The sequence below is a fragment of the Ailuropoda melanoleuca genome, chromosome 16, assembly GCF_002007445.2.
Source record: "Ailuropoda melanoleuca isolate Jingjing chromosome 16, ASM200744v2, whole genome shotgun sequence".
NCBI classification, from domain to species: Eukaryota; Metazoa; Chordata; class Mammalia; order Carnivora; family Ursidae; genus Ailuropoda; species Ailuropoda melanoleuca.
In genome coordinates, this window is record NC_048233.1 from 41,063,504 (window position 1) to 41,116,792 (window position 53,289).

The 53,289-nt window shown below is 47.0% G+C and overlaps 2 protein-coding genes across 10 annotated transcripts in view; both read right to left on the reverse strand.

The window, feature by feature from the left end:
- Positions 1-17,586, reverse strand: part of TFCP2 (transcription factor CP2) — a 52,615-nt gene extending 35,029 nt beyond the window's left edge. Inside the window, exons 1-2 of one of the 6 annotated variants that reach the window (XM_034645173.1) lie at positions 16,425-17,582; positions 16,188-16,273 (exon numbers count right to left, since the gene is read on the reverse strand). Coding sequence is in view for 5 of the 6 variants with exons in the window: in XM_011227880.3 (XP_011226182.1) it covers positions 16,425-16,546 (122 nt within the window). In the remaining variant the exon portion in view is untranslated. Of the gene's footprint in view, positions 1-16,103; positions 16,127-16,187; positions 16,274-16,424 lie in introns of those variants that run through there. The other 5 variants (XM_011227880.3, XM_011227881.3, XM_011227879.3 and 2 more) reach the window with 5 other exon arrangements.
- A 7,473-nt stretch (positions 17,587-25,059) lies between these two features.
- On the reverse strand, positions 25,060-52,274 carry POU6F1 (POU class 6 homeobox 1). Of its 4 annotated transcripts, XM_011227877.3 has the most exons (11): positions 52,100-52,274; positions 41,321-41,414; positions 39,120-39,315; positions 35,253-35,374; positions 34,126-34,351; positions 33,348-33,601; positions 32,555-32,683; positions 31,753-31,956; positions 28,802-28,943; positions 28,120-28,288; positions 25,060-27,132 (listed from the first exon to the last, which is right to left on the reverse strand). In XM_011227877.3, exons 2-11 carry the CDS (start codon positions 41,366-41,368, stop codon positions 26,787-26,789), a joined length of 1,836 nt encoding a protein of 611 aa, XP_011226179.2. In that variant the 5' UTR covers positions 41,369-41,414; positions 52,100-52,274; the 3' UTR covers positions 25,060-26,786. The 4 variants fall into 4 exon arrangements, with proteins under 4 accessions (XP_011226179.2, XP_034501298.1, XP_034501297.1 ...); XM_034645407.1 differs by lacking the exon at positions 52,100-52,274 and having other exon boundaries at positions 35,253-35,369; positions 41,321-42,526; XM_034645406.1 differs by lacking the exon at positions 52,100-52,274 and having other exon boundaries at positions 33,348-33,598; positions 41,321-42,523.
- Between the last annotated feature and the right edge of the window lie 1,015 nt (positions 52,275-53,289).

Sequence of the window (53,289 nt, forward strand, 5' to 3'; positions counted from 1 at the left end):
AAAAAAAAAAAAAAGGTGCTCAGACTCATAAAAAATCAGGAAAATGAAAATAAAACCACGATGAAATTCACATCCACTGACAAAAATTAAAACACTGACTAAATAAGTACTGGTTAGTATATATAACAACATAAACACTTAAAACTCCCAAGTATACCAGGGAAAACAATTTAGTATTATTTTGTATAAAGATACACTAACTTCATCATCTAGCAATTACATTAATCTTACAATCCCCCTGCCCTGAAAATCTTCTTTCTCCATCTTTCCATGGCCAAACCTTACTCTTCTTTCAGATACCCTCTCAGGAGTTAAAAGTAGTATTTCTATGCTCTGAACTCCTACAGCACTTTATAAGTGTTTTGGCATATCAGTTTCTAGCCTGTATCATACCTATTTATATACATGTCTCATCTTCTCTAGGAAATTGTAAGCAAATAGAGACAAAAACCTGCTTGATTTGTCTTTTAATCCTATAGCACCAGACACAGCACTGCATATAGGAGCATACGGTAAAGACTCAAAGCTACACAGTCAAGCTGTACAAAACCTAGCATTCAAAAGGCACTCAAATATTTGTGGAATGAAGAAAAATCTGCTGAGTGACTGAATCAACCAAGACTTGATGTGCACACAAAGCATGAACTAGCTACGAAAGGAAAATCAGAACAACAATTTGTGTATCCAAAGTCCCCAATCTATTTTTCTCCCAGATTCTAGCTCCATGATGCATCAGGAGAACCAGCTCACAGCTACAAATGGCAATTACTGCCAAGAAGGCGGACAAAGAAGGAGGGCAGGGCAGGAGGAGGAGGAAAAAAGAAAGAAGGTAACAAAGTAGGAGAAGGAAGGAATGGCAACACTGACTGGAGGGCATCTTCCGTAAGAATTATCAGAGCAAGAAACTGTAAGGAAGCAAAGAAAAATTTACAGACCTTTGGTAAAAAAGGCAATGAATGACAGGACAACTTAAAAAGATGAGGAAAGCTAGCCAGCAATCGTTATGTGCTGGACACTTCTTTCCTTAAATTTATGATGCAGTATTTCAGACATGTAAAAAGGAAAAAAAGTATAATCAATACCTGTGTACATTCCACTCAGTTTAAGAAACAGAGCACTAACAGGTGAAGCCCTCTGTATCCTTCTCCCATTATGCCCCCCTCCAACTTCCAGAGGCAACAGCAACCTGAATTTTGAGTTAAACATTCTTACTCATTTCTTTTCTTCTTTTTCTTTTTTAAGATTTTATTTATTTATTTGACAGAGAGAGCAAGAGAGGGAACACAAGCAAGGGGAGTGTGAGAGGGAGAAGCAGGCCTCCCACTGAGCAGGGAGCCAGATGCGGGGCTCCATCCCAGGACCCTGGGATCATGACCTGAGCCGAAGGGAGATGCTTAACGGCTGAGCCACCCATGCGCCCCCACTAGTTGCCTTTAAAACAAAATAAGGAGTGAGTGAGTTCAGTTCACATACCCAACAAATCCACACAAACTACCTGGCAGGTACACCCTTCTAAAACACAGGATACTGCCTTCGTGGAACATTTATTCTAGTTGGGGAAGGAGGCAAACAAATGAATAAGACATCAGATGTTCAGAAAAAGATAAAGCAGAGTAGAGAAGGCAGAGTACCGGCGAGAAGGGGGCGCTTGCTCTTTTATGTGAAAGTGGCTACAGAACCTCTCTCTGATGAAGTGACATTTGAGCAGAAACCTAAAGGAAGTGGGGAATGCAGAAGGCTGTTTCAGGAAGAGTAACAGCAAATGCAAAGGTCCTGAGGTGGGAGTGTGCATAGCATTTTAGGAATTGTAAGACGGCCAGATGCGGCTGGGACAAAGCCAGCCATGAGGAGAGTCCATACAGACGCGACGATCAGAAGGGCATCCTGTGTACACCAGAACCAGAACTGGGGCTTGAATTCAAAGCGAGATGCAAAATCACTGGACAGTTTTTGGAAGAAAAAATAACTTATTTTTTTGCTCTAAGGTGATCCTATCACCTTGATGATTTAATGATCATAAATATATCATTTAAACAGGGACACTTGGGTGAGCAAACGAAGGTGTTATTAGTAGTTACCACAGGACAACAGACATTAACAAGATCTTAATTTTTTTTTAAGACCTTAATTTTAAAAGGCTTCTTTGCACAGCCAGTTTGAAGGGGTTTTTCTGGCCAAATCTGGAACAATATGATCAAAATATAGAGTGGTAGTAAAAGATTACAACATATTGAATAAAGTAAAAATCTCCGAGGCAACATTGTTAAACATAAATAAAGAGGGAAAAGTTCCTTCTTATAGCAGAAAGCCAACCAATAAATAATGTAGAAGGAAAGACATAATTAGAAAATCATCATTTAGCAATCATCATAAAATTGATTGGGGCAAGAATCATCCACAAATGGATGAAAGGTAGGTGAAAGTTTAAAAGTAATAAGATATTTTCACAGTCTCAGAATATATCCCCACAAGATACTTACTAATTACAAAAAGCAAAATAATAAATTTATAATGGAGAAAATTGGCACACACCACCTTAACTAGTAGTCAGAATTAACATTGCCAGTAATGGGACCAATCAATAGCACGTGCATCCTAATATGACAGAGAACAACTCAGCATCCCTTCTTAAGTAGTACACCCAAAGTGCATGACCTGCATCTATCATGAGCAAACAGTTCAAACAAACCCAAACGGAGGGATATTCTACAAAATAACTAGCCTATACTCATCAAGTTGTTAATATCATAAAAATACAGAGTCAGGGGCACCTGGGTAGCTCAGTCCGTTAAGCGTCTGCCTTCGGCTCAGGTCATGATCCCAGTGTCCTGGGATCGAGACCCACATGGGCTCTCTGCTCAGTGGGGACCCTGTTTCTCCCTCTCCCGATGCCTGCTGCTCCCCCTGCTTATGCTGGCTCTCTGTGTGTGTCAAATAAATAAATAAAATCTAAAAAAAAAAAAAAAAAAAAACAGGGATGCCTGGGTGGCTCGGTCAGTTAAGCGGGTGCCTTCCACTCAGGTCATGATCTCAGGGTTCTGGGATTGAATCCCACATCTGAATCCCACATCGGGCTCCTTGCTCAGCAGGGAGCCTGTTTCTCCCTTTGCCTGCCGCTCCCCCTGCTTGTACTCTCTCTCTGACAAATAAATAAAATCTTAAAAAAAAAAACAAATACAAAGAGTCAGGAACCGTTCTAGATTAAAAGAGACAAAGGACATGACAACTGAATCGATACGATCTTGGATATTTTTCTGCTATAAAGGACATTATTGGGACAGTTGGCAAAATCTGAGTAAGGTCCACAGATTAGATCACAATATCGTGTGCTAAGTTCCTAATTTTGATCACTATACTACAGTTATGTAAGAGAATACACACTGAAGGGGCACCTACGTGGCTCAGTCAGTTAAGTGCGTGCCTTCAGCTTGGGTCATGATCTCAGGGTCCTGGAACTGAGCCTGCATCGGGCTCCCTGCTCAGCGGGGGAGTCTGCTTCTCTCTCTGCCCCTCCCCTCAGTCATGCACACACTCTCCCTCTCTCTCTCTCTTGCTCTCTCTCTAATAAATAAAATCTTTGAAAAAAAATACACACTGAAGTATTTAGGTGTTAAGAGGCACTGCATCTGCAACTTAAAGAGTTTATTATTTTTTTAAATCAAGTAGGCTCCATGCCCAGCATGGAGTCCAACGTGGGCTCAAACTCACGACCCTGAGATCGAGACCTGAGTTGAGATCAAGAGTGAGACACTTAACCGACTCAGCCACCAAAGGAACCCCTTAACCAGTTCAGAAAAAAAAATTCTAGGTGTTAGAGAGAAGAGGGAAGGAAAAAGATAAAACAAATACAGCAAAACGTTATCATGTGAGTAATCTTGGTGAAGAGTATTTACAAATTCATTGTAGTGTTTTTGCAAGTCTGAAATGACTATTTTTGATAAACAAAATACACATGCACTTATAAACGTTTCGGTGTAGAGAACAGGCTGTGGGGGTAACGAGTGCAGAGCTGGAAGCAGGGCTGGACCAATTAAAAGGCTGCTACAGATTAAGGCCAGCGGTCAAAAAAGACGGCAAAGTAGGAAGCTCCAGGAATTGGTCCCTCCACCAAAAATAACTACTGAGCTGGCCAGAAATACTTGAACCAACTACTTTGGAAACCTGGAATCTAATCAAACATCAGCAGCATCCAAGGGAATGCTTGATGAAGAAAGACGCTGGTAAATGTTAGTGAATTTCAGCATTCCGCCTACCACCTATCTTCCCTCAGCACCCAGTCCCATGGCAGGCAACTGTGGGGACCGCAGCCTGAGATCCTGTTGCAGGCTGCTGGTGTCCGGGTGGGCAACAGGGACCCTGTCCTCCAAAAATCAAGGTTGTATGTTCTGATCACTGCTTTGGATTGCTGAGGAGCTGGCACACAGGCTGGCCACTGTACCAACCCCCCGTGCCTGAGGTGGCTTCCTCAGCAGAGTCAGACAAGGGCATTTAAAGAAACAGAACATTCTTTTTTCCTCTCTTCTTATTAGATTCAGGCATTTAAGGAAATTTCTGTCAAATCACTGGCTGACCACGGAGGTAACAGAAGAGACATCAGTGACCACATAAAACAAGGAACATACTCTTTGCAAAAATACTTTGGGAAAGTCACTAAACAAATGGATGGCTTCAGCTTTAATTAAGTAACAACAGTAATCTCCAAGGAGGGAGTAGAATCTGATTTCCAGAGTTACCATATTACAATACTCAAAATGTCTAGCTCTAAACAAAAAAAGTTACAAAACATATAAAGACAAAGGAAAGCATGGCCAATTCACAAGAAAAGAGAAACTGACAGAAACTATCCTTGATCAAGCCCAGATACTAAACTTAATATACAAAGACTTAAATATGCTCAAAGAGCTGAAGGAAACGTGGACAAATAACTAAAGGAAATCAGGAGAACAATGTATGTACAAGTAAAGAACAGCAATAAAAAAGTTATAAAAAGGAAACAAATAGAAAATCTGGACCCAAAAGTACAATAGCTGGAATTAAAAATTCACTACAGGGACTCACATCAGATCAGCAGAATAAAGAATCAGCAAACTTGAAGATAGCAAATTGAGATTACTCAGACTGAGGGGCAGAAAGAAAAATGAATGAAGAAAAACAAACAGAAACTAAGAGGCCTATAACACACCATCAAGTGTAACAATGTACATATTATGAGATTCCCAGAGAAGAGGGAGAGGAAGACACAGAAAAAATTTTGAAGAAATAATGGTTAAAAACTTTCCACGTTGAGGGGTACCTGGGTGGCACAGCGGTTAAGCGTCTGCCTTCGGCTCAGGGCGTGATCCCGGCGTTGTGGGATCGAGCCCCACGTCAGGCTCCTCCGCTATGAGCCTGCTTCTTCCTCTCCCACTTCCCCTGCTTGTGTTCCCTCTCTCGCTGGCTGTCTCTATCTCCGTCAAATATATAAATAAAATCTTTTAAAAAAAAAAGAATAAAATAAAAAATAAAAAACATTAAAAAAATAGCACAATGGCAGAAGTTAGTCCTTCACTATCAGTAATCACTTTAAGTACAAATGGATTAACTCAGCAATTAAAGACACAGATTGACAGAAAAGTTTTTTTTTTTAAATGACCAACCATATGTTGCTTACAGAAGACTCACTTTGGATACAACACACAAATAGGCTAAAAGTGAAAGAATGGACGAAGATATTCCATGCAAATAGTAACCGTAAGAGACCTGCAGTGACTAATCAAATGTCAAACAAAATAGAACTTAAGTCAAAAGTTGTTATAAGAGGGGCGCCTGGGTGGCACAGAGGTTAAGTGTCTGCCTTCGGCTCAGGGCATGATCCCGGCGTTCTGGGATTGAGCCCCACACCAGGCTCCTCCGCTATGAGCCTGCTTCTTCCTCTCTCACTCCCCCTACTTGTGTTCCCTCTCTCGTTGGCTGTCCCTATCTCTGTCAAATAAATAAATAAAATTTTAAAAAAAAAGTTGTTATAAGAGACAAAGAAGGACTTTTATATTGATTTAAAAGACAATTTATCGGGGCGCCTGGGTGGCAGAGCGGTTAGGCGTCTGCCTTCGGCTCAGGGCGTGATCCCGGCGTTGCGGGATCGAGCCCCACGTCGGGCTCCTCTGCTGGGAGCCTGCTTCTTCCTCTCCCACTCCCCCTGCTTGTGTTCCCTCTTTCGCTAGCTGTCTCTATCTCTGTCAAATAAATAAATAAAATCTTTAAAAAATAAATAAATAAATAAATAAAAGACAATTTATCAAGAAAATATAATTAAAGGGGCGCCTGGGTGTCACAGTCGGTTAAGTGTTAAGTGTCTGCCTTTGGCTCAGGTCACGATTCCAGGGTCCTGGGATCAAGCCCCACATAGGGCTCTCTGCTCAGCTAGAAACCTGCTTCTGCCTGCTTGGGCATGTGCTCTCTCCCTCTCTCTCTCTCTCTCTCTCTCTAATAAATAAATAAATCTTGAAAAAGGAAAATATAAATACATACACACCAAATAACACAGCCCCCAAATATAAGCAGCAACACTGAAAGAATTGAAGGTAAAAATAGACATTTCTACCACAGTGGTTAGAGACTTCGATACCCCCACTTTAAATAATGAGTAGGACATCTAGACAGAAGATCAATAAGGAAACAGAGGACTTGAACAACTTGAACAATTATAAATCAACTAGACCTAACAGACATATACAGAACACTTCAACCAACAACAGGAAAATATATATTTTTTGCAAGTACACATAAAACATTCTCCAGGGTAGACCGCGTGTTTGGCCATAAACCAATTATCAGTAACTTTTAAAAAATCAAAATCATACCGATTTTCTCTGAACACAATGGAATGAAGCTAGGAATCAATAAAAGGAAAAGGAAAACTGTAAAATCTGCAAATATGTGGAAATTAAGCAACATACTCTGAAACGACCAATAAGTGAAAGAAAAAAAAAATCACTAGGGAAATTAGAAAATACTGAAACAAGGGGCGCCTGGGTGGCACAGTGGTTGAGCGTCTGCCTTCGGCTCAGGGTGTGATCCCAGCGTTGTGGGATCGAGCCCCACATCAGGCTCCTCCGTTGGCAGCCTGCTTCTTCCTCTCCCACTCCCCCTGCTTGTGTTCCCTCTCTCGCTGACTGTCTCTATCTCTGTCGAATAAATAAATAAAATCTTTAAAAAAAAAAAAAAAAAAAGAAAATACTGAAACAAATGAAAACATAAGATATCAAAACTTATAGGACACAGTGAAAGCAGTACTTGGGGAAATTCATAGCTGTAAATGCCTACATAAAAAGGAAAAAAGACTTGAAATCAAATAATCTAACTTTACATCTTAAGGAAATAAAAATAAATAAATAAATAAGCAAACTAAATCCAAAACCAACGGAAGGAAAGAAATAATAAAGATGATAAGGGAAAAATGAAGTAGAAAATTTAAAAAAAAATAGTAATAAATCCACAAAACCAAAAGCCAGTTCTTTAAAAAGATCAACAAAACTGACAAACTTTTAGCTAGACTGTCCAGGAAAAAAAGGGAGAAGACACAAATAAATAAATCAGAAATGAAAGTGGGCTATTACCACCAATTTTATAGAAATGAAAGGATTATTAAGAGAACATGATTAACAATTTTACACCAAAAAATAAGATAATTCAGATACAAAATTTTTTTCTAGAAACAAAATACTGAAACTGCCTCAAGAAGAAGTAACAAATCTCAGTAAACCAATAACTAGAGATTGAATCGGTAATCAAAATCCTTTCAACAAAGAAAAGTCTAGAACCAGATCCCTTCATTGGTGAATTCTACCAAACACTTAAAGAATTAACACCCATCTTGCTCAAACTCTTCCAAAAAAAGAGAACACTTTCCAACATTCTACAAGGCCAGCATTATCCAACACCAAAGCCAGACAGAAATAGCATGGGAAAAGAACACTACAGACCGATATCCCTGAATAAAGACAGAAGAATCCTCAACAAAATACTGGCAAACTGAATCCAATAGCACATTAAAATGATTATACACTATAACCAAGTAGGATTTTCCCAGTAATACAAGGTGGTTCAACATAAGGAAATCAATGTAAGATACCACATGATCATCTCAATAGACACAGAAAAGGTAGTGGATAAAATTTAACACATTTGCATGATAAACACACTCAGCAAAACCTTGAAGACATTATGTTAAGTGAAATAAGGCAGTGACATAAGGACAAATGTGTATGATTCCACTAGCATGAGATTCCTAGAGTGTTAAACTCATAGAGACAGAAACTAGAATGGTGGTGCCAGAGACTAGGCGAATTAGTGGTTAATGAGTAGAGAGTTTCAGTTTGGGATGATGTAAAAATTCTCGAGATGGATGGTGGTAGTAGCTGCACAACAATGTGAATGTATTTAACGCCACTGAACTAACTGTACACTTAAAAATAGCTAAAATGGTAAATCTTATGTGTATTTTACCATGATAAAACATACACACACACACACACACGCACACACACAAAGCCAACCAGGAATAAAAAGAAACTTCCTTAACATTAAAAGGGCATTTATGGGGTGGCTGGGTGGCGCAGTGGTTAAGCGTCTGCCTTCGGCTCAGGGCGTGATCCCGGCATTATGGGATCGAGCCCCACATCAGGCTCCTCTGCTATGAGCCTGCTTCTTCCTCTCCCACTCCCCCTGCTTGTGTTCCCTCTCTCGCTGGCTGTCTCTATCTCTTCAAAAAAAATAAAAAAATAAAATCTTTTAAAAAAAATAAATAAAAGGGCATTTATGAAAAATTCACAGCTCAATGGTGCAAGACTGATAGCTTTCCCTCTAAAATTAGGACTAAGATAAGGATGCCCACTTTCACCACTGCTATTCAACACTGTACTGGAAGTCCTTGCAAGAATAATTATGCAAGAAAAAGAAATAAAAGGCATATAAATAGGAAAAGAAAAATGAAGCTATACATGATTCTACATATAGAAAATCCTGTAGGATCCAGAAAAATACTACTAGAGCTAATAAATGAATTCAGAAAAGTTACAGGGTATGAGAGCAACATACACAAATAAATCAGTTGTTTCTACACACCAGCAATAAACAATCCCAAAAGAAAATTAAGAAAACAATTACATGTATAATAGCAGCCAAAAGAATAAAATACAGGGGAATGAATTTAACCAATGATATGAAAGACATGTACAGATCTTCCTGGACTTACAATGGGGTTATGTCCCAATAAACCGATCCTCAGTTGAAAATATTGTCAATCAAATATGTATTTAATACATCTAACCAGGGTGCCTGGGTGGCTCAGTCGTTAAGTGTCTGCCTTCGGCTCAGGGCGTGATCCCAGAGTCCTGGGATCGAGCCTCGCATCGAGCCTCGCATGGGGCTCCTCCACTGGGAGCCTGCTTCTTCCTCTCCCCCTCCCCCTGCTTGTGTTCCCTCTCTCTCTGTCAAATAAATAAATAAAATCTGAAATAAAAAAAATAAAAAAATAAAAGATTCTCTCTCTCCCGGGGCGCCTGGATGGCTCAGTCGGTTAAGCATCTGCCTTCGGCTGGGGTCACGATCCCGGGGTCCTGGCATTGAGCCCCACATCAGGCTCCTCCGCTATGAGCCTGCTTCTTCCTCTCCCACTCTCCCTGCCTGTGTTCCCTCTCTCACTGGCTGTCTCTCTCTCTGTCAAATCAATCAATCAATCTTTAAAAAAAAAAAAATACATCTAACCTACAAAACATCATAGCTTAGTCTAGCTTACTACCTTAAGTATACTCAGAACACAACATTAGCCTACAGCTGGGTAAAATCATCTTACAGTAAGCCTATTTTATAATAAAGTACTGAATATCATATAACTTACCGAATACTGTACTGAAAGTAAAAAGTGGAATGGTTGTATGGATACAGAGCAGTTACAAGCGTATCATTTGTTTTCGCTTGTGATCGCCTGGCAGACTGGGAGCTGTGGCTCACTGCCACCATTCAGCTTCATGAGAAAGTATTGTATTGCATCTCCCCAGCCCAGGAAAAGTTCAAAATTCAAGATTAGAAGTATGGTTTCTACTTGAATGCATACCACTTTCCCACCATTGTAAAGTGAAAAAATCATAAGCTAAACCATCGTAACTTGGAGACCACATGTTGATGGGGCACCTGGCTGGCTCAGTCGGTAGAACATGTGACTCTTGATCTCAGGGTTGTGAGTTTGAGCCCCACGTTGGGTGGAGAGATCATTTAAAAATAAAATCTTAAAGAAAAAGTGGGGGCACCTGGGTGGCTTAGTCGGTTGAGTGGCCAACTCTTGGTTTTGGTTCAGGTCATGACCTCATGGGTGGTGGGATCAAGCCCCACAACATGCTCCACACTCAGCTGGGAGTCTGCCTGAAGATCCTCCCCTCTGCTCCTCTCCCATGCGCTCACGCACGCTCTCTCTAAAACATGCTAAGTGAAAGAAGTCAAATACAGGGGCGCCTGGGTGGCACCGTGGTTGAGCGTCTGCCTTTGGCTCAGGGCATGATCTCGGCGATCTGGGATCAAGCCCCACATCAGGCTCCTCCGCTGTGAGCCTGCTTCTTCCTCTCCCACTCCCCCTGCTTGTGTTCCCTCTCTCGCTGGCTGTCTCTATCTCTGTCGAATAAATAAAATAAAATCTTTAAAAAAAAAAAAGTCAAATACAAAAGGTCACACATTATATTGTTGCTGGTGGAACATAAACTGGTTCAGCTGCTGTGTAAAACAGCTTGACAGTTCTTGAGAAAGGTTCGTATATACTACACACCTATTAGAATGGCCAAAATCTGGAACCCTGACACCACCAAATACTGACAAGGGTGTGGAGCAAAGGGAGCTCTCACTAATTTCCAGTGAGAATGCAAAATGGTACAGCCACTTTGGAGGACAGTTTGGCAGTTTCTTACAAAGCTAAACATACTCTTACCATATGATCTGGAATTGCATTCCTTGCTATGATTTACCCAAAGGAGTTGGAAACTCTCCCTACACAAAACCTTGCACATGGACGTTTTGTAACGGTTTTATTCATAATTGCCAGCACTTTGAAGGAAACAAGATATCCTTCAGTAGATGAATGAATAAACTGTGATACATCCAGACTAGACTATTATTGAACACTAAAAAGAAATTAGCTATCAAGCCATGAAAAGACATGGAGGCATGTTAAATGCATATTTCTAAGTGAAAGAAGCAAACCCGAAAAGGCTACATATTGCATGATTCCAATTATATGACATTCTATAAAGGCAAAATTGGAAACACTAAAAAAAAAAAAAATCAGTGGCTGTCAGGGTTGAGTGGGGGAACAAATAGGCAGAACACAGGATTTTTAAGGCAGTGAAAACACTCTGTATGATACTCTAATGATGGATAACACATCATTATATATTTGTCCAAAATCACTGAATGTATACCACCAAGAGTGAACTCTAAGGTGAACTACGGACTTTGGGTGATTATGATATGTCAATGCAGGCTCATCAATGTAGGCACAGAGTGTGGACCACTGTGGTAAAGGCTGTTGATAAAAGAGAAGGATATACAAGTGTGGAGGCAGGGGGTATATGGCAAATCTCCGTACCTTCCTCTCACTATTTCTGTGGGCCTAAAATTGCTCTAAAAAGACTTTAAATTAAAAAAAAAAAAAGTTAAGCATTGAATTAGCATATGACTCAGCAATTCTAGGCCTAGAAATATATCCAAAAGAAATGAAAACATATGTCTAATAAGCATTGTGATTATAGTCAATGATACTGTACTGCATATTTGAAAGTTGCTAAGAGAGTAGATCTTAAAAGTTCCCATCACAAGAAAACGATTTTTTTGTAACTATGTATGGTGAAAGATGTTAACTAGACTTATCGTTCTGATCATTTTGCAATTTACACAAATATCTAATCATTATGCTCTGCACCTTAAACTCATACAACGTTATATACCAATTATACCTCAATTAAAAGAAATCTACACAGAAATTTGTACACGAATGCTTATAAATATCTCATGGTCATCTCCTTTATAAACATAATGATACATTAGCATTATTCATAAGAGTCAAAAGGTGGAAACAACCCCTACATCTACCAATGGATGAACAGATAAACGAGCTGTGATATATATATATATATATATATATATATATATATATATATGATGGATTATTCAGACATAAAAAGGAATGAAATACTGAAGTACTAATACATGCTACATCATGAATGGACCCTGAAAACATGATGCTAAGTGAAAGAAGTCAAATACAAAAGGTCACACATTATATGACTCCATTTATATGAAATATCCAGAATAGGTAAATCCTTACAGACGGACTGCCAGGGAGAAAGGGGAGGGGGAAATGGGGAGCCACTGCATAAAAGGTACAGGTTTTTCTTTTGGACTGAAGAGGTGGTGGTCGTACAACATTGTGAATATACTAGTAACACTGAATTGTTCACTTTTAAATGGCTAATTTTTATGATGTGAATTTCACATCAACTTCAAAAAAATGAAAGATGGAAAATTCTTTTTAAACTACAGAATTTAGGCAACCTCCTGGGTTCCCTCCCTCTTTGGGAGCTTTGTACTCTAAATAAACCTTGCTTTGCTGCCCACCATAAATAAGTAAATAGGGGTGCCTGGGTGGCTCAGTGGGTTAAGTGTCTGCCTTCAGCTCAGGTCCTGATCTCAGGGACCTGGGATAGAGCCTAGCAACAGGCTCCCTGCTCAGCAGGGAGTCTGCTTCTCCCTCTGACCATCCCCCCCATGCTTGCTCGCACGCTCTCTCTCTCTCAAATAAATAAAAATCTTTGAAAAATAAACTACAAAATTTAATCTTCATTTTTTTAAAGATTTATTTGTGAGAGAGCAAGAGAGAGCCCTACTTTACTTTTTAAATGACAGCTCTATTCTGATATAATTCATATACCATACAATTCACCCATCTGAAGCGTATAGTTCAGGGGCAGTTGTGTGGCTCAGTCCGTTAACTGTCTGCTTTCGGCTCAGGTCACAATCCCAGGGTCCTGGGATCAAGCCCCATGTCAGGTTTCCGGCTCAAGCCAGGAATCTGGGTCTTCTCTCCCCCTGCCCCCCCACCTCCCACTCCTGCACGCTCTCACTCTGCTCTCTCTCACAAATAAAATCTTTAAAAAATAAATAAATAAAGGGTATAGTTCAGGGACACGTGGGTGCCTCAGTCGGTTAAGTGTCTGCCTTCAGCTCAGGTCATGATCCCAGGGTCCTGGGATCAAGTCCCATATCGGGCTCCTTGCTCAGCAGGGAGCCTGCTTCTCAACTCTGCCTGCTGTTCCGCCTGCTTGTGCGCCCTCTCTCCCTCTGATAAATAAATAAATGAATAAATCTTAAAAAAAATAAAGTGTAGGGGCGCCTGGGTGGCGCAGTCGTTAAGCATCTGCCTTCGGCTCAGGGCGTGATCCCGGCATTCTGGGATCGAGCCCCACATCAGGCTCCTCCACTAGGAGCCTGCTTCTTCCTCTCCCACTCCCCCTGCTTGTGTTCCCTCTCTCTGGCTGTCTCTGTCAAATAAATAAAATTAAATTAAAAAAATAAATAAATAAAGTGTATAGTTAGTTGTCTTTAGTATAGTCACAGAATTGTGCAACCATCCCACATTTATTTTTATATATGTTAAGTATGTATTTTAAGTAATCTCTACACCCAACATGAGGCTCAAACTCATGACCCCAAGATCAAGAGTCACATGCTCTACCAACTGAGCCAGCCAAGTCCCTCTTACCACTATTTTAGAACATTCTTATCAACTCCCGTCCCCCAAATAACCCAATACCATTGGCAGTCACTCCCCTCTTCCCCCAGGCTCTAGTCAATCACTATTCTACTTTCTGTCTCTATAGGTTTGCCTATTCTGGACATTTCATAAAAGTGGAATCATATGTTGTGTGGTCTTTTGTGACTGGCTCCTTTCACTTAGCATGTTTTCAGGGAATTTCCTTTAACTATAAAATTTGTTCCATGCATTAAAATGTAAGGGGAAAAAGTGAGAATATTAAAGAACCACTTAAAAAAAGAACATTACTGAATACAACGGCAGACCAAGAGTCCAAAACAGAAATCCAGTTAAGATGAATCTTTATAAAATGTAAATCAATAGATTTGAAGTGAAACCATTATAAGATGCAGCAAAAAAATGCAAATTAGGGTAAAACGACTACACTAGGGAATATATTTTACAAAACAAATAGCTTGTCAAAGAGAACATTTTCCCTAAAAGGGTGTAGGAAAATTGATTACAAGGTTTAATTAAAGGGAGAAACACAAAGAGCAAAGAATCCTCGTCTTTGTGTTTGAAAACTCCTCCAGCCGGTGTTTCTTAAAATGTGGTCATTGGACTACCTGCATCAAAATCTCAGAACTTGTTTTAAAAATCAGATTTCTGGCCTGTGCCCCAGAAAAACCACTGAAGATGAGGCCCTGGGAATCTTTTTTTTTTTTTTTTTTTAAGATTTTATTTATTGATGAGAGAGCTAGAGAGAGAGAGAGAGGGGCAGAGGGAGAGGGCAGCTCCCAGGAGGGCAGGGAGCCCAATGTGGAATTCGATTCCAGGATCCCGGGATCACAAACGGAGCCGAAGGCAAATGCTTAACCGACTAAGCCCCCCAGGTGCCCCCGGAAACTATTTTTAATAAGTCCTCTGGATAACTCTCACGAACACGAAAGCTTGAGAACTGGTATCTAATCAACACAAGTTAACACAAATGATTAAATATGTATCAGAGTCAAGGGAAGAGTGACAAAAGCAAAATGCAGAAAAAAGAGGAAGGTGAAAAACCAAAGAAAAATACTTCAAATTTTGGCACACTGTGCTCTAGGGAAAACAGAAAGTGATGTTTGAAAACTGTTGTAGAACTGATGTTGGCAAAAAATTCTAAATGTGTAAATACACAAACCATTGTGCTAACACCAATGAAGACCACTCAGGGTATGACATAGGAAAGCATTTTTAAATGTAAGGTTGCCTGGTACAGAAAGCACATAACAGATTAACAGAATGTTTGGTGACGATGTCAATTATTTTTATAACAAGTACAGTTATATTTAATTATCTTCATCCTCTGATAATCTAGAGAAAACGCAACTTTTTGCTGTGTTAGTCTTTACGTGAACAACAGCATGAATTGTCAAATATTATGTCAGCTACTGCTGTGCAAGCTCAGGGTTGGGACGTTTACTTTCAGACCAAGATAATCTCTATTTTTAAGGGCAGACTTATGTAAACACGGACAGGCAAAACCAGAGTTAAATTTCTCAACACTGCATGATAGTGCTTAAATTTCCCTGAAAATCACTAAAATTATGTATACAAGGATAGCCTTTATTATTCTAACTGTAAGCAAAGATTCCTGAAGATGAAGTATTAAGTTCTAACTCATTACTTTACTTCAGTGAGGAAAATCCATTTTGGTTTAGCAGGGATAGAGACAAGAATTTTACATTACATAACTCTCAAAGGATCTCACTATCAGAATACAGAATTTGTCTACCTTCCCCATAAAAAAAAAAATCTTTCCCCTATAAGCTCATAAATTCAAACTGACGCTCTAAAGTCTCTTTTGCCTCACTTATTTAGATTGAGCCTTATAATGCATTTGGAAACCCAATTATATTCCATGTAACCCTAAGGTGCAGATGTTTCAACATTTCCAGACATGCTTCTTGTACATCTCATAAATGAAACAAACTATACTGGGGGAATGAAGTAGTTAATGCATGCAAATAAACTACATGGGAAGTTCTGCTACTTTCATGGGAGATTTTTATTTATTATCAACATTTGACTTGATACACTAAAGTCTAGAAGTATCTAAAAGTTCTCTGACACTTTTTCTTTTCATAGTTTATGTTTCAAAAGGGAGACATCCTACAATTATTCCTTAAAGCTGGCTAAGGTACAGATGTGTGGACTTCTTCACCAAGGTCTCACATTTCCTTGCAACAAGCAGTCAACCAATATTCATCATTAAGCCCCAGCTCCCAACTCCCAAGACATCCCTAACATGCTCAGTGAGGCCCCTTTACAGACTTCCAGTCCAACCTACCCACACATACACACACCATCGGGTCTCCAAGTCTCCCACACTGGCACAACAAACAGCCTCTCAACATTCATCTGTTTTGCTAACCAAGGGCCATTCTTGCTTCTTCCACTGGTCCTGCACAGACTTCACACTGCCTACAATCTCTTGTTCCATTTCTTCCACAATAGTCACTATTCAAAGCAACAAAGAAACAAGTCAATGTTCCCTAACCGCAGACAGCTTATTTAACTAAATACCTCCCTCCACCCCACCCCTCCCCCTTATTCTCTTTCCTGCTTTTGTTATTTAGAAGGTGCAGGGTCTGGGAAAAATCTCACTCACCTCATGCTATAGGCACCAGCACCCAGTTCCTGGCCGATCCCGGACAGACTAGCATCAAAGTCCTGCACCAGCCCAGATTCAATCACTTCATCGGCCAGAGGCAGCTTCAGAGCCCAGGCCATGCTGGCTCCTTCCTTGCCCCAGAAGACACCGTTTCTTGTACAAAGGCAAGTAGTGTGATTCTACCCAATGGGGCCAAGACTGTCGAAAACTCCAAACCAAGATCTCCCACGCAGTTCCCACTGGCCAACCCCAAGCCTGAACCGCACTGCCCGCACAACTAATCTGCTGTACCCTCGGCTCCTAGCTCCTGCCTCGACTTCCAAAATCCGTCCCTCCCAGCTCTCTGGAGCCACGCGCGGGCCCCTCTGCTTAACTATTCCAGATTCCCCCGAGGCAGCCCTGGACTCCCGTCCTCTCAATCCCTGGGCTCTCCCCTTGAGCTCGTGGTAGTCACTTGCTGCCTTCCAAACAGACCAGCAGCAGCGACCCGCTGCCTGCCCGGCGCTCCCACGCCGCTTTCGCACCTTTTCCCCCAGTCCCCTTCTGCGGTAAGCCCCCCTCCCTCCAGGGACCCGCTCTCTCTTTCCCCTCCAGGCCTCGCTTCCGGTCAGTCCCACGATCACTTCCGGTCACCCCTTCTCAACCCCAAGGCTCTTAGAACCAAATCCAGGTCTCCGCCGAGCCAACTCCCCGCCCTCTGCAGTTCCCCACGGCCTCGGAACATGGAAGGGGAAAGTCCAGCACCGGCTGGAAACCCAGACTCGCGAGGGTCCTCCACCGCCCGCCGCCCCAGCGCCAACCAATCATGGCGCCCTCCTCCTTTGCAGGTCCGGAGAACGTGACGTCACCCTGTGGCTCGCCAATGAGGAAGAGAGTTCGCGGGCTTGGGCAGTGATGATAGGCTAGCGGCGCGACGGCCCTCCGCCCCCGGAGCTGGGCTGGGCGGTCTGGGAGAGGACCCGGCGTGCGTCAGGTGTCTCCTGTTTAAATGGCCCTCTCTGTGGCTACCTGGCGACTGCCTTCCGCCTTGTGCTGAGTTGGCACTCTAAGGCGTGGGTGGAGCCTTCGCTCCAGTCTTACGAACCCACCCCTACCGTTGGAGGATTCTGCACCGTTTCCCCCCCGCGTTCCCTGTAGGGCTCCTTTGCTCCCTGAATCCTCTCACTCCTTAAACTCACCTCTCCGAAGGTCAAGACTCTGCTTATGCTGATCTTCCGCATTCTCCCTAATGCATTTGAACAGGAAAGCAGGAGATAGGTGAAAGTTGGAGTTTTTAAAAGGTCGTGGTCTGAAGATAGGATTTGGATTTGGGCTGGCGTCTTCATTTACTAGTTTGGTGGTTCTCAAATAATGGTTTAATCTCGTTAAGATTTCGATTCCTCATTTGAAAAGTAGGGATAACCATCCCTGCTCCACCTTCCTTGTTTGTTTATCGAGCATCAACTATACACCAGGAACTTTATGACATCATTAGTAATCCTCAAGGCAATTTTGTAATTAGAATTATAGTTCTAAAGCTAAGTATGATGACCCTCATTTTACCAGTAGGGAAAGAAGCCTACAGGCTGAAATTTGCCACAGCTAAATTGCTATGCCAACTTCAGAGCTGATTCCAAAACCTGAATTTTTTTCTATAAAATATTGTCTATATGTTAAAGTATTGGTTCATTGTTGTTTTCCATTATTGGACTTTTTACAATTTGTCTTGAGTCATATATATCCGCCTTTTTCACTGAACTGTGATTTCCTAAATAAGAGAAAATAAATCGTTTTCAGGCTTGTGTTCTACGTATCTCCTAGTATAGTTTCTGCATTCAATAGGACTTTAAAAAAAATTCTTATTAAATTAAGAAAGGAAAGAGGTTGACATGAAGTTAACAGCATGCCCCCAGTTTCAGCCACAAGATTCTCTCTTTGAGGGCTCTAGGGTTACCTTAATAAGCCCTGGCATCCAAGTCTTGGTTCGTTCCTGGGATGTTCAATATCTCTTCAAGCCATTTCTTCTTCTCTTGAGCCAGTTTTATCTCAAAACACGTGCCTATGAGTAAAGCAACTGGTCCTGGGCTCAGAAACCAAAAGAGAGATGCCATAATCAAAGTCCTTTGTAAAGAAATATTATATCTAGAGTATTTTTACACACCTGTTAGGTGGAACCATGCCTCCTTGAGTAACAGCACCATCACTACCTACATAATCTCGGCAACTAACTTTAAATCCCTGATGTAATAACGAGAGGCTCATATTTACTGAGCCCCTCCTCGGTGCCAAGCCCTGACTAGGTGCTTTATGTATAGAATCTCATTTAATTCTCAGACCACTCCCGTAAGAAAGGTACCAGGATTAGATTCATTTCATAGATAAGGAAACGGCTTAGAAAAATTAATTGCCTTGTTCAGGATCACCCAGCTTGTGAGTGGTGAAGCCTGACTGATCTCATAGTCTGGACATCTAAAAAAGATCTGCTTCCTACCTCTTCTTCTTTTCAGAGGTGAATTTTGAAGCTTGTGGAGGTGAGAATATTGAATTATCAAAAAATGCACACATGAAGATATCTTGGATGAAGCATTTTTTAATATGCAAAAAAAAAAACAGCTCAAAGTGAATGGATTTAAAATAAAACAAGAGATATTCATATTAGATGTTTGGAGGAGATAATTACCATATCCAGGAATCTTATGGAGCCCTGTCCTCCAGAAAATATTTAGAAAAAAACAGACTCGTCTTTCTCAGAAATGTTTGAGCTTAAGTTTAAATTCTGAACCAAAATAAAGGCCACAAAAGTCCTTGTCATTTATTAATTATAAAATAAACTGAGATAAGATGAGAAGTAATTCCTAAGCCTTGGCCCCTCCCAACAGGAATGCAGATCAGTCTTGAGATATATGTCTGTGAGCCCAGATGCCCCTGTGGGGAAATGATTTTACAGACTGTTTACCCCTAGAATGCTATGACTGGGGGGAGTGAACTTTTCCCTTCCTCTCTCTTTCCCAATGTAACTAAAAGTGATACTGGAGTGCCAGGTCTGGAAATAGGGATTTCAGGGACAGCCCTGGGAGCTCTGCTTCCAAAAAATGATCACCAGGTATTCCCCCTGGAAATCCAGCACCACCTATCAATAAACCAAATTTTATATGGGTAAAATTTATCCCACAACAAAAATCATGGTTCTTATTAGCTAGAATAAATATGACTAATTAATTAGAGCACCCATGGCACAGAGCTCCAAATTCAGTATTCTGAACCATTGGGTGGAATTCAGGCTTATCTGTAAATGGTTCATTTCCCTAGATTTACATCCTGAAACAAGACACTGTTTAGATGGAACCGAAGGGGTTCAGAATGAGCCTCCCCAAAATATGCATTTTTGGCTTGTGGATTACTTTGAGCTGAAGTCAATCAAGGCCTGAAAGGCTAAGGAAGAGCTTTTATCTTCCCTTTCACTGCCTAAAATGATTTAGATAGAGGGCCTAGTCCAGGAAGAGAGCTGTGATCAGAGATAACTATGAAGAAGATGAGCTAAGTATGGTAGCTGTGGAAAGCTCAATAGGGCCTGTTTGTTCAGATTCCTTTCTGGCTCCATTGTCTCTGCATGCCATGGCAAACATTTGCTTACCAAATGTTTGCTCTTCCCATCTTCCTGTAAATTATCTTCTTCCCCTTTGAAGTCTCAGACCCCTACCCCCTTTGCCATAGCTCAGGATGGCATATAAGCCTCAATTGCCTGACCACCTGTGGGGCTCATATTCTTATGGGGCTGTTGTACACATGTAATTAGATTTGTTTTTCTCCTGTTTGTGTGTTCTTTGCCAATGTAATTAATAGACCCACCAAAAGAACCTAAAAGGGTAAAGAAAAATTCTTCCTCCTCTACGGAACACAGCAGAGTTGACCCTGGGTGGTAAAAACATGTGGAAATCCTCCCAATAAGATCAGGACAGAAGGGCAATTCCCAAGTGCCATCCTGCATGGGGTAAGGTTAAGCACACAGGCTTTAGAGACAACCTACCTGGGTTCAAGACCTGGTTCTGCAGCTCACAAACAAAGCAACCCTAAGTAGATTCCTCATCTTCTCCATGCCTCAAGTCTTTATCTATAAAATGGGTATAATAGTACTCCTTTACAGAATTATGGTGAGAATTAACTGACATAATGCATGTTAAGTGCTTTGAAGAGTGCCTAGCACATAGTCAGTGATCAGTAAGGGTTAGCTATTATGATTGACAAAAAGGGGACTTTAGCACTTGTCCTGCCTACTTTTCAAAACAAACCAATTCTCTCAGAGGCTTGAGGGCTCAAGCTTCTGGGTCAGCACCCATCTATTCCCTAGGCTTCCCACTGATTTACTGAAATCAGTCACTGTTGTTGGGTTCCCCAATTAGTGGACATTTTCTTCTAGATAAAGGAACAAACCATTATCCAGGCAGGCCTTGTTGAGGGACTGACCACCTAATTTTAACTCTTCACATCTTCCCACATCCCACCCAGACAAGACTGTGAGCCACAGTCTGGCTTCTTTGAAGGACTCTGTAGTTGAGAGAAAAGAAAATCAAAACCTTTCACAGCCATGCAGCTCCAAGCAACTTTGGGTTCCCTTCGTCTCTTATCTGTAATCCAGAAACAAGCCCACACCTTCTCCAGTCCAAAGAAGATCAGTTCCCCCCTCACAGCAGTCCTCAGCACAGTAGACATCTGCAATATTGTGATTTATAAGAAATATATATAAATATCCAGATGACCAAAATATGTTCTCACATATATTTGGTCTTCACCCACAGTTACGGGCTCACAGCTTCCAAAACTGTTGGAATTTCCTGAACAATAGAGCTATGGAAACATCTTTTGTGATATTTGATCTCTGTCCTCAGTTCCTGAAAATGCTTCAGAGCCATGAAGGTGAAATGTATCTTGTTATTCATAACAAGCTCCTTTCCACCACGGATGGGTTTGTTAATGAAGATGACTTTTGGAAAGCACTTAAGGATGGGGGCTGGTTGCCAGGGAAACCAACCATGAATAGTGGGTTTGAACTTTCAGTCCCACTCCCTGATTTCTGGGAAGGGAGAGGGGCTAGAGTTTGAATCAATCACAAATGGCCAATGAGTTAATCACCTATGCCTATGTAATGAAGCCTCCATAAAAATCCCAAAGGAGGGTGTTTAGAGATTCCAGATTGGGAAACTGAACCATTCCATGTGCCACTGCGCCAGGGCCCCAAGCTCCATGAACACAGAAGCTCCTTTGTTCTGGACCTTGCCGTATGAATCTCTCCATAGGTCTGTTGATTTGTATCCTTTAATAACCTTTGTAATAAAGCAGTAATCTAGCAAGTAAATGGGTTTTCCTGAGTTCTGTGAGCCATTCTAGTAAATTAATTGAACCCAAAGAAACATTCATGGGAACCTCTCATTTAGAGCCAGTTGGTCAGAAGTGTAGGTAACAACCTATACTCAGGGGCGCCTGGGTGGCTCAGTCGTTAAGCGTTTGCCTTCGGCTCAGGTCATGATCCCAGGGTCCTGGGATCGAGCCCCACATCGGGCTCTCTGCTCAGCGGGAAGCCTGCTTCTCCCTCTCCCACTCCCCCTGCTTGTGTTCCCTCTCTCACTGTCTCTCTCTGTCAAATAAATAAATAAAATCTTAAAAAAAAAAAAAAAAAACGAGAAACGAACCTATACTCAGAATTGGCATCCTGTTGGAAGGGGACCATTGGAACCTCCACTTTGTAGCCGGTCAGTCAGAAGCACAGTTAACAACCTGGGTGTGTGATGGTGTCCCAAGTGGAGGGTGGTCTCGTGGGACTGAGCCTTTTACCTGTGGAATTCGATGCTATCTTCAGGCAGATAGTGTCAGAATTGAGTTGAATTAGTGAATACCTTGTTGGTGTCCAAGAATTGCTTATTGGTGTGGGAACGTTTCCACACACACATCGGTATTGGGTTTGGGAACCCAAAAGAACTTCTCAGGCCTGGGAATAGAAACTGCAGTCCTCCACACCACCCCCCTTCCTTTCAGGCTGTGGGGGGGCCCAATGCCAGGAAGCACAGTCAACTGGTTTAAGCCAGAGATATCAGCTTCCACAAACTCTTCTGGTGGGAGCAGCTGGGAGCTGCCTTTCTTGGGTCAGGGCCAGTCGCTGCCCAGATTCCATTCACTCCCACATATCACAGACTAAACCCTGCATAGCTAAGCAGAATCCCTGTACCTGCTTTCTCCCAGTAGTGTGAAGTCAGGGATTCAGCTCTCATTATTTCCTTTAAGGAGAGGACAGCAAATGCATTCAGTCATCAAGCACCTACTGTGTGCCCCTGACCTGGGTACTGAGGAGTCCCAGCCTAGTGTGGATAGCTAATATTAGGGTCGTGAGATCTATGCAGAGGTAAGCGCTGGCTTCTATCTGCCCCATTAGTTCAGAGTGCTGTAAAGCTCCTCTGATCTCTAGGCCTTGCATCAGAATGTTGGACACCTATTGTCCCTTGAGCAGAGGTGGGGTGATAGGGCATGATCTAGAATCCAGCACAGGGCCTGGCTCAGGGATGTTGATTGGGTGAAATCAAAGGTGATACCCCGCTCTCACCAGTTTAGATGATGGAGCCCAGACCTCTCCAATACCAGGTAGGTGGAAGGGGGAGGAGGGAGGGCTGCAGACGTGCATGGCATGAACCCAACTCCTAGGAGATAGACAAGTAAAGAGCGAGGCCCGTATTGCAGTCGTGCTGTCCCTGCTCGAAGCCCAAGGGCCAGGCCTGCCCCTAACATTTGCAGGCCTATGGAAGAGCACGAATTAAGATCCACTTACCACACAGCTATGTGTCAAGTCTAAGGAATGATCTCGTCTTGTATTCAGAATAACCTGGAAGGCCAGGTTTGAATTTAGACTTCTAGCACTCTTTGAAGTTCTGTGTTAGAATGTTCTGCAGCCTTGGTCCCCAGCCTACAGTCTGCCTTCTCTTTCCCCTGGCAGACCCACCTCACACGGCAAAGGGCTTTGTGGCTATTTATAAACACTCCAGCTTGCATATCCAAGCTCCATCCATTCAGCTCTCTGACAGAGTCGCCCCTCGGTCACCTCTTGGGCGTAAGAGAGTGCACACCCACAGCACAGTCTGTCAAGACCCAGAGAAGAGAGGTGGGAAGGTGGGCTTTGCAGGGAATTCTGAGGTCCTAGAAGGAGAAAGGGCACATCCTCTTGACTCTGCATTCCATGGGGAGGGTCACGGCTGGAGGGTCGTGGCAGGGCTTTCTGAAGTGAGAGGCCACGGCACTGACCCTCGCCCTCTTGCAATGGGGTTTTCCAGGCTACGAGCTCTGATAGAGGCAGCTCCCCGGTACATCACTGGCTCCTCCCTATCAGCCCCACCCTGAGAGGCGAAGGATAAACAAGCAGATCCGTACAAAAGAAAAATACTGTTTATTCCACACAACTACATCAAGTGCTTCTTCCCCATTCTTCCCTCCCCACCCCTCACTCCAGCCCTCAGCAGGCTTTGCCCCTTGTCGGGGGGACAGTCAGAACCTCAGTGTCAGGGCCTGGCCTATGAGACAGGAAGGGAATCTAGGCATAGGAAGGTGAGTGGGTCCAAGGACACAAAAAACGTCAGCGTCTCTCTCATTCCAAATTCAAGTGTGTTCCTCAATCTGCGTGACCAAATTCTTTCCTGGGCCCCCACTGGATAAAATGCCGTGGATAGCGCAGGGCCAAAGACCCCAGCTGATTCACTGGGCCACAGAAAGTTTTGGTCTTTCTTTCATTTAAAACAAAAACAAACAATACCACACGCAGACAGTTAAATCATTTCTGCCCCTTCTCCTGCTTAAGCTCTGGCTTCCGTCCAGAGTCCAGAAATGCTTTCAAAACAAAAGTTATGTAGACTCCCTTCAGAGCCTGGTGCTACCAGAAACAAAGCAGAAAACCCACCTCGGGTACAGAGAGCTGCTCCCCAAGGGCCCTACGGTGGGGGAGCAGAAGCAGAGACAGCAAGCCTGTGAGCTCTGCCTTGGGCCCTATCAGGGATACTCCGCACGCCCCTGCCTGCGGAATTCAGCCTGCAAGAATTCTGCCCCTCGGAAAGACCTACCCATCCTTCCTGGAGAGGACAAAATGGTTTCATTCTCGTCCAGCCTCGGGAAGACAGATTTAGAAAAGGGAGGAGCTGAGAAAGCATGGCCAGGCCTAATTTAGACCAGAACTTCATTATCTCCTTTCCTTTCCCAGACCAGGACAGATGGTATCCCCCTGCACCTCCCCTGCTATGGACACACCCTGGATTATAGGCTACTCCCAGGGCTCCAGCTGTGACCCACTTGTCTCTCCCAAAAAAGAACGCATATCTGAACGCAAGTGTTCAAGGGTGAAAAGCTGCCTCTCTCTAATTTACTGAAGGGTAAGTCACTGAATCCTTTACCAACCCCAGTACTGTCTTCTTACTGAAAACTCGTTTACCATGCCTCTCCCCAGTGAGCTCCTCGCCCCATGCAGACAGGGTGGTAACCTTAACCTTGAGTGTGAAGCCTCCCCCTCGCCCCCCCCAAGACATTCTCTCTCCTGGGAGCCTGGGGCAGGCAAGGTGCCCGCCTGCTTCCTCATTCTCACCACACTCGTGAAGGTCTGGTTGGTCTGAAGGCAGTGGGGCAGGTAGGGGTGTGTGTGTGTGTGTGTGTGTGTGTGTGTGTGGCAATTTGACACACACTTGTCCTCTCACTGGCAGGGCTACCAAGAGGGCGGCCACTGCGGCAAGGGAGGGCCTGCCAGGGACCAGGTGTAGGCAGGAAACGACAGCAAGCCAGAGAACGCCAGACTAGGTGATGGCTCTGCCACCAGTGACAGTGGGTGGGGATGTGCCCTCGCCTCACAGCCACTTCACAGGCTGTATCGTGTGAGGTGTGGTGGAGGGCAGCTGCTACGGACCCAGCTCTGTGACTTGTGCCCCTTTAGGGGATGGTCTACACAGCAAGTCTGGGTTCATCTAAGCCCTCCTCTTAGTGCTCTCCTGACCTCCCAGAGAAACAATACTGAGTTCCAGAGGCTGTCCAGCCACCGTGAGGCTGCAAACTCACTTCGCAGCTCAGACGAGATGCCAGCCCTCAACGTGCCATAGCTAGCCTCTCTACAGGTGACACCCATCCTGCCTTGGGGGTCTTCTTGATTCAGAGGAGCACAGGGGCTGGGGGGACAGGGCCTGTTTGCACAAACATGTGGTCTCCGACTTTAGACAAAGTAAGATTTCTCCTCCAGTATCCAAGGCTCTAAGTCTCAAAGAAAATTAGAGTTAAGTCACCTTCTGCAAGAGACCTTCCTGGGCTGCCATCAGTTCTTTCTGGATGTTGGCCTTTTCCCTAGGGCCTTGCTCTGGTTTCGTGTTTCATTTGCCCCCTCTGAGAAGGCCCGGTACTGGGTGGGGGGTGAGTAGGAGGCCCAGAGAAAGACAGAGTCAGCGTTCCTTCCCTCATTTTTCTCCAGGCTGCTGCGAGCTTGGGCAATGGGATTTTCCAGGCTGCCCATTCTTTAGCCCTCCCTGTTAGTGGGGGAGATGGCGAAGGGCAGAGGTCGGATGAAAGTCTGGGAGGGTGGGTTTATTTATTAAGTTTCCACCCTGCTGTAGACCCAGGTCAACTCCAGGACAGCTAGAGTTCAAAGCTGCTTCCTTCCAACATGGATTAAAGTGAAAAAGATTCTGCTTTAGTGCAATTCCCCCCAAAAGGAATCAGGAAGAAGTGGGAAAGGAGATCACGTGTTCTGGCCCCAGGGCTGTGGGAACCTTCTGACCTTGAAGGCAAGGCAGACACTGAGCCTGACCTTCTGAGCAGTTCGCCACACTTTTCACACCTGTGCCTCTTGGGTCCTTTGGGGGGGATAGTGTGCCTGCAGGCAAAGGGTGGGAGGTGAGGCTGCGGGTTCACGGGGCAAGCTGCTATATCTGTCGCACTTACACACAGGAGCAAAGGGGAAGAGAGGGTGGAGAGAGAATGCCATCAAAAACAAGAGCTAATGGCCAGGGGTCCTTTGGGGGCTGCTGCAGCCCTTCCCCAAGGACGGGGCGTGTCTGGTTCCCAACCAGAATTCACCCTTCGAAAACCACATTAGCAAAGTGCTTCTTTAAGTGACACCACTTAAGGGAGGGGTCCCTTGGCGTGACCGGCCTGAGCCTGGAGCTCTCCGGTGGGTCCCTCTGCCCTCCCCATGCTGTGAGAGACGCGCGGAGGAGAGGAGGGAGGCAGTGGACACACATGCACACAGTGGAGTCTCACGACCCAGGACGAGCACAGCTGCACGCGGCAGAACAACAGGTGCTGTCACGGCAGTGGCTGCAGCCAGTGCCGAGGGAAAAGTACAAAGTGCTGGAACGCAGGGCTGGGGGCAGAGCCCTAGGGGATCTGAAAGACATTCAGCTTGCTGGTGTTCTTGAGGGTCTGGCGCCGATTGCAGAACCAGACCCGCACGACCTCCCGGTCATAGTTGAGCTCCTTAGCAATCTCGGTGATCTCCTGGCCTGTGGGCAGTGGGTTCTTCTCGAAGTAGGCATTCAGAGCCTCTATGGCCTGGGGGGTGAAGGAGGTGCGGCGTTTGCGTTTCTTGGAGGGCTCACCTCCCACAAACTCCATCAGGTTCTGCTGCCCTTCCTGGTTCCGGAGTTCGGCTTCATTCAGCCACTTTTCCAGCACTGGCTTCAGCTTCTGGGCACTCTTGGGCGTGATGTCCAGCTTCTCGAACCTGTGGGTGACCCGAGGCCGGCCGGGGAAGGGACAGGGAGAATGTCTTATTCCCTGCACTGGGCTGTGAGTACTCTCCTCAAGGGGCCGCTCCTCTCAGGAGTGGTGACACTAGACTAAATGTACCCCTCACCGCCCCCACCAAGACCACCCTGGCCCAGCCAAGCCCAGACTCCTCAGACTGTCCTGTATCCCAGGTCATACCAGGGAGACCACTCCCATGGCCTCAGTTCAGTAGTGCAAGGTTAACGGCGCAACTGCTGTATGAATAACTCTTCCAGAACGTTCACACCCCAATGAGTGAGGTCCTCTGAGGAGCTGTCTAGAGAGGCCTTCAGAGATGGCACATGGACATCACGAGTGCCACCTCTCCAATTCAGCCTCACGGCAGTGTCACTAAGTCAGCAACTCTTTCTGGCCAAGCCCAGATGCGACCGGGCGCCTGCTGTAGCAGTCACGCTGGTCTAACCCGGGGAGCGCGCAGACATCTTTCGGCCATCCCTGAGCCACGCGCTCCTTCTTGTTTGACACCCTCTGCCCTCCTTTGATGCCGGCACCAGCACCAGTTTGAACACTGCACACAGAAAACTCAGCGTCATCCCTTTGTAGTCATGCTTGGAGGAGTGGGAGATGGAGCATTACGGGGGCCGGGGGAGCGGTTGAGAGCCCAGTCAGTACGGAAGGTTCCGCTTTTGTGACCAACCTCATAGGCTGTACTTCTTTCCCTGTAGGGTTCCTGAATGGATTAGGGTCTTGGGTTCTCCCCACCAAAAGACCACAGAAATGCTCAGGATTGGAGGATAAACTTCAGAGGGCCCTCAGACGGATGGGATCAGTCTTTGGCTACTCTAGGTGTTCATGTCGACCCTTAAAACAGCCTTCCTGATCTGGAAGGAGGCAGGAGCAAAGGAGAATATGGAAAGGAGCCATGCACCTAGGTCCCGATGAGTGCCTAGCAACATGAGGTGCCCGAGCAGGCCTTACTCACCGGCAGATAGCTGACTGGCTATAGGCTGGGCCTTCCGTGGCAGTCAGAGCCTGACCCACCTGAGTCTGCGTGAGGCCCAGCGACAGCCGTCGGATCTTAAAGTTCTTGGCGAACTCCCGGATCTCCTCCAAGTTGATTCCGTCCTCATCCAGACTTGGGGTATGTGGCTCTAGGCCAGAGGAAGGGACCAGAGGTAAGTGTGTAAGACAGAGGATATCATTGCTTATCTAGCTTATTGGCCTGGCCTGGTAAAGTAGTGAGGGATGAGGACATTTGACAAAAGGCCCATGTACCCACCTTATTACCCTCCTCACCCCTATTCCCAAAACACAAAGACTTGTGGGAAAGGAGCCTGGACTCTAATGGCCGACCCTCCCCCATTCTCCCTGCTCCTAGCCCCAAGCACACCATAGCCATCCACATTCCTCAAATACTGGGTGAGAGACCAAAGGAGAGACAGCCAATGGGTTGGTTTCTCAAGGACGCAGCACCCACTATCATCATGCCTAGAATCCAGCTTAGCAGGAATGAGAATAAGAAAACCAATCCCAGGTGTCAGGCCTTTGCCCTTCCCCTTTGGACTCTAGAAAGTTTATTAAGGACAGCAGCATCTAAAGTCGCGAGGTATTTGAATTAATGACTCCTGTCCTCTTCTCTACAACCTTCTCCAGGAGCCACTTACTGGATACCAACTGGCTGACAGTAGGGGTCTCAGAGCAGGTGATTGGAATGGGAGCAGAGGCAGACGGCTTGGCCGCTGGGGCTGGGCTGGCGATGACCACCGCAGGCTGGGGCACGGCTGGCGTGGGCTGGATGGGCTGCACCTATGAGAAGAGAGCCAATGAGTCCCTACCGCCCACCTGCCTGGCTCAGGGGGCTGCCGTCCCTGCAAGGACCAGAGGCAAGGCAAGATGGGCATGAAATCCTCACTTACCTGGCACACTCCTACCTATGCGCCAACACAAAGCAAGACTAGAAGCTACTTATTAGTGCTCACCCAACAATCATGACCAAGTTGGAGCCTCACAGGCACCTGTGACGCAGGCAGGTCAGAGGCTCAGAAGGGCTCAGTACACTTGGTCAAAGCCCCAACAAGTGTCCACCCTGGAGATAACTGCTCTCAAATCCTTTCCCTCATAGCAGAAACCAAAACCTGATTCTAGGGCCTCCCAGGTCCAAAATATCCATTGATAGGGAACTGGCAAGTGATTCCTGGGACTTCCCTACAGTGAGATTCTGTGCAGCTATTAAAAAGAGTAGAGTAAATCTTCCAATTACTGACAAGCAAAGAGCTCTGGGTCACAGTGCTAAGTGGAAAAAAAGGTAAAGTGAAAACAGTTTTTGGAGAATAATTCCTATTAAAAATACATATGAGTTTCCAGGAAAAAAATCTGGAGGCATATAAAGCGAGTTGTCAACAGAAGTCATCTCTGGAGGTGGAACTGGAAAGGATTTTTACTTTTTTCCATTACACATAATATTGGGATTGTTATAAAAGTCATGTGGCACATTTATCATCAAGAGAAACTATAAATATGTGAAATTAGTATTTTTTGTATGATTTTTTTGAGTAAACTCTACCCCCAACATGGGGCTAGAACTCATGACCCCAAGATCAAGAGTCACATGCTCTACTCGGAGGAGAGGGGGGTGGGGGATTGGGATAGGCCGGTGATGGGTAGTAAGGAGGGCACGTATTGCATGGTGCACTGGGTGTTTATACGCAACTAATGAATCATCGAACTTTACATCAGAAACCAGGGATGTACTGTATGGTGACTAACATAATAATAAAAAAATATTAAAAAAAAAAAAAAAAGAGTCCCATGCCCTACTGACCGAGCCAGCCAGGTGCCCCAGTATGATTTTTTTTTTTTTAAAGCTTCCTGAAAAGTGCAGATTTCTCTAGGATGGGTCCTATTCCCTGGATTCTACCTCTTGATAGCTTTTAAGTCTATTCCCTCTTCAACTCCAGAACCTTATTAGCCTTTGGTCAGGTCTCCTTGTTTCTTGCTAGAACTGTTTCAGCTGCTTCCTCACAGGGGACAAGGACTCAAGTCTTGCCGCAGTTCAATTCTTAGCCCCACCTGGGTAAGACCTAATGTTTGCTTGTGTTTTTTAAGTAGGTTCCATCCCTAGAGTAGACCCCAGTGTGGGGCTTGAACTCACAACCCTGAGATCAAGACCTGAGCTGGAACCAAGAGTCAGATGCTTAACTGACTGAGCCACCCAGGCACCCCTCGGGGCAATTTCTTTTTAATACACATCTAGCCACTTCCCTGCTAAAAACCCTTCCATGACTCCCCGCTACATAATAACAGTGATAAAATAAAAGCACCATTTTCCCAGTGTTTCCTGTGTACCAGAATGTTAACTGTCTTATGTGTAACATATCCGTTAACATTCATAACCTTCTGAAGTTGGTACTCTGATCATCTCCATGTTACAGATAGGCTAAAGCATTATTCACAAAGCTTGGAAGCAGCACACTGCATTTGAGAGCCATGGCCTCAACATCACCTGAGAACTTGCTAGAAATGCAAACTCTTGGGCTCCACTCCAGCCCTACGGAATAAGAAACTCTGGGGGTGTGGGGCGCCTGGGTGGCACGGCGGTTAAGCATCTGCCTTTGGCTCAGGGCGTGATCCCGGCGTTCTGGGATCCAGCCCCATGTCGGGCTCCTCTACTGTGAGCCTGCTTCTTCCTCTCCCACTCCCCCTGCTTGTGTTCCCTCTCTCGCTGGCTGTCTCTATCTCTGTCAAATAAATAAATAAAATCTTTAAAAAAAAAAAGAAAGAAAGAAACTCTGGGGGTGTGGCGGGATGTGTGTGTGTGCTGGGAATCTGCATTCCAACAAGCCCTCTGGGCGGTCCTGACACACACTTGAGTTTGGGAACCGCTCCTCTGTCTGGCACATTATCATTCCTGCATTAGGTAAAGGGAGGCCCACTCTCTCACCCAACTCATCCCTGTAGATTACTTCACCGTCCCTTCTCTATGCAGCCTTGCTGAACTCCCCAGTCTGTCAGCAGCTCCCTTCTCTGGGTCCCCACGGCATCTTATCAGGTCCCTGTCATAGTCTTTGTCACGCTGGCTTGCAACTGTCTCCAGTGCTGGGCTACCTAAGACTAGGAAGGACGTCTTACTCATCTCTAGATCTTCAGCCCCGGAATATAGTAGGTACCCAAAAACTGCTCCTGGAATGAATAAATAAAGGAATAATCAAAGCCACAGTGCAGAGTGAAGGGGTGAGGTGGGAGGGGGTGCCAAATGACCTCCTGGGGCTCTTCTGGTGGTCTGTTCACCCCGGAGCTGATCGAGACGCAGTTTACTTTGACCACCTCTCTGGCCTTCTCAGCCTGACACTGGCCTCTGAGGGCATGTCCGCGCGTTTTGGGTGTGTGGGGGTAGGGGTGGGGGAGTGCTCCTTCCTTAGGGGGGAGTATGTGGGGACTCTCTTGAGCCTTCTACCCTGGGATTTCCCCTCACTTTGGAGAGGTGCTCTGTTTCCCAGGGACTTCAGAAGATAATCTTGTCCTGCCCTGCAGTCTTGAGAGAGGCAGCCCATGCCAGACAGCCCTGACGGCCGCCCACCTCCCCACCCCTGCCCTTGCCCCACCCCAGCCCAGGTACCTCACTCTTAGCAGGGGACTCAGGCGTGCTTGCCTTCCGGACAGCCACAGGAGGAGGCAGGGGGCTGCTAGCCAGGGTCGCAATCACCTGGCCCTGGGCGTTCAGCAACAGCTGGGGTGTCACAGCCTGGACCTGCAGGCCCTGGGCTGGTGCTGGGGCTGCCACGCTGGCCGAGTTCACTACCCACGGAAGTGCTCCAATAACCTGGGAGGAAACAACACAGGGCCCCGCGGGTGTGAGGCCAGTGTCCAGTCCTGCCCTTGACCCAAACCCCCACGCTGGCAGGGGAAGGGACTTAAATCATTTCACCCTTCTGCACCTCAGTTTCGTCATCAGTAAAGAAAAGGGTTCATCCTTTATTCGATCTCCAGAGTGGTGGGGGGGCGGGAGCGGGTCTGCACAGTGATTCACACAGCCCTGGATGCGAGTCCCTGCCCTGCCACATTTTAGCGGGTGGCTTCATTTCTCCGAAACTCAGCCTTCTCCCCTGTGAAAGGGGAATGAAAATCTCCACCTAATAGGCTATAGGTGAGCTGATGTGTGAGAAACCACCTCACACAGAGCTGGGCCGCAAAGTGGGTGCTCCACCGATGAAAGCCCCCAACTAGAGGGAACGCCTAGAGGGCGGGGTGGGGGCTATGCCCCTGCCTGGGCCCGGCACCAGCGCAGAGCGGCCGCACGAGGCACAGGGACAGCGTCCAGACACCCTGTTTGAGTTTCTTTGACACTTCGCCCAAGTCGTGGCCCCCCCAGGCAGCTTCTCCACAGCCCCCGCCCCTCGGCCCTGCCTTTGACCACTTGCCTGTCCCTGAGCGTTGGTGAGGATCTGACTGCCGATCCCCGGCATGCTGGGAATGGCGTTGGCAATGACCGGAGTGGTAGTGAGAGAGCCTAGGATCTGGGTCTGTCCCCCGAGGGAAGCAGCACTGATCTGTGGGTGGAGAAAGAGCCTTGCTCAGAGGCCAAGGGGCAAGAAAGAGCCCAAGGCAGAGAGGAGAAGGCTGAGGGCTGGGGGGGCGGGGAGAGATACAGGCGCTGGGCAGATGTGAATGTGGCCTGCAGGCCCGTGTCCACCAGCTGAAGAGTATCCAGGGCCACGGGCTACAGGGGGCTGGCAGGGAGGGGTGGGGCCGCTGCCATGGAAGGGTAACTCTGGCTCATCTCTCAGGCCAGGCCTGGGAGGACAGAAAGTCCAGACTGGAGGAGCCGATGTGATTCTAGTCACATCGAACAGCTCCCCTGCCAAGCCAGGAGCCACACTGGCCAGACGCTGGCGTGGGGCCGGGAGCCTCTCGTTCCGCCTTAGCTACGGCTCCCAAATGTGCAATCCCCAGACATCCTCCCACCCTCCAAGGCCGGTCCAGTGGTTCAGGTTCTGGAGAATTTGCCCGGCCCTCTTGGCGGAGCTTGTCTGCTCTTGTCTGGGACGGACGGGCTGGCAGATACAAGGAGAAGGCCTCAGAGGGAGCCATCTCTGCTGATGTGTTGGAAAAGAGCCGTATTCAGGGGGTTGGTCCTCCACCTCCTTCCTCCCCTGTGGGAAGGGCCAGTTTCCACCCTTGGCCCAAGATTCGGTCCATCCCTGGTCAGCTTACAATTCCTGGGCTCAGCGCGAAGCCCGCAGGCTGGACGGTGATCTGTGGGGGGGTATCCGGCTTGGGGGTGGGGGCAGTAGCGGCGGCAGCAGTGGGCTGCGGGAGAACGGCAGGCGTGGTCTGCAGCAGCGGCTGGGTCTGGAACAGCGTCTGGGGCTGGGCTGCTGGCCGGGACTGGGTGGGCGAGGAGGCGGCCTGTACCGGTGGGACGGCTTGTACGGGTGTCGGGAGAGCGGCGTTCAGCACGGCAGCTGCTACGGAGCAAGGCAGAGACAGGGGTGCTCAAACGCCTAGCCCCGGCCCCAGAGCGGCTCCAATCCCAAGGGATGTGGCACAAGCATGAGAGGGGGTTGGGAGAGCGGGGCAGAGGGGACAGGCGGCTGTGATTCCCTTGATCCTTGCAGGGGCAGCACAAGACAACATCTCTCATCCCCCCTCCCTTGGGCCTGGAGATGCGGAGGTTCAAAACCAGAAGTCGAATCTTCTTGCAGTCCTTCTCAGGAGGCTGGTCATGGGGTGCGTTCTGGCATGGGGGGAGGGGGCAGTCTCAGTTGGCGGAAGTAGGAGAGACCTGCTGGGCCGGCATGGTGTCACGGCCTAGAGTCCAAGGTGGTGCTGCAGCTCTTTGGCTGGGTGCCTGGGACACCGAATCCAGACTCCAGGGCTGTGGCCCCGGTGGGCCAAGGGTTCTGAGTCCAACATGGCAAGCGCGCGTGCAGGGAGAGTAGTATAGGGTGGTGGGGGGCCTGGTGCAGTCCTGGGGAAGAGCTGCCGTTACCTTGCAGACCGGCTAAAGGTGGCTTGAAAATCCCCCCCGTGGGAGAAGCAGCTGTCAGTCCGGGGAGGGCGGCCACGGTTGCTGTAGGAATTGTCCACACGGCCAGCCCCTGCTGACCAGCCACTTGACCTGCAATACTGATGGGGATAAGAAGAGGTTGAGTAACTGCCCCTGCTGGAACCATAACTCCTGTCAGAACTGTGGCTAAGTTTTCCTGAGTCAAGACCTGCAAAAGCAAACAAGATTTCAAAAAGAAAAGAAAAAATAAAAAATCAACATCCACAGCGCAAACACCGGGTCTCTTGGACCCAGCTGAGCACAAACAAAGCATTCTGAGGGCGGTGGGGGGAGAGGCCGCGTGAGGGTGGGGAAGAGACAAGCCCTAGCCGGAGGCCCAACCCTGAGGGGGTGCCTGGAGCCACGATCCTGCCTTCAGAGAAGTTGCCCCCATCAGAGACAGGGTCTGGCCCTGCTCACAGGACAGCAAAGGAGGCACAGGCACGGTCTGTCACCTCCTAGGCCTTTCCTCGGCCCTTGCCCACAGGACCGGTGCTTTGTGGCCAGGAAGCAGGGGCGGGCACTGGTGGAACCAACTGGCTGAGGGCCGACACAGGCCTCTGGGAAGCTCTGATAGAGGAAACCCCTGCTGGATGCCTGGCAAATCTGTGCCTGGAGCGAAAGGCCACAGGGAGCTCAGCAAGGCTCAGGTATCTAGGAGGAAGCTTCTCACTGCGCTGGGGCTGCCCCCTGGCTCGAAATGAGGACTCTGAACAATCCATTAACTTCCAGGCATCCCCACTGGAGGGGCTAACAAGGGCTTTCACTCCTTTAGTCATGAGATAAACGAAGACGCCTGTGGCACCAAAGAGTTAATGCTATCCCTCCCTACAGTCCTCCCTGGACCCACAGATATGACTTGGCAAACACGTATCTAATTTTCCCAGTGGGCCTGATCTGGGGTAGGGGAGAGGCCAGGGGGTGCCTAGTAGGGGATTCCCTCCTCCATGCCACAGCCCCTTCCCTGTTCTGCCCGTGAAATTCCCAGATCCCACGGCCACCCCACATTGGCTGTCCCATGCTTTGCTCCTGCCCGGGACCCTCTGTTCAGCTCCCCGGGTGGCCCTTACCTGGGGGGCAGCTTGAACAGCCAGTGGCGTCAGGGTCTGCGATGCCTGAGGCTGGCTCGGGGCTTGGCTGAAGGTGGCAAGAGCAGGGGCAGGGCTCGGAGGGATCCCCGGGAGAGACTTCACTTCACGTGGCATGGAGAGAAAGGACAAGGAGTGAGCCTGGCGTGAGTGGAGGAAGACAGCATCTTGCTGTCGCCTGAAGTGGCAGCTCCCAGCCTCACACTGTGTTTCTGCATAACCCAAGGCCAATCACTGGCCTTCCCTGGCCCCGCAGAGACTGCTTCCCCAGTGCCGCCAGTTGTGAGAACGGGAGGCGGGGGAGCCCTGTGCCAGATAGGCAGGTTACCCTCTTCCCACCTCTAGTTGAAGAGAACAGCAGGTATGCACAGCTCGCTCTCATTTCCTGGCTCCGCAGGACACAGTGGCCTATCACATAATCAGTAGAAGGGCCTGAAGGGAATGCGTGTCAGGGAGGGAAGGAGCTAGGATGGATGGGAGCAACTTCCCTTGGCTCATCAGGTGACAGAATCATGGTTCACGCCACCGGCGGGGTTCTTTTTGGATGCAGGTGCTGGCTTGGGGAAGGCCACAAGGATTCCCGTAGGGTGAAGCCCTTGAAGTGACAGTCCCTGAAAACTGGACTCCGGAACCCAGGGGCACTCCAGGCTGGGCAGCGTTTCTCTGCCAGTCCCTGAGCTCTGAAGTCTGGAAGACAAGCTTCACCGAGCTTCTAAAGGAACGTCCTATAAACCGGAGCTTTTCACCCAAGTTATCGCTTCCCCTTGCTCCCTTGGTTTAGTCAGGTCCTGGGGACCCCCAGGAAACCTCTTCAAAGCCACACAACAATGAGGAGAGGGGGTATTATTTAATACATGGTGAGACTACGGATGGGGTGATGGAGGTTAGACCAGATTGGTGGCCTCTTAAGCCTGGCTGGGCATGGATTTCCAGGCCCTCATCTAGGCTTCCTGAATCGGAATGCCTGGGAGTGGGGGCCAGCAACCTCTCCTCTCTCCCTTCTTTCTTTTAAGCTCACTTGTCATACAGCTCGCAGCCAGAGTGGGAGCCACTGAGTTAGATAGCCTTCCAACCCTGCGTTCCCAGCCCCCGTTTTAATCTGGAAAGGCAGCAACCTAACTCAGGCCTGTAATGTTCACAGTATATAATGACAAAAAATCCAACTGCTTAAGGAATTAAAGAGACAAACAGGCAACAACTAAAGCCTTCTAAAATTCAAACAGAAAACAAAATGGCAGGTTTATCTCCACTGTGGAGGGGAAATACAGTTCTAACTCCTGAAAAAAATCAGAGAACATAAGGACACTCTGAACCTATGAAAATTTAAAAAATATTTTGCTTGACAAAATTTTATGAAATTTAAAAAAAGGAAAGTAGGAACATGGGAACGTCATGGACATGAATGAGAAAAGCTTACCGTCTAAAGAAAGGACATGTTCATTTTCTTAGGATTTATTTCCAAAGTGGGGCCCAGGGTCCAAGGGTTTGCATACATTTAGGGCTTTTGTCACTTCCTGTGAGACTTCTTTCAGAAAGACTGAACCAATTCACAGCACTTTCAGTAATGTTCCTATTTCTCCACAGGGCCACCCAACTTAGGTTTTATCACTGTTTATTTATTTTTCTGGCTTAATAGGCCTGTGGTACCTTATAGCCAATTACATGTCCTCTCATTGATAGATCTTGTATTTTTCCATGTGATGACTCTCTCCTATGTACACAACGGATTTCTGTTCAAAAGGAATTCGAGTTGACTATACCTCAAAGGAAAAAACAAATTTTTCAAAGGACCAGTACAAAGGCACTCAGAGCAGTACCGGTTATGACAATGAAAAACCAGACAGTTTGGCCATAGCCAAACCCAGAATCAGGTGTGTGAATCTATAACAATAAAGGAAATGGGCCTATGAATAATATGGTGGTTAAGTGTTCTATTACGGTCTACCCTTGGTGGCCACGACCATATAAACACATCCTTGCGACAAGGCCCGGGTAGTAATTTAGAGTGATCTAAATCACTCGATCTTTTTCATCCTGAAAAGGTTTCCCATTACTTAGTTTTGTTTGAAGAGGAAACTCTTCTTAATATTACGTAACTAGAAAGACTGCAAGGCCACAGTCTAAGCTGGCAACTTCTTCGAGGTACGGTCAAAATGCCTCCCTCACCTTCTTGGTGACCACTAAAACTTCCTTTTCAGAGAACAGGACTTTCGTGAAAGGCTTAAATATACAAACCTCTGGAAGAAGATGCACACTGCCGTGAACACTCACGCTAAGGTGTAAATAGTTGATTTAGGGTCCGTTTCTGAGAGCAGGTTTGGACAAGAACAGAATGAAGGCACCAGAAGAAATGAGATATGGAAGACAGATTAAGAGTAAAAAGGGATGGGGCGCCTGGGTGGCTCAGTCGGTTAAGTGTCCGACTCTTGACTTCAGCCCAGGTCACCATCTCAGGGTCCTGAGATCCAGCCCCACATCGGGCTCCGTGCTGAGCATGAGCCTGCTTAAGATTCTCTCTCTCCCTCTGCCCCTCCCTGACCGCCCTCTCTTAAAAAAAAAAAAAAAAAAGTGAATAGGGAAATCAGGACACTGTGGATAAGCCTGGGATACCTCCCAAATTTTCTGAAAAGGGGCCCCATCCCCACCATGGAAAGGAATCAGAAGGGGGGCCAGATGAACATCCTTGTCTTGGCTGCCTGGTCTCCAGGGCACTGCCCCACGGTGGCAGGTGACGCCCACCCTGGCCTCAGCACAGATTGGAGCATTTCTAGGCTAGGAGAAAACGGTCATGTTCTTGCCATTCCTTTATTCAAAAGGAGAAAAAATAACCCAGGGTTACCAGGGTCCCAAATGAATCTGCACACTGATTTGCGGGTATAGCAAGGGATGCGAGGCCTTGCAGTTCTCTTATTCCGGAGCTGCTGTTTCCCCGAAAGCCTGTTCTCACTTGCTCTCTTCTTGGCTCCGCCTCTTGGCCCACCCCCGTCTCAGCCCAGATCTCCAACCTAGGGAAGGGAAGATAAGCAGAAGCCTAGGGGAGACAAAACGTGGAGTTCTGGGGGGACTGACTAAGGAGGCCCCAGGTTTCCAGCAAAAGCTGGAAGGCATGAGTGACGAAAGTCCAGGAAAGGGTGCCCCACGGCGAGAGAGCCATGCCTGGCACCAGTCCCAGCCTCTAGAACGGCCCTGGTTGTGTCGCAGCTACACTGCAGGGTAATTAGGAGAGACCGCGTGGGTGAATCGCGTCTCTCCATTCCCCATACAGGAGAATTGAACTCTCGCCCTGAAGTTGTCTTTAGAGGACAACACAAATAAGGCCACCAGGCTTGACTCAGCAGCCCAGCTGGGAGTAAGGAGCTGAGATTCTGTAAGGTCCTACCTCACTCGCACCCTCAGTCCAGGGCGGGTAACATGCCCTCCTACCCCCAGCTGCTGGGACCTCCCAGACGCACCACTGAAGGTACTGAGTTGGAAGGGCTGTCAGGATCCCAAAGATCTAGTCCTTTCTGCATTGGGCCTGAGGGTCTGGCCTAGACGGGGAGCGCTCCCTCTCTCAGGTGACTTCAATCCCTTCAATGGAGCCTTGCCTCTCCCCGCCCACCTCGGCCTGACCGTCTCAGTTCAGGTGTGGAAGTGACTGAAACCAGATCTAGAGTTCCCGGGACAAGGAGGGCAGGACAGCCCTGGAAGCTGAGCGGAAGGAGAGCTGTGGTCAGAGGCTGTCCAGTGGACAGGAAGACAACAAGACCCTAAGGCCACCCAGGGCCCAGGGACTCATGCTGGCTCTCCAAGGAGCCTGAGAAAGAGACTCGGGTGGAGCAATGCCAGATGGGAGCGATGGCCTCATACCAGTTGCCTCAGCAGAGGAGTCCGGGTTGTCTGGCCCGGCTTCGCCAGCAGGTTCACTAGCTTCGCCAGGGCCTCTGCTCTGGGATCGCTCGGCAGCCACACCCTCCAGCCCTTTGCCCTCCTCCTCGGCAGAGATCTGGGCATCCACTCCAACTTCCAGCACGCGGATGGTCTCGTGGCCTGACATCACGATGACCTGCAAACACAGCACAGGGGACTTCGCTGGTGCGGAGTGGCCGGTCGAGCTCCTGGGGAGCACAGCTCTGGGTTTGCTGGGGGACAGCGGAGAGGGCACTTCAAGACTCGGACCTCCTGCCTGAGGGCTGCGTGCTCTGTGGCAATTTCACAGCCTGGGGCAGGCTGCAGCTCCCTGATTCCAGGAAAGGAACTTCTTTTTTTTTTTTTTTTAAGATTTTATTTATGTATTTGACAGAGATAGAGAGACAGCCAGCGAGAGAGGGAACACAAGCAGGGGGAGTGGGAGAGGAAGAAGCAGGCTCATAGCGGAGGAGCCTGATGTGGGGCCCGATCCCACAACGCTGGGATCACGCCCTGAGCCCAAGGCAGACGCCCAACCACTGTGCCACCCAGGCGCCCCAGGAAAGGAGCTTCTAAAAGGAACTGGGGGCCTGGTGACAGGGGAGGGCTTGACACGTGCTGGAAAAAGCCCCACAGAACCAAACCACTTGGGGCTATTTCTATTTGCCCCCCTTCGTGGACTCAGCTCAGGGAGTGGCGAGTGGCCTATCCCACAGCCTTGCAAGGGTGTCCTCTTAGCTGCTAGGATATCGCAGTGTGGTGATGAAGGCCCCTCACACAGTACCCACAGCTTAAGCTGGGCCAAGAAGCAAATCCCTCTTCCCTTCTTTGGAAACCTTATAGAAGTTCCCTCAAAGATAGAAGGGGGTGGAAAATGAATGCTCCACAATGTTGAGTAACTGTTTAAGCTCATGATTCCTTTATTTCCAAAACCCTGGGGTAAAGGCCAAGATTTCCCTGCGAGCTAACTTCCTGAAATGAGGGTCAGGAATCCTGGAGATGCAGCTTCATGCCCCACCTCCCTGGACTGGAGCTTTGGACCCCGTGGGCCTGCCTGCAGGTCCAGTCGTGCCATCTGCGGGCATGCCCAACCTCGAGGGAAGCTTCCACATCCCAGTGGTGCAGGCAGCCCCCGGGCCTCCTTGGGACACCCAGTCTTCTTCTCCTGCCCCAACAGCCAACACGCCTTGGCTCTTTACCTCCAGCACTGACGGGCTCTGAATTGGGCCACTCAAGAGTCAGGAACACTCTGTATATTCAAAAGCTCTGTCAGGCCTCCCCTGCACTTGGCCTGTACCCGAAGGCACTCCCACAACACAGTCCTGAAGGCTGAAAATTGAATCCAGCCAGAGATTGCTGGAAAAAGTGACAGTGTAACCCATCAGGGAAGTATGAGTGAAATAAACTTCCAAAAGCAGTTCCCTTTCTGATGCAAACTTGACCTATGAGGGACTTCAGTCCAATTACATTTTAAGAGATGTTAGTCTTTTTTTTTCCCTTTTAAAAAGTGATGTAATAAATATGTTCATTACAAAAAATGATAAAATGTATATAAGAAAAAACAGTAAATTACATGATGTCCAAATCTTTCCTCATGTAAACATACGCATATTTGTGTATATATTTTTAAATTTTTATTTAACTTGTTTTTTTAAAGTAAACTCTACCTCAACGTGGGGCTTGAACTCAGGACCCCAAAATCAAGAGTCACAACCAAGCCAGCCAGGTGCCCCACATACATTTGTTTATTTCACTTTTTAAAGTCACAGCTTAGGGGCACCTGGGTGGCTCAGTCAGTTAAGTGTCAGTCTTCGGCTCAGGTCATGATCCCGAGGTCCTGGGATCGAGTCCTGCACCAGGGCTCCCTGCTCAGCGGGGGCCTGGTTCTCCCTCTGCCCCTCCCCCCCAGCTCACGCTCTCTCTCACACTCTCTGTCTGTAATAAATAAATAAAATCTTAAAAAAAAATAATGAAGTCACAGCTTAAATCCCCCAACTCAGCCCCTAAGAAGTCCTAGCTGGTAACTACATCTGGATGGGTGAAGTGATCAAGAATTTTGGTAAGAAACAGATACCGACAGGCTCTGTGGAGTCTTCCCTCCCAGCCATACCCCGGGGTCCATGACACTCACTCCCCCCACCTCTTCCTGCCCCAGCATATACCTGCTCATTGACAGTCAGAGATGACTCTGGCCCGGCTCCAGGATCCATGGTCACTTGTCAGGGTGGGGTGGGGGCTGGCCCAAACCTAGCACATCTGTGGGATGACATGGGACAGGAAAAGCAAAGGCTGATGTGACACAGTAATACAATTTCTACATCATCTCGAAAAGTCAGGAGTAGAATGGTAGGAAGAGAGAGAATCTAAGTTCTCCCAAATATCGGTAGAAGTAAGCAGGATTCTAGAGGCTTTAAAACTGAAGTGTCTTCCTACAGCATCCCTGGAGAGCCTACACTCAGGAGGAACCAGGGTGACAAGAGGAAAGAGACGGCCAGGCATCTGTCCCTGGGAGTCCCCGGGTCTGCAGGGAGAGAGCAGACCCAGCCGAACCCAAGCTGACTTTGGCCCAGACACTGAGAACCTCAGACACAGGGAAGGAGCCCTCTGGCTAATCAGAGGGCTTCTCAGGGGAGGAGTCCGAGCAGACTTCCTGGAGGAGATGGTAAAGACAGGAATAAATGAAACCGGCAGTCCCCAACTTGAACATGCACGACCATCACCTGGAGCATTTATGAAAAATACAGACACCAGATTCCCCTGAAGCAAGCATCCCCAGAGAGTCTGATTCAGTAGGTGAGTCCCACAAAATCAGCTCTTAAGTGATTCTGTGGCAGTGGCCTAACGAGCCTACTGGCCTTTCACACCAGGACAACTTTCCAGATGCATCTGGCTCAAGGCAGGGAGAGTCAGTGGGAGGAGCCCTCCTGAAGAACAGATCGGCAGGCTGGAGCCACGACCCATAGGGTCATAAGAAATAAAGGTATAAAAGGAGACAAATAGGTTTAGATACTTACATAGAAAAGAAGGCAATTAACATTGACACTGAGTGCCTCGGTGCTAAGTGTTTCTGTAACACTTTATTCCTGCTCCTTACTCAAGCCAGTGGGGGATGGGGGCATTATTACCACCAGGTACAGATGAGGAAACTAAACTCAGAGAAATGTTCCAGATTCCTGATCTTTCCCTTCCTCCTCCTTCAACCCTGGGTTGGTTGATCGGTCTTCCTTTTTGTTGTTATTTTACGGATTGAGATAAACTTCACCACTGTAACCATTTTAAAGTGTCAAACTCAGTGGAATTTAATAGATTTACAATGTGGTACGACCATCACCACGATTCAGTTCCAGAACATTTTCATCACCCCCAAAGGAAACCCCACACCCATTAGCTGTTACTCCCTTTCTCTGCCACCCCCAGCCTCTGGCAACCACTAAACTGCTTTTTTCTCTATGGATTTGTCTATTCTCCATATTTCATATAAATGGAATCATACAATCAATGGCCTTTGTGCCTGCCTTCTTTTACTTAGCAAAATGTTTTATCCACGTTGTAGCCTGTATCGAGACTTTAATCCTTTTTATAGCGATGTTATAATGGATAATATTGGGTGGGTTTTTGGCACTCCCTGCACCAGCTCAGGGAGAGGCAAACCGAGATTTCATTTCCGAGATGGAAAGCACATGAGACCCAGCTGCGACTATACCAAGCACTCCCGGAGGCCCGTGCTGACCCACCACCTCCCCACACAAGCAGTTCCGGAGAAAAATCTGTAAGGGCAACACTGAAACAATGATTAAGGAAAACAAGATCTTCACTTAATCCCCGTTACAGCATGTCCTAGAGTCGAGAATGAAGACTATCAGACCTTTTCAAAGAAACCAGTGTCTTTGCCAGAAGGAAACTTTGGAATTTTAAGAACATTTTAAACACATAGATCGTGAATGTGAAGAAAGCACATATTCCGTAAAATACCTTCAAGAATATTTATGCACGTGAATCTATGCACTTGATCCTGCGTCATGCAGTGGCCTCCAAAATGATTTCGTGAAATGAGGATTCCCAAACAAGGATGAAAGGAAGACCAAGCAAAACTGGAGGAAGCAGGTTCAGGAAAAGGAAGACCTTCTTCGGGGACCAAAACTAGCATCAGGTATAGACCAAAGAATGCCTTGTGTCAGTGATGGTGTTGCTCGAAAAGAAGTGGAAAAGCTGTGATCAGCTGTTGCTTTACGAGGGGCAGTCGGCTCAGCCTTGCTCAGTTGCTAGGCCACGATGGGTTAGAAGGCCCACTGCTATTCTACAGCAGAAATGAAGAAAAACTTGCAGGTGTCTAATTCACAGTTTTTCCCCCTAGGATTTCCTTGAAAATGATAACATAATTAAAGATATTTATACACCTTTTAAAGATACTTATACATTTTAAAGGGAAGATATAAACCATTAGGGCTTAGAGGAAGGTACCCTGCTGAACATCAATGTAGGGCATTCTGTTAGATAAACTAAATTATAAACCGAAAATTGAGTATTTTGAGTAAATTTGCCAAAGAAAATGTGATATTTAAAGAAATACGAAAAAGTTTAATCATGAGTAAAAAATAATTTGGACAGGGGCGCCTGGGTGGCACAGCGGTTAAGCGTCTGCCTTCCGCTCAGGGCGTGATCCCGGAGTTATGGGATCGAGCCCCACATCAGGCTTCCTCCGCTATGAGCCTGCTTCTTCCTCTCCCACTCCCCCTGCTTGTGTTCCCTCTCTCGCTGGCCGTCTCTATCTCTGTCAAATAAATAAATAAAATCTTTAAAAAAAATAATTTGGACAATTCTGAAAGTCAGTTTTAACATATTGTTCTGTTTATTGTAGTAAAAAGTTTTATTTTAGGGGCGCCTGGGTGGCACAGCGGTTAAGCGTCTGCCTTCGGCTCAGGGCGTGATCCCGGCGTTATGGGTTCGAGCCCCACATCAGGCTCCTCTGCTATGAGCCTGTTTCTTCCTCTCCCACTCCCCCTGCTTGTGTTCCCTCTCTCACTGGCTGTCTATCTCTGTCAACTAAATAAATAAAATATTTAAAAAAAAAAAAGTTTTATTTTAAATGTTAAAAAAAAAAAAAGTCCAACCTGGTGAATGTCTAAACCCAAACTGGTCTAAAAATGCCTGCCTCTCTCCTAATTTTGTGACACTGGTTTCCATTCATTTACCACATATTTCCATCTGGATGGTCTAGTAGGCAATTAAACTCTCATGTCTCAAAAAAAAAAAAATCCATTGTATGGATACACCACACTTTGCTTATCCATTCATCAGTGGATGGTTTGGATTGTTTCTCCCTTCTGGCTATGTGCATAGTGCTTCAGTAAATTTTTCTGTACAAGTTTTTGTCTGAACCCTTGTTTTCAATTCTTTGGTGTATATACCTAAGAGTGCAATTGTTGGCTCACCTCAGAGATTTTAGGGTCTTCACTCTTTGACAGAATGTTCCCTGGCCAAGGAGGCAAGGAGAGCCACGAGGTTCCTTCTCACCCTTTCTTTCCCTAATCACCTACAGTAGAGATGAAAGGAAGGGCAAGGAATTCGAGACACCTAGCAATTTGAAAAAATGAGTAAATAAGGCTTCCCTTTTCAGGTAGGACAAGGGAGTGCAGGAAGGGCAGAGGAATTTGCTGGAAGAGCTAGTAGGCGTCTTCCACCCTCACTGGGACTCTGGCCTCATTCTTGGGTGATGTCCTCCTCCAGATTTTGTACATGGGAGCCTTCTATGAGTTTTGCCAAGAACTTGGCAATTTACCACCACTTCTGGATGGGAACCAGGATGAGCCATGAAATTTGTTACGTATAGAAGTTAATTAGCAAGTATTCTGCAAGTTCAAATAAAAGGCAGAGACAAAACAGAGTGGAAAGGTGTGCAAAGTAAATTTGGGTCCATTATAGCTTGATACATACATTTCACAGGGGAAGAATTTTCCAATTCCAAAGGCCTTTCGGCAGGAAGCCTCAGTAGCCAGTCACTGTGGGGCAAGGACCATCTGCTCAAAAAGGGCTTAAAGCCTACTCCTAGTCTTGCGGCCACTGGTTCCCTGGGGCCAGTCAGGGCCACTCACAGGGAGTGGTTAAGCAAGTGTCCCCTTTGTGACTGTGTTATTCGGGGGATTCAAGCAGTAGAGAGGCTCAGGTAATTCTAACATCCCTTCCACGCTCGAAATTCTATGAGCTTATGTGGACCTGGGTCCTCGATCTTTAGTCCTTTGTATCGAGGGAAAAGGCAGTCCTGGCTCAGGTCTCTGGCCACACACAGGCGCACTCTGACCCACCAACCAGGCTTCTGCCCACCAGAAACACAGGCAGAACAGAGGCAAATGCCTCCCTCCTCTCAGACCCCAGAACTTACTTGTCTCTCTTCGTCTTGGCTTTAGATGGCTCCTATCAGAGATACGCACGCGACAGAAACACCTCTCCGACCTGTAGACACTCAGTGTTTTGACTCTGAGCTCTGTCCTGTGTGTCTCCTAACTCAGTATCCGTGCAGGCATTCTCCTGCACCTGGTCCCAGCCCCTTGTCAGGAACTTTCCACATTTTTCAAGCCTAAAGCTGGGGGTGCCTGGCTGGCTCAGTCGGTTAAGCCGTTGCCTTCGGCTCAGGTCATGATCCTGGGGTCCTGGGATCGAGCCCCAGGTCAGGCTCCCCGCTCAGTCTGTTTCTCCCCCTGCCCGTCCCCCTGCTTGCGCTCTTTCACGCTCTCTCCTGCTTTCTGTCCAGAAAAAAAAAAAAAGAGTTTCAAGGGTAAGGCTGTGGCTTGGTGTCACTGGCGAGCCAGCCGTTTTCAGTTCACTTTGTGACCAGTTCCCCAATGACTGGGGTGAACGGCCTCCTTTGAGCTCACAAGGCCATGCCGTGTCCACAGCCTGACAGCCAGTGAGGAGAGATGATCCGCAGTCTGTTTTAAGAGAAGGGGCCCCTGTGATTGCCCTGGCAGCAGAAGCCCACACCATACGGGTTGCTCAGTGGAGCTGCTCTAGGGAAAGCTGGGACGGGAGCTGGAGCCCACCCAGAGCCTCCTCCTTGGTCTTCTTTCTCCAGGGAGATGAGGGACAAACACCTGACTCAAACCTGGCAAAGCATCTCAGCTGGTTCCCAGAGAGTTCATTTACCCCTCGCTTTCCTGGGCTGACATCTAAAAACGCAGGTAACCTCGTGGGGGAGAATGAACTGCAGGTGCTGAGGCATTTGCCCACCATCCAAAAATCGGAGGCCTGGGACCACCCAGGAGTTCCAGCGGAGGGGACTGAGTTAGGGGGCCTGGTTCTATGTTCATTCTCCTTTGGCAACTGCTTTGGGCTTGCTTAGGGCAACCTTCCAAGGCACCCAGAGGAGCATTAGGATATCTCAAACAGGAGTGCCTGGGTGGCTCAATCAGTTAAGCATCTGCCTTCAGCGCAGGTCATGACCCCAGGGTTCTGAGATCGAGCCCCGCCTCAGGCCTCTCAGCGGAGAGCCTGCTTCTCCCTCTGCCTGCTGCTCCCCCTGCTTATGCACTCTCTCTCTCTGACAAATAAATAAATAAAATCTTTACAAAAAAAAAAAAGTAATCTCAAACACATCCGAACCCCCTAGAATAGCCTGAGATCCTAATAGGAAAAACCCTGAAGTGTTTCATCCTTCATTTATTCAACAAATATTTCAGTGGCTACTACATGCTGAGCATTGGGGGTACAACGGGGGAGAAAATCTTCCCTGGCTTTTCAAGAAGCCCTCAGTCTGACATGGGAGTCAAGGAAACAAAGAGAACCACAGTACGGTTTGCACTAGAGATCCACAGAAGGGACACCTACGGCAGCTTGGGGCGGTCCTTTCCCCCTTGTTCCTGGGTGGCATGTGGCTCCAACATGAAATTTTATGTATGAAGAATCTTTTGCCATGTGGAGGAAAATGGAAATTCTCGTATGAGAGGCAGACTTTTTTTTTTTTTTTAGATTTTATTTGTTTATTTGAGAGAGAGAGAGAGACAGCCAGCGAGAGAGGGAACACAAGCAGGGGGAGTGGGAGAGGAAGAAGCAGGCTCATAGCAGAGGAGCCTGATGTGGGGCTCGATCCCATAACGCCGGGATCACGCCCTGAGCCGAAAGCAGACGCTTAACCGCTGTGACACCCAGGCGCCCCGGGATGCAGACTTTTAACTCAGACTCATTCCTGTGGGGCTTTTTTTTTTTTTAAGATTTTTTAATTTATTTTTTTGTCAGAGAGGGAGAGACAGAGAGAGCACAAGCAGGGGGAGCGGCAGAGGCAGAGGGAGAAGCAGGCTCCCTGCAGAGCTGGGAGCCCGACGTGGGGCTCGATCCCAGGACTCTGGAGATCATGGATAGCTTAACCATCTGAGCCACCCAGGTGCCCCTCATTTCTGTGGTGTTCATCCCTCCCTTCACACTTCATGTGGTCGAGGTTTTCAAGGTGTAAAATACAGTCCGTTTTGGAGATGGCAGGTCCTCTTTGTGAAGTCAGTGGACTCTAAGAAGTGGCTGCTTAAGCTGAAATCAGCTTTACCTGTAATCAATTGAAAGAAAGCCACATTGGGGCGCCTGGGTGGCTCAGTTGGTTAAGCATCTGCCTTTAGCTCAGGTCATGATCCCAGGGTCCTGGGATGGAGCCCCACATTGTGCCCCTTGCTCAGCAGGAAGCCTGCTTCTCCCTCTCCCAACACCTGCCCCGCCCCCCCCATAGGCTCTCTCTCTCGCTCACTCTATCTCTCAAATAAATAAAATCTTAAAAAAAAAAAAAAGCAAGCAAGCAAGCCACATTTATTCTAGGAAATCACCTTTCAAAAATTTGTCTTAATTCTCTCAGGCTAGCTTTTGTGGGCATCAGTCCGTCCAGCTCTAAGCTACTTTGATATTTAAATTGTGTGCGCACTTACCTCTTTCAGAGCTGCCAATCAAAAAGAACACAATGACGGGACGCAGGAGACTGGCACAGATTGGTAACTGGGGCTGAGCTGGACGGTGCCATCAACGCTTTACGTCTTCCCTAGATGGGCTCACTCAGTCACACAAGGACCAAATCTCAATCTCCCGCGGGGACCTTATCTGTGAATGGCAGCCTCAGATATCCAAACGCCTACTGATTGTTCGTATCATCTCGCCCTCAACATGTTCAAAACCAAACTCCTGATTTCTCTCTCTCTTTTTTTTTTAAGTAGGCTCCACACCCAATGTGGAACCCAACACAGGGCATGAACTCACGACCCTGAGATCAAGACCTGAGTTGAGATCAAGAGTCAGACGCTTAACTGACTGTGCCGCCCAGACGCCCCCAAACCTGTCCCACCCGCATGCAGCCTTCCCCATCTCAGCCCACGGGCAGCTTCATCCTTCCATAGATGCTCGGGCCAAAAACCTTGCCATCATCCTTGCCTTCTCTCTTATTATTCACATTTGCTCCTTCACCGAATCCCACTGGCTCTCCCTTCCAATAGGCCCAGAACTCCCCCACTTAACACCACCACGCTGGTCCACACGCTTTAGTACCTGGTGCGAAGGACACCACATCCCTGCACACAAGTATTATCAGCCCTTTTCTTAAATTGCCAGACTCCAGAGAGGCTGCTACCTCTAAGTCATTCTTGCCTGATGGATTTTCTGCATGTCCCCCCATCCTTCCCCATTTCTGGTCCCACAACACAGATTTCCCTCCCTACCCATACTGAAGAGTAATAATCATTTCTAGTTTATGGGGACCCACGTCTTTTACACACAGTATTATTGTAAGCACCCTCTGGAGACAGACTGGCAAGTTCATCATCTCAGCTTTGGTATTTATTAGCTGTAGGCCTCAGGACAAATGATTTAACTTTCGTGCCTCAGTTTCTTCATCTGAAAAAATGAGAGCACTAGCATCGACTTCCTAGGGTTATAGCGAGGGTTGAATAAATTAATGCATGTAGGGGCTCCTGGGTGGCTCAGTCGTTAAGCGTCTGCCTTTGGCTCAGGTCATGATCCCAGGGTCCTGGGATCAAGCCCCGCATCAGGCTCCCTGCTCAGCAGGAAGCCTGCTTCTCCCTCTCCCACTCCCCTTGCTTGTGTTCCCTCTCCCGCTATCTCCCTCTGTAAAATTAAAAAAAAAAATTAATGCATGTAAAAAGTTTAGATCAATGCCCGGCATATAGTAAAGGCTCAGAAAATGGCAGCTGTTATAAAAATTTACATACATGATGTCATTTCAGTTTAGTGGCAGCAGTTAAGAAGCTAGAGTCATCTCTCAGTGTTAAGATTTCTTAGCTGTGAGACCTTGGACAAGGACCTAACCTCTCTATGCCTCAGTTATCATATTTGAAACAGGGCTAGCATTACAGTAAATCGCATAAGGGGTCAATGTATATTAACTATTATTACTCAATTCTGACACCAGCGCCCCCAGACCATAGTGCAAACACACACTGAAACTTGACCAACTGTGTGACTTTCCACAGGGGGCAGGTCACTTCTCTGTTTTCTGAGGGATACATAATAGGAAACCTTACCTCGGAATTACTGTATAAAATGCTAAGAACAATTAGCTATTATTGCTCCCATTTTTATAGATAGAAAGTTGAGGATTAAAGAGAGGTAAGGGTATAGGCTTTGGAGGGAAACCTACACTCAAATCCCAGTTTGGCCATGAAATAGCTGTGAGATCTTGGGCAACTGACTTAATCTCTCTGAAACTTAATTTCCTCATCTTTTTTTTTTTTTTTAAAGATTTTATTTATTTATTTGACAGAGATAGAGACAGCCAGCGAGAGAGGGAANAGCAGAGGAGCCTGATGTGGGGCTCGATCCCATAATGCTGGGATCACGCCCTGAGCCAAAGGCAGATGCTTAACCGCTGTGCCACCCAGGCGCCCCCCCCCTTTTTTTTTAAGATTTTATTTATTTAGGGACTCCTGGGTGGCTCAGTCGGTTAAGCATCTGCCTTTGGCTCAGGTCATGATCCCAGGGTCCTCGGATGGAGCCCCGCATCCAGCTGCCTGCTCAGCGGGGAGTTTGCTGCTCCCTCTGCCTGCCTCTCCCCATGCTGGTGCTCTCTCTCTCACTCTTTGACAAATAAGATCTTTAAAAAATTTTTTTTCAAAAAAAATATTTTATTTATTTATTTGAGAGAGAGAGAGAGAACATGGAGAGAGCAAGCATGAGTGGGGGGAGGAGAGGAAGGGCAGAAGGAGAGGGAGAAGCAGACTCCCTACAGAGTGGAGCCCAACGTGGGGCTCGATCCAAGGACCCTGGGATCATGACGTGAGCCGGAGGCAGACGCTTAGCCTACTGAGCCACCCAGGCGCCCCTAATCAGCATTTTAAAGATGAGGAAATTAGGGGTGGCTGGGTGGCTCAGGCGGTTAAGTAGTTAAGTCCCTGAGTTCAGCTCAGGTCATGGTCTCAGGGCCCTGGGATCCCCCACTCCACGCTCAGTGGGGAATCTGCTTCTCTCTCTCCCTCTGCCCCCCTCCCGCCCCGGCTCATGCTCTCTCTTTTTCAAATAAAAAAATAAAATCTTTAAGAAAAAATAAATAAAATGGTGATTAAATGGGAAAACCTTATCGGGTTGTTATAATGGTGATATGAGATCATGTAAGTGAAATGCTTAGCATGGTGGTCTTATTATGATCCCCAGTTTTATCGACAGGGAAATGGAGGTAGAGAAAGGTCAGGTGACTTGCCCAAGGGCATAGGAAAGTCAACAGCAGATTCAAAATTCAATGCAGTGTCCACCTGTCCCAGACCCCTATCCTCCTAACACAACACCAAACTTCCTCTCTGGAATTGTAAGGGACCTATTTTGCCCCCCAAGGATCAGGACACATTGTAAAATGGAAACTCAGTTCTCCTCCAGCACCCCCCCACCCCCATCCATGAGCAGAGATAAATAGCTTGGTAAGCTGTTGACAGACCAGGTAGGCATTCACAAGGGCCAGAAAAAAGGGAAGGAGAAAAAGATAGGAAAGTAGTGAACAACTTTAATTCCCCCTTTCCAAACTATCATGTATAATCTTAGACATATATAGACAAACAGTAAACACTAGTTTAATAAGGACACATTTATATTTAGTTTCTCCTCCTGTTCCCTTTCCCTTGTGCCCAAACATGATTCATCCCAGGCAGGGTGAAGGGAGGGGGCAAACTAAATGTGAAAAATAAAAAGTAGGAATATTCCCTTACTAGCCTGTGAGCTCCAAGAAGACACATCTACTTATTAACATACCCCAGTGCCTGGTATAATATGGTATATAACCGGGGGGGTGTCCATGACTATGAGCCAAAAATACAAACTAAGAAATCAGGTCATATCACTTGCTCTCCTCATATTTCCTACCTTCTCCGTCAAAACACAGATCCTATTTCGATTTTTTTGCCCCCATTTACAGTCCTAGGACCACTTAAAAATTATTTCAAAGAAGTAGCAGTAAGTTCTGGAGAACCGTATCCACACTTACCCTTCCTAATGTGGCAGTCCAGCTTCCCTCCCATTCCCTCTGTGGCCTCAATGACCTTCATTTTGACACAGAAAGAGCTTGGGGCTTAAAGGCAGAAGACCCAGGTTGGGTACTGCTTCCCCTTGGGTAATCGCCCCAAGCCTCAGTTTTCTTATCTGTAAAATGGGGCTAAATGGTAGTACCCACCTCATGGGTTATTGTAAGGATTAAATTGGTAACATTTATGTAAGGCACTTAGAACTGGGCCTGGCACACAGCAAACACTATGTAACTGTTACTACTATTGTTATTATTACTTTTAAAGTAGGCTCCATGCGCAGGGCTTGAACTCACAACCTGACATCAAGACCTGAGCTGAGATCAAGAGTCGGATGCTTAACGACTGAACCACCTAGGCTCAGTAAAATAATAATTGTTATTATTTTTAATTGAAGTAAAGCATGTATATAAAAATGTTTTCAATTGTAAAGTGTTAAAAAATATAAAACATTACCATTATGATCTTACAGCCAGTAAATCTTGGGGAGAGGGATATGATCTTATCCCATGTTCCTTCGTAACACAGAGAACCCTTAGCGAAGCAAATTTCTTCTGATTCACTTTTTCTTAGTTTCTAGGTAGTGCCTTCAATAGAGAAGAAATAGCTCATCTCTCTCTCGCACACACATACACGCACACATTATCACGCTATGGTATTACCTTGTATGCTTTCACGTTTACAGTCTGCCTTCCCTTGACCCCCTAACCACCACCACCACCACCACCACCACCTAACCTGAAATGAAAACTCCATGACAGGCAAGTTCTGTCTGTATTGTTCAGAGCATGGCACATACTAGGTATTTTTGTTCGACCAATGAACAAAACGGAGTTCTACCGCACATATACAAAAACAAACAAACAACAGGTCACAGAACTATCACCCTGAGCACCAGCACTTCCATCAAAATGGAATAAATGTTAGGACTCCTCAGAAAGGCCCTGCTTGTCACTGTCGGCTGCCTTAGGATACCAAGATAAGGGGAGGAGGGGGATATGTCTATGAACAACTAAAGACCAGCCCCTACGTTTGGAGCAAGGAATTTGGAAAGGCTGATGAGGTTAAAATCTCTGCAAAGAACTTCTTTTCATTTGCCCAGAAAGGCTCCCTGACCCTGTTTCATTTTCCCCTGCTCTGCAGCAGCGGCTAGTCTGTGATTTTAGGCTTCCAATCACCGCTGAGTGGGGGATCCCAACGCTAACGTGGGGATTACAAGGCACCCCGGGGCTCCCTTGGCCTTGCCAGGCGAGAATGGCCAGGAAGCACATAGCGGGCCCATTATTATGACTATTTATTAATAATAATATCGTTATTAAATATTTATGAAGTGCTCACGCTCTGCTCGATGGTGACCCTCCCACCATCCCTCCACGCTTCCAGCAACGTCTGGGTTCCTAATGCCGAGACGCACCAGTCCTCCCAGTGTACTGCGGCTGGGGAGAATTGTGACAGGTCGCCCAGGCTGACTCAGTTGACCTTAACCGCCGGGAACCCAGGCGTCCGGGTTCGCCGGTGGGGCGGGAATCCGCTCCCGGTCGCCACGGGGTCTGTGTCTGTAACGTCCGCTCTGGGCCGTATCCCACCTGGGCTCCAGGGGAGGGGCCGGTCCAAGCTCCCCACGGGGTCCACCTGGCGGCCGCCCC

What these genes read in the sequence shown, in the direction of transcription:
- POU6F1 (XM_011227877.3), bottom strand. Translation starts at nt 41,368, where the DNA reads ATGGATCCTGGAGCCGGGCCAGAGTCATCTCTGACTGTCAATGAGCAG. An exon ending in CTCTGACTGTCAATGAGCAG is followed by an intron (nt 39,316 to 41,320) that starts GTATATGCTGGG and finishes CTGTGTTTGCAG; the next exon opens with GTCATCGTGATGTCAGGCCA. An exon ending in AGCCAGTCAGCTATCTGCCG is followed by an intron (nt 27,133 to 28,119) that starts GTGAGTAAGGCC and finishes GGTCACCCACAG; the next exon opens with GTTCGAGAAGCTGGACATCA.